The sequence below is a fragment of the Ovis canadensis genome, chromosome 3 (genome assembly GCF_042477335.2).
Source record: "Ovis canadensis isolate MfBH-ARS-UI-01 breed Bighorn chromosome 3, ARS-UI_OviCan_v2, whole genome shotgun sequence".
NCBI classification, from domain to species: Eukaryota; Metazoa; Chordata; class Mammalia; order Artiodactyla; family Bovidae; genus Ovis; species Ovis canadensis.
Window position 1 is genome coordinate 180,155,334 of NC_091247.1, and position 72,089 is coordinate 180,227,422.

General features: G+C 41.7%; 1 protein-coding gene across 3 annotated transcripts; it reads left to right on the forward strand.

Annotated features, from left to right (window-relative positions):
- Positions 1-1,246: 1,246 nt before the first annotated feature.
- C3H12orf75 (chromosome 3 C12orf75 homolog) lies at positions 1,247-46,914 on the forward strand. 3 transcript variants are annotated; one of them, XR_011255286.1, is made up of 7 exons: positions 1,247-1,784; positions 18,804-18,828; positions 38,809-38,844; positions 39,654-39,733; positions 40,723-40,759; positions 42,320-42,455; positions 46,042-46,914. XR_011255286.1 is itself a non-coding variant. In XM_069581071.1 (6 exons), the coding sequence occupies exons 1-5, from the start codon at positions 1,739-1,741 to the stop codon at positions 40,725-40,727; spliced, it is 192 nt and encodes a 63-aa protein (XP_069437172.1). In that variant the 5' UTR covers positions 1,259-1,738; the 3' UTR covers positions 40,728-40,759; positions 46,042-46,914. The 3 variants fall into 3 exon arrangements, 2 of the variants coding, with proteins under 2 accessions (XP_069437172.1, XP_069437171.1); XM_069581071.1 differs by lacking the exon at positions 42,320-42,455 and having other exon boundaries at positions 1,259-1,784; XM_069581070.1 differs by lacking the exons at positions 40,723-40,759; positions 42,320-42,455 and having other exon boundaries at positions 1,259-1,784.
- The last annotated feature ends 25,175 nt before the right edge of the window (positions 46,915-72,089 follow it).

A 72,089-nucleotide genomic window follows, 5' to 3' on the forward strand; every position in this document is an offset into this window, starting at 1 on the left:
TATTAGGCTGAAAGATGCCACATAAATTCACAGTTCTGTCATTAAATCAGAGTTCAAGTTGATCTGGAGTGGCCTTGGCTTGCAATAGCTTGAAATAGGATCTCAGTTCTTTGACCAGAGATTGAAGCCAGGTCCAGGCAGTGAGAGTGCAGAATCTTAGTCACGGGACCAAGAGGGCCAGTGGCTAGGTCCTGGTTCTTCTGCTTTGGAGAAACAAATTTCAACAAAGAGTTGGAAGTAGTGAAACAAATGTTTTTCTTAGGAGGAAAAAAGTATATCGTGGATAGACATACACAGGTGGGCTCAGAGAGAATCATGCACCTTTGTGGGCACACTTAGTTGCTCAATTGTGTCCAGCCCTTTGCGACCTCATGAACTGTAGCCTGCCAGGCTCCTCTGTCCATGGGATTCTCCAGGCAAGAATACTGGAGTGGGTTGCCATTCCTTTCTCCAGGGGATCTTCCTGACGCAGGGATTGAACCCAGGTCTCCTGCATTGCAGGCCAATTCTTTACTGTCTGAGCTATCATGGAAGCCTTTCCGGTAGCTTCAGTCACTTATCTGAGGCAGTTCTTCTGAGTTTCCTCTGGTCAACCATCTTGCTTTGCCTGGCTCTGAATGCATATTTGGTATAATTTAGGGCCCTGCCCCTCTTGTATGCAAGCATCTTTTGGCCAAGATGGATTCCAGTGCAAGGGATTCTGGGAAGTTGACGGAGTATATTATAGTCCAGCAACTCCTCCCTTCTCTGACTTCTTAGGAACCTTTCTGTGTACGTGCAGTTTGGGGGATCTCCTTGATCTTAAGAATGAGAAACATGCATGTAGTCTCTTTATCTTCTATCCAAGCAGGACTGGGCTCCTGTCATTATCTTCATCTTGGAGCATCTGCCCACAGGGGACAGATGTCAGCTGCTCAGCCTGAAGCCCGTTTATCTCTTGCATCAAGGTTCTGGATCCAGGTTTTTCAAAATTACAGCAGATACTTAAAGTCTAGTAGGTTAATATGACCAACATAGGGAAGACTTTATGTTCCTGTTACTGGCCAGTGTGGATGGGGGAGCAGAGTTGTATTGGCTTTCTGTTAAAGCAGAAATGGATTTCCGTTTATAGAAATATAATATATTTGGGGGAGGGGAGCGCCCATTTGCTCAAAACAGGTGTTCCCCGCCACTTCCTCTACCGACCTCCTCCCGTCTCCCGGTCCCCCCTCCACCCCGCCCTTCCCAAAACACACATCCTGAAGTAGGGAGGGGAAGTGGGGAAAGAGAAGAAAAGGCAAAGAGGATGTGAAGGGCCGCCAGGTGGGCGTCCTCCACTGCCCTGCCTCACCCTCCAGCCCGCGCCGGCCACACCCCTCAGCCCCGCCCTCACCCCCAAACCCACTTTAAACTCCCGCCCCCTCTTAACGACGACGAATGTCCGGCCGGGGAGCCCTCAGGAGGCTGAGGATTGGCCGGCGCCGCGGTTGCCGAGGTGACGGGTGGGTCCGGCGGGGTCCCAGAGCCGGGCGCGGCGGGGGCGAGGATTGCCTTGCAGTTTCCGCCCCTGCCGGCCCAGGCCTGCAACGCCCTGGATTGCGCTCCTGGGTAGCTAGAGGAGGTGGTCCCTGAGAGACCCTCGGACCCGTAAGTCCCCCGCCGGCCTCCGGCTCGGGGCGCGCCGCCCTCCGCCTTCGTCTCCGCCCCCAGGATCTGCGGCTGCCAGCTCCCGAGCGGGGCTTCCCCGGCCGGCGGCGCGATGGGCTGCGGGAACTCCACCGCCGCCAGCGCGGGCGCGGGCCAAGGTGAGCGCGGCGGGCAGCTGGGGGTGCGGGGATCGCGACTCTGGGGCGGCGGGGAGCTCTGCAGGGCTGATCGCCTCTGCGGGAGAGGCCAGGAGAGAGGCGGCGAGAAGGAAGGGCGCGGGGACCCGGGGCAGGGAGGGCGTGCAGCCCCCTCACCCCGTCCCCTATTTCGGGACAGGAGCCGATCGTCCGGTTTAGGACAGACTGAAAACGGCATTTCCGCTCCCTGTGCGGGGGAGGTCACGCCTGAATGAGGAGAACCTGCAGGGCGATCCTGCGGAGGGAGCGCGGGGAGCCCTGGTGGCGGGGCTCCCCTGCAGCGGGTAGTCCCGGCACTCTCCTAGGAGAGAGATTTCCTAGTCGTGGCCAGCGTCTGCTCCCTGCTTTCTCGCACTCGCTTCCGCAGGCCTCGGGCCCCAGCCCCTCGCAACCCAGAGTCTGCACCTGGAAAAGTGCAGCAGAAAGATTCAGGACTTTCTTTAGGGGGAGGGAAGGTGCTAGTGGGTTGAGAACTGCAAACAGGGCACTAAAAAATTCATCTGAGTCTGTCTTGATGTTTAAGACCGGCTGGGCTGTTAAGATTCCTCTGAGAAGCTGCAGTATCGAGGATGCTTTAGAATATGTGTGACAGAGCTTTAATATTAGCAGTGATCTGTTCATATATTTTTCATTAAAAAAAATTGAAACTTCTTTATACACTTCTTCATTGTGTTGATTGGCCGGGGAAGTCGTCTAGATTCCCCCTAGTCAGCCAGGCGTTGTGTCAAGTGACTTATTCCAAAACTCAGCCGTTCTTTTTGACTCAGCTAGTGTCTACTGATTTAAGAGTCTGGGTCTGTTTTGAATAATACAGTATCTGCTGACCTATTTTGGTGTCTTTTGGATAAAGAACTCATATCTCCTCCAATTGAGATCAATCAGACGCCACATCCCATCCCAACCAGCAAATGGGAACAGCGCTCTGATGCTGCAGTGTTTCCAGGGCGGGAGTGAATGCCCGCTCAATGACTTTGTGACCTTGGGCCTGTCACTTCCCTTGATCCAGACCTCCTGGAAGATGTAGTTTAAAATTCAAGCCTTTGCAGTTTATTTATTTTAAAGTTTATTTTGATGTTCACCTATGGGATCTAATATGGCAATCTGCTCTTTTAATTAGCGAAGTTTGTTATTCCTCTCTGGCTGTCAGTGACCACACATACGGAATATTTTAGGAGAAGGCACTAAAATGTGTGGGATTCTAGTCCCAAAGCTGTGAATGAAGCCAGGTAATGATTCATTGAAAAGTTTATCTCTTACAGGTCATCTTTACCATCTCAAATTAAATTCCCAGTCTTGTGACAGGCAGAGAGCTCCTAGGGGAAAAACCCTTTCAATTCTTGTAACAGAGTCAGAGGTAGTTAGCTTAATTAGTGCCTTAGCATAAGGACAGGAGTCTCACTTGAGAGTGGCCAGAGAGCTCTGTGTGGAAACCTGGAACCATGTCAAGACCACATCCTGCACCAGGAATTACAATTTACTCTTTAACAACTGAGGTTGAACTGCGTGGATCCACTTATACATGGATTTTTTTTCAATAGTAAGTGCTGTAGTACTACATGCTCTTCAGTCGTTTAAATCCAGGGGTGTGGGACTGCGGACATGAAGGGCTGACCATGAATTATACTCAGATTTTCCACTCTGTGGAGGGTTGGCGCCTGTGATCCCCATGTTATTCAAGGGTCAAATATAATCTCTCAACCTAACATGCACTGTGGCCCTATGCCTTCCACTGCATGTGCACCTTACTTGTATAAAGGTTAAAAACCATTACCTTTAGTTTGGTACGTTTTCCATATTATCACAAAAAGAAAGAAAGAAAAGAAATCGCAGGAAGGATTTGTAACCCATTTACTTTAAAGCAGAGCTAGCTTACTTCAGGGTGTGTTGCCTCCCTGTCAGGGGATTGAGCCCTAGTCTCCTGCGTGACAGGCAGGGATACTTCAGTTCAGTTCAGTCACTCAGTCGTGTCGGACTCTCTGTGACCCCATGAATCGCAGCACACCAGGCCTCCCTGTCCATCACCAACTCCTGGAGTTCACTCAGACTCATGTCCATCGAGTCGGTGATACCATCCAGCCATCTCATCCTCTATCGTCCCCTTCTCCTCCTGCCCCCAATCCATCCCAGCATCAGAGTCTTTTCCAATGAGTCAACTCTTCACTTACCACTGTTCTAATGAGGAGAGTTTCCCTGGTAGGTAAAGATTCTGCTTGCAGTGCAAGAGATCTAGGTTTGACCCCTGGGTGGGGAAGATCCCCTGGAGAAGGAAATGGCAACCCACTCCAGTATTCTTGCCTGGAAAGTCCCATGGACAGAAGAGCCTGGCAGGCTACAGTCCATAGGGTTGCAAGAGTTGGACGTGACTTAGTGACTAAACCACCACCACCAGCGTACTTCATTTATATTTTTGTTTGTTAATGAACTGCTTGTCAGGTTTGGAGACAGAGGGAGGTTTTCCATTGCTAAACCAGGATGATGATAAGTGAGCTCTACAATGGTGATGTAAGAAATAGGCACAACATGATTCTCTTTACAAATATTTGGTTGACCTTTATTCCCCCAATGAGCACATTCCTTTTTATGTAAAGGGAGATACAGTTATATTGAAAAAAACCACTCTGAGCGCATGTCTTCTTGATGAGTAGCCTCACTTTTGTTCACGAAGGACAGCTCCTGTAAGAGCATGCTGTTCTCTCCTCAAGCTCGCTCTTTGCTAAAAATTACTGTATGTTCAGAGAAGAGGAAAATATCGAGGGCAGACTGTAAAACACGAAGGAGAGGAAAACATTATGAGTTGGGAGTTATTGCGTCACCTCTTTGATGACTCTGCCCTTGTCTCTGAGAAGTCATCCCTCAAACATTTCTCTGCTGGTGAGTCCGGGTGCCTAGCCTCAGGCTTTGGTCATCGTTACTTCGAAATTTTCTGTTAGTTGATGGTAGCACCTTGGGTTCAGAAAGGAAATGCATCAAGAGGAGAGATGGAAGGGTAAGAGAACTAAACCACAGTGCAAAGGTTTCTTTCAATTGTGAACTTTGGCATCAGCATTAAATACGCTATTGCCCAAGCTGCAAATGCATGTCACTGAACCCAAGTAAAATGAAATGCGTTAAATTGGTGTTGTCTCCACCCTCCAGTAATTACAGTGCAAAACTTCTGAAATGTCCCAGGAGTCTTACACTTCAATAGTCATTTTTAAGCTTTTCAGCAAAAAAAAAAAAAAAAAAAAAAAGAGAGAGAGAGAGAGAAAGATGGTGGGCAGGTGCTGAACTTGAATGTGGAGAGTAAGGCTCAAGCTTGACATTGGCACTGTGCTGGCTGCCGCTGTGGGCATTTCACTTTAATTTTTGAGCAACAGAATAGCGTTCTACTGTAATTACTATATAGAAGTGGAGTAATACCACACTGAAGGTGAAATGGTGTTCCCTGAATATTTTTCTGTAAGAACACAGCAAATCTGCTTTCAGAGGATACATTAGCACTTTATAATAAGGAACCCCAACCTGAAATTGCCATTGTAAGCCCTGTCTTACTCCCTAAGTAATTCAGGTAAAACCAGATAATTGTTTATTTTCCCTGGGCTATCTGGACAACAGCTTTTCTTGGTTTTTGTCTGGTGAAATTGGTTTATATGACAAATTGGTATTTAGTAGTGTGCTTCAGTAAATTTGATTCTGTATGTCCAATACATGGAGAAGCTAAAATGCAGTACAGTGATCAAACAGCCAGAAGGAATCAGCTCATACAGGCCCTAGATAATTTAGGTCAGATTTCCTTTGCAGTAGATTTCTAATTGTAAGCTAGTACATGGTCCACCTCTGTATGCAAAGTTTCATACTCTATTAGGGAATTATAGGGCAAGAGTAGGGGCAGCCAGCAAGGGATGACTGTAGAATGAAATCAAGCTTTCCCCTTCTTGAGTTGGTTGTTGAGGTAGGAAGATTCACCATTTGAGAATACCTGCAAAGCAAAGTGTAGTCAAATATACACTGAACATCCAAATGCCCAAGAGATGTGGAATAAATGATAGTTTATTCAGAGAAGTCTTCAGGGAGGAGTCAAAGTATCCATGCTATCAGGGTAGAAGGGGACATGAGAACCACTTTGATTATACCAGCGTGGTCCCCATCTGATGTTTTAGGACCATCACTGTCTCAATGTAGGAATTTGATTTTTTCAAACCTAGAACTATACAGGACTTGTATTTTCCATTCAGTGACAATTCAGTACATTTCCCCCGCATAGTGTAAAGTCTAGACTCTAAACTTTAGAGGAACGTCTGGGTTTAAGAGACCATCTTTTAAAAATTGAAGTATTGTTGATTTACAACGTGGCGTTGATTTCTGCTATATAGCAAAGAGATTGTTATATATAGTTTTTAAAATATTCTCTTCCATGATGGTTTATCTTAGGATATTGAATATAGTTCCCTGTGCTATGTAGTCAAATCGTGTTCTTTTTCCATCCTACGTATAGTAGTTTGCATCTGCTAACCCCAGACTCGTAGTCCATCTCTCTCTCATCCCCTCTCCCTCTTAGCAACCACAAATCTGTTCTCTGTGTGAGTCTGTTTCTGTTTCGTAGATACGTTCATTTGTGTAATATTTTAGATTCCACAGTGATATCATATAATATCTATCTTACTTTGATAGATAAAGAGTCCATTTAGAAAGGGTTTCGTTTGCTATAGGGCAGGGAGCTGTTGCTTTCTCTGTGTTTGTCTTTGCTCTCCGTCTCCACCACTCTCTCGCTCAGCAACCAGATTCTCTATTCCCTTGTTTTTCCTTGCATATATTCGTTAATTAGGTGGAGACATGCACACCCCTGCATTTGAGCTGATGAACCATAGCAGGTCAGTCATTTTCTGTGTGTAGTTATACATGTAGGTTGTTGCCTGAGTCTGTAATGTAAACCAGGAAATCCTATTTTATGTGAACCAGAAAAATCCCTTCAAAGTTTGGATGGTTCCAAATGTGTACAAAAGCCTGGTTCAGTGTAGACTATTTTGCAGGCTGTGAAAAATATTTGCAGCAGCAGAGTCATTTCAGAAGTGTTCTGCTCCTGGTAGTTGATTGAATTGTTGAGTTGCTATTGAATTGTTGAGTTGCTTTTTCTACCAGAGATGTGTAAGTAGCAGCTATCTGACTGTAACTTAGTTTATTACTAGACTCTTTCTATAGTGGTTCTTCTGTTATTTATATACTAATAGTCTAAGGAGGCGGGGAAGAATTTTATTCTATTTTATCATTGTACCCAGGGAGTTATTATAATTCTTTTGGGTCCAGTTACTTAGGTTAGTTATCACCTTATCCTCTATTAGATACATAATCTCATTCTCTTCTGTTGCTGTAGCTATGCAGTCCAGCCTTCATCTACATCTGTAGATGGTTTCAGTCAGTTCACTTCAGTCACTCAGTCATGTCCGACTCTTTGTGACCCCATGAACTGCAGCACGCCAGGCTTCCCTGTCCATCACCAACCCCCGGAGTTTGAGACTTATGTCCATTGAGTCAGTGATACTATCCAACCATCTAATCCTCTGTCGTCCTTTTCTCCTCCTGCCTTCAATCTTTCCCAGCATCAGGGTCTTTTCCAGTGAATCAGTTCTTTATATCAGATGGCCAAAGTATTGTAGCTTCAGCTTCAGCATCAGTCCTTCCAATGAATATTCAGGACTGATTTCCTTTAGGAGTGACTGGTTTGATCTCCTTGTAGTCCTAGGGACTCTCAAGAGTCTTCTCCAGCACCACAGTTCAAAAGCATCAATTCTTCAGTGCTCAGCTTTCTTTATAGTCCAACTCTCACATCCACACATGACTACTGGAATGGTTTGGTAGTTCTGAAATTCAGCCACTGTGCTCAGCATTAGTCCAGGCTGTGTAGTGATAATAATATAAAATTTTGCTGATATCATCAAAGAAGTCATTAATATCTTATGTGCTTCTTCTCCCCAGCTCACTTAGTCCCCCCCCCGCCGCCCCAACCAATCTATCTTTCTGTTCTTTAAACATGCTCCACTCATTCTTGTTATTTGTCTATTTGAAATACTCTTTCCTGGAGAGCTGATATTTTATTTATTGTCATTTTTGTTCCCCTTCCCCAAAGGTAAGCTTCATGAGAGTCTTGTCACAGCTGGACGCTCAGCCTTGAGACCAATATTCAGTCTTTCAGTGGAATTTTTTGGGTCTTAAATTTTTTTGTTGTTGAGTGGATAAATATATTGGGGAAACAAAAAAGATATAAAATTAAGTCCCAACTTGTGTAGGTACTCTGTGACTGATATAGCACTAGAGAATGAAATAAAACCTTAAGCAACCAGGGAAGCCTGCTTGGAAGAGGTGGGACTTGATTTGACTTTGCAGAATAGGCAGGATTTGGATAAGCAGAGAATGGAAGGGAGGGCACTTTTAGAGCAGTACAAAAACATAGGGACAGAAATGGGCTCGGTGCATTTCAGGGCAGTGAGAAGTCTGTCCTGACTGGGTCAGTAGTTCACATTGGTTGCAGAGTGTTGGAAGTAAGAACTGTCAGGATGGGAGTTGGGGAGGATAGAGAGACAAGAAGGCCTCAGAACTGAGAGGAGGCTCTGGAGCCCAAAGACCCCAGGTCAAATCCTGCTTTCATAATTTATCAGCTGCATAACCTGGACAACTTCCTGAAACTGTCTGTATCTTAGTTTCCTCAGCTGTAGAATGGAAGAGTAGTTATAGAACCTACTCAAGATTACATGAGTTAATATATATAAAGGGCTTAGAGCAGTGCCTTATTGTCTAAGTACTCAATGTGTTATTATTAATTCAGGGAAAGACTGCCATAGACTGGTGTAGAAGGAAGGAGCCAGCAGTAGAGTAATGTCATTTAAGGCTGTCATCAGGAGTCTGTGAAGTGAGACGGTTGTTGGTGAATGGTGGAGGCATTGACATCAAGGACCCCTGCAAGCCAGTTATGCTGAGGACCTGCTACATGTGAGGGAGGTAGGAAGTGGAAGTGAAGCTGCTCAGTTGTGTCCGACTCTGTGACCCCATGGACTGAAGCCTATCAGGCTCCTCCATCCATGGGATTTTCCAGGCAAGAGTACTGGAGTGGGGTGCCATTGCCTTCCCCAGGGAATCTTCCCAACTCAGGGATCAAACCCAGGTCTCCCGCATTGCGGGCAGATTCTTTACCATTTGAGCCACCAGGGAAGCCCGGGGGAGGTAGCAGGAGGGAGAAATGAAAATGAACACAAACTATTAGAGCCTAGGAGAAAGGTGGCGCTAGTGGGAAAGAATCTGCCCACAATGCGGGAGACCTGGGTTTGATTCCTGGGTTGGGAAGATCCTCTGTAAGAGGGCACGACAACCCACTCCACTATTCTTGCCTGGAGAATCCCATGGACATAGGAGCCTAGTAGGCTCCAGTCCATGGGGTTGCAGAGTTGGACACACCTGAAGCGACTTAGCACAGCAGGAGGAGACTGGAAGGAGCTGCTACTCCCTCTAAAGGGAATGTGGGAGGATGCAGGTGACCCATTATCCTCTTGGATGGACCGCATTTGACGTGATGTGAATGACAAGATGTGTGGAAACACCTCTGCACAGACAGTTATCTCTGGCACGAAAGGATTAGGAGGTTCACTTGTTCCAGCCCCCCAGGATCGATGTTGCAACCACGTGACTGCTTCATGAAGGTGACCCACGAGAGTTATTCAACTCTGCCATGAGCCACTTACAGCTCAATAGAGACATAGCTTGAATTATAGCAGCTAAATGTCAATGTGTTGCCTTATGTCTATACGTATATAGCTGTGTTTATTAATTTTTATCTACTGAAAGCATAGTATTCGGCAAGGGCAACCTGTAAGCAAAGAGATTTTCTCTTAAGAACATCCACATTCATTGACATAATTTTATTTGTGACAACATGGGTTGGACCTAGAGGATATTAAGCTAAGTTAAATAAGTCAGACAGAAAAAGACAAATACTATGTGTTTTCACTTATATGTGGAGTCTAAAAAATGACACAAACAAATCACTATAATGAAACAAAAACAGACTCATAGGTACAGAGAACAAACTAGTGGTTGCCAGGTAGTGAGGGGGGCTTATGGGTGAAATAGATGAAAGTATTAAGAGAGGTGTGTGTGTGCCAAGTCGCTTCAGTCATGTCCAGCTCTCTGTGACCCTGTAGACTATAGCCTGCCAGGGTCCTCTGTCCATGGAATTCTCCAGGCAAGAATACTGGAATGGGTTGCCATGTTCTCCTCCAGGGGATCTTCCTGACCCAGGGATCAAACCGGTGTCTCCTACGGCTTTTGCATTGCAGGCAAATTCTTTATCGCTGAGCCACAGAGAAAGCTCCATTATTAAGAGGTTGAGTTCAGTTCAGTCGCTCAGTTGTGTCCGACTCTTTGCGACCCCATGAATCGCAGCATGCCAGGCCTCCCTGTCCATCATCAACTCCCGGAGTTCACTCAGACTCACTACCAGTTATACAATAAGTAAGTCTTATGGATGTAAGTCAGCACAAGGAAAATAGTCAATAATGTTTTAATAACTTTGGTGCACAATCTATAAAAACGTTGAATCTTATGTTGTACCTGAAATTAACATAACATCGTAAGTCAACTATACTTTAAAAAATTTACCTTTTTAGGATACACTGATCTGACATTTTTTCTCCACTGTTGAAGGAATGACTTACGATTCTGTGTCTCTTATTGGCTTATTGAAAAATAGACATTGCTGTAGATGAACTAAAGAGCTGTTGTTCTATTTCTTTTGGCCAAATTGAGCTGATGACATAGTTTTAGAACTATTATGGGTCAGAGGAGACATAACAAGCTGTCAAAATTAAAGGGAGCTTTGTTTTTCTTTCTACAATTATGTTTACACAATTCTCAGAGAGACGTTTTTCTTTCATAAAACAAATAAAGAGCAAAACGTCCCTGCATATTTTTATTATTTCCCATAAGAGCCATAATCATTTATATGTCTGATTAAAAGAAGAGTGATTTGTGCGTCTTCAGTGCCTTTTAGAAATTCTTCATGTGCATAATTTTATTTTCTGGTGTATGTGTTTAAGTTATCACTACTCAGTCTGAACAAAGAGATACGATTTACTATGTAATTTAGCGATTCATTTGTTTGTGAGCAGTTCCAGTATATTATATCAGCGCTATGAAGTGCATAGGGAACAGGGATGAAAAAGGCATTACTAGAGTGTTTTTTCAAATGTACATATGTATGTGACCTTTCTTTTAAAAGAGATAAATATTTTCTTTCTGTTAAAATTTGGCATGTGTAAGGAAATTCATAAAAATAAATATATGACTCTGAACCATATTGAAAATGTACTGGGCAGTACAGGGCAATCTAGATTGCCAATAAACATCTGTCTATAGGAACCAACATGTTACAAATATCTGCTTAATATCACTGAACTGATGTATATTGCAGCTGGCTTTATCATGCACTAGAAGTAAAATTTTGTCTGTGTTTGCAGAATATGTGACATGTCATATTAAATTTAATTTTTCCTCAGCATTAATTTTGCTATGTATTTTTTTTTCAAAAGGGAATTTCTGCTTTTGGAGAGGTGGAGGAGCACAGGGTTGAGAAGTGTATTGGGTTGAATGGTCACCTCTAAAAAAGATGTGTTCTCATCCTAATTTGGAATGTGTGAATATTGTCTTGTTCAGAAAAAGAGTCTTTGCTGGTATAATTAAGGATTTTGAGATGAGGACACCGTCTTAGATTATCAGGATAGTCTCTAAATCCTAAGTGATGAAACGTCTTTGGAAGAGGCAGACAAGGAGAAGACAGACATGGAGAGGAGGTGATGTGAGGACAGGGGTAGAACAGAGAAGGCACTGTGTGGCCACCAGCCACAGAGTGCCAAGGAGGACCTACTGTCCCGTGATGCTAAGAGGCCTGGACCGTGTTCTTTCCACAACCTCTGCAGGGTGTTGGGACCTCCTGACACCTTGATGTTGTACTTCTGTCCTCCAGAACTCCGAGAGCTCGTATCTCTGTTGTCTTAAGGCATTTAGCTTGTGGTGATTTGTTACAGCATTCCTGCGGAACTAACACAGAAGACACTTTTCTAATTGTTCCTGGAATGAGATAAAATCAGAAAATCAGAAAATGAAGAGTTTACAAACAATACCTGCAGTGTGAATAATCATTTACCGAAGCAGATACAGCACCGTTCAATCTTACTGTGATTCATACAGCATTTCAAGGCTGCTCAGAGCCTCAGTTATTTATGGGGGTGCCCAATTTCTATAAAATGTGAAGGTTATCTGAGAGGTTTTTCCTTCCTGGATGCCATCTGCCTCTCCAGTTCTCTGACACCATCCAGTTCAATTCTGATGCTCATATGTGGAGTTACTGTCTATCACCGTAGGTTTGAGTGCTGAGTCGCCTGAGATGGTCTCATTTCAGACACCAGTAGCAAGTATTGGGTCCCCAGCTTACTTGCACTGCTGTCTGACTTGACAGCAAATTTGGGGGTTCTCACATTCCCCTCCTCAGATCTGACAGTTTGTTGGTATGACTCAGGAAGGTACTTTCCTTACTGGATTAAACATACTAGTTTATATAAAGGACACAAATGAACAGCCAGATGGAGAGGTACAGAGGTCATGTTAAGAGTCTCAGGCATAGGGGTCTCTGTCCCCATAGAATTGGGATGTGCTCCCTCCTGGCACATGGATGTTCAACTCAGAAACTTTCTGAACCCTGTCCTTTTAGTGGTTTTTATGGAGGTTTCATTACATGGGCCTGATTGATCAAATCATTGGCCACTGGCGATTAACTTGGTCTCCAGCCCCTCTCTTTTTCCAAGAGGACAGGGAGTGGTGTTGAAAGTTCCAAGCTTCTAATCAAGCCTTGGCTTTTCTTGTAACCAGCCCCCATCCTGAAGCTACCTGGGGTCCTGCCAAGAGTCACCTCATTAGAAGAAACAGGCTCCTACCTATCACCCTTCTCTCGGGAAGTTCCAAGAGTTTTAGAATCTCTGTGCCAGGAAGAGGGAATGAAGACCAAATATCTTTCTACGATTCCTCAACATCAGATTAATTTTTTAAAATGTTTGAATAAATTGCATTTCCTGTACATTTTTAAGTGACTGAGACTCTTGACTTTGGGACTCATGAATACAATTTTAAAATCTTTTGATGAAAGTAAAAGGTATAGACTTCAGTGGCAGTCCAGTGGTTGAGTCCACGCTTGCACTGCAGGGGGCGTGGGGTTGATCCTTGGCTGAGGAATCCTGCATGCCCCACAGTGCAGGCACTTCCATCAAAAAAATATATATGTATACACAATCACGGTGAAATGAGGCAATATTGTAAACAACAATCTTCTAAGTGTTAAAGAAACAGTTGTATTCAGAAGGAAGTGTTCTTTACATACCATAACCACTTACATTTTTTTGTCACTGGAACTGAATATGATACTTTTCTGAGAGCAGACCTTTACCTCCCACTTCCATTTTTTAGGAAGATATTTAAAATTATAATGATCAATAATACAATTTTGGAAAATAGTCGTTAAATCTTTTGACTCACAAAAATTCTAATTTAGGTCTATATATTTTGTGGTGCTTCTTTCCCACAAGAAACATGGTTACCTGCTTTCCCTTGTGTTAATATACCATAGCTATGTTTAAACAGTGGAGAGGCATTTTGGCAGGAAATGAAGTAGTACTAACAGGGAAAAATGTTCTACCCCAGGGGCCTTGAAAGAAGTAGCTACACCACTATAAATATTTGTTTAATAAATGATGAATCTCATGAATCATAAACACAACTTAGAGCAAATAGGATTTTGCTGCTATTTGAATTGTTCTAGTCAAAGTATCTTTTGCATAAATTATCTAGAGAAGAACTCTCCATCTGGTTAACTGTAATCAATGTCTAGATGAAATATGATTAAAATGTTGCACTGAGGGTAATCAGAATTTTCCTTCTCTTTCTAGTAATTTTATGATTTTATACTTTTGCAAAACAAAAGATATTTTGCAAAAAGATATTTCATATTTTATATACCTAGAAATTCAGATATTTTTGCTGAGAGTTTCAACAATTACAGATTTTGTTTTTCTTTTTCTCTGAGAAGTTGTATGTCAGGGAGTCATGTTCTACCTGCCCTGGTTATAAGCTTATCATTAATCCCTTGCTCCTGTGAAGGTGTATGCTTTCTTCCCTTTTAGAAAGATGAATGTACATTATAATCATATCTTCATATCTATAGGCTTGATGTATATACATCAAGTCAGTGTTTCTAACTTCTTGGCCTCCGTCACCACTGCAGTTGTTAAATAGATGGTGCCCTTTAAGAGAGGTGCATTTGTGAACATAAGAAATGGGCTGCTGATTTCCTTCTGGAAGGTAACACCTGGCATCTGCCTTGGGCCTGCTGGGAAGTTAGATGGTGAACCCAACAGGAAAGAGGCCGTGGGGGTGCCCGGAGTCAAGGTGAAGTGGATGCAGGGTTTCTGGTGACTGATGGAAACAGATGCTGAGGAGACAACATGTGACTGTTTTGAAATGAATTTCACACACACGCTTACTGTGGTTTGTCTTTTCCGGTGCCTTTGTCGGCCCAGGATTAGAAGCTGAAGCAGAAGGATCTAGGGACTGTCAAATAAAATCCTGGAGCAGGAATTTTACCTGGGTCTTCTTCCTTCCAGTTCCATGCTGTTGTTTCCCTACCACCCTGCTGCCGTCCCTCAGAGGCAGTGAGGTGGCTTCTGTCCACTCTGCCCTCCGCTCCGTCTCTACTGGCCCAGCGTGCGTGGCCCTCACATCATGACCGCCGTCTTCTTTCTGTGTGACATCCCAGAATCCGTTCTGATGCCTTCTGCTCTCTCCTCCCCTGAGCAACCCCCAATCATTCCCCATCTTTTTCCATGAAAATGAAACTAAGAAAACGAGGATATTTATTTTCTTTTTAGACTTTCTCCCAGATTCTCATGCTTGTTTTGATTCTGAAATAAAATGTCCATTTTTATGAGTTTTTTGCTGGCACTAATCTTTTGTTTATTTTTTCCTGTCGAACTCTCCACTATTATGTTTAAGATTTTTTTTAATTTTAGGATTTTTTTTTTTTTTTGGTTTTATGATCTCAGATTCCAAAGCCATTTTTATTTATATAATCTTAGTGAGAGTTGTGAAACAGAAATATTACTCTCCCCTGAGTAAAGACTCTGAGGTTTGTTACAAAGTTCAGGTTTGGTCAAAACCTTTAAAGAATTTATTTGAGACATAGTCTTTTTTTTAATTCATTTTTAAATAATTTTGTTTATTTATTTTTTGGCTGTGCTGGGTCTTCATTGCTGCTTGGGCTTTTTCTCTAGTTGCGGCGAGCAGGGGCTTCTCTATAGCTGTGGTGCACAGGCTTCTCATTCCAGTGGCTCCTCTTCTTGGGGAGCAAGGGCTCTAGGGTACCCAGTTTTCAGTAGCTGTGGCTCCAGGGCTCTGGAGCACAGGCTCAGTAGTTGTGGTGTACAGGCTCAGTTGTTCCACGGCATGTGGGATCTTCCCAAGTCAGGGATTGAACTTATGTCTGCTGTACTGGCAAGCAGATTCTTTACCACTGAGCTATCAGGGAAGCCTGACACATAGTCTTGATTATCTTTATTCTTTTCTTTGAATTTGCAGTATTATAGGTCCTAGATTAATATCTCTTGGATAAAGTTCTTACAATTTTGGCAATAACTCTTCCTGCAGACTTGTTTTTATTTTGTAGCACGTTTTCCTTTATCTTCATACCTATGTGACTTGTACAGGAGTTAACTCCCACTTCATAGATAGGAAAATTGAGATACTAAGGAAAATGTGACTGCTAATAACAGTGATGCAGTGCAGGAGATCCAGGTTCGATCCCTGGTTTGGGAAGATCCTCTGGAGAAGGCAATGACAACCCACTCCAGTATTCTTGCCTGGAAAATCCCATGGACAGAGGAGCGTGGTAGGCTACAGTCTATTGGGTCACAAGAGTTGGACACAACTTAGTGACTAAACCACCACTACCAATAACAGTGAGCTATTTTTAGGTGCCAGACTTGGTTCTGTTCACATCTTTTTATAATTAAAAAAAAATTTTTTTTGGCTATGCCCTATGGCACGTGGGATCTTACTTCGCCAGCCAGGGATCAACCTGCGTCCCCTGTAGTGGGAGAGTGGAGTCTTAACCACTGGATCACCAAGGAAGTCTCAATTTTTAAAATGTATTACTTTTTTTTTTTTTTTGCTGAGGTACAATTGACGTATAACATTATATTGGTCTCAGGTATACAATAAGATGATTCCATATTTATATATGTAGTGAAATCACACAGTAAGTCTAGTTACCATCTGTCACCATACATAGTTAACTTTTAGGATTTACTGTCTTGCAACTTTCAAGTATGCTGTATAGTATTATTGACTGTAGTAGCTGTACTGTACATGACATCCCCATGGCTTATTTATTTTAGAACTGGAAGTTCGTATATCTTGACTTGTTTCACTTGTTTTGCCCATTCCCCAACTTGCCCACCTTCTGGCAACCACCATTCCTTTCTCTGTATCTATGATTTTTTTTTCCATTTGTTTTGTTTTTGAGATTGCACATATAAGAGAAATCACATGGTATTTGTCTTTCTCTGATTTATCTTGCTTAGCGTAATTCTCTCAAGGTCCATCCATGTTGTTGCAAATGGCAAGATTTCCTTCTTTTTTCTTCATGTGCGTGAGTGCATGCTAAGTCACTTTAGTCATGTCCAGCTCTTTGTGACCCCATAGACTATAACCCATCCATGGGATTTTCCAGGTAAGAATATTTGAGTGGGTTGCCATGCCCTCCTCCAGGGGATCTTCCCGATCCAGGGATTGAACCTGGGTCTCTTAACATCTCCTGCATTGAACGGTGGGTTCTTTACCACTAACGCCACCTGGGAAGCCTGCTGAGTAGAATTCTATTCCATTAGTCTATCCTCCTGTATCTGTATCTCACATCTTCTTTATCCATTCATCCATCGCTGGAGTTAGGTTGTTTCCAATCTTGGCTATTGTGAGAAAAGCTGTGATGAACATAGGGGTGTATATATCTTTTCGAATTAGTGTTTTTGTTTTCTTTGGATAAATGCCCAGGAGTGGAATTGCTGGATCATATGGTAGTTCTATTTTTAATTTTTCTGAGGAACTTCTATACTGTGTTCTGTAGTGGCTGCACCGATTTACATTCCCACCAAGAGCATGCACTGGTATCCTCCTTTTTCCACATCACTTGCCAACACTTGTTATCTGTTGTCTTTTTGAAAGTAAGCATTCGCACAGGCATGAGGTGATATCTTGTGGTTTTGATTTGCATTTCTCTGATGATTAGTAATGTTGAGCATGTTTTCATGTACCGATTGGCTATCTGTATGTCATCTTTGGAAAAATGTCTATTCAGATTATTTGCCCATTTAAAAATCAAGCTGGTTTCTCTCCCTCTGCCAACCTCTCTTTCTCTCTTGCTATTGAGTTTTATGAGTTCTTTATATATTTATAATAGTAACCTCTTTTATCAGATATGTAATTTAGAAGTATTTTCTTCCATTCAGTAGGTTGTCTTTTCATTTTGTTGATAGTTTCCTTTGTTGTGCAGGAGTTTTAAAAATTTGATGCAGTCCCACTTGTTTGTTTTTGCTTTTGTTGCCTTTGCTTTTGGAATCAGATCCAAACATTAATTTCTAAGATCACTGTCAAGTATCTTACTGCCTATGTTTTCCTCTAGGAGTTTTATGGTATCAGGTCTTACATTTAAGACTTTAATTCATTTTGAGTTAATTTTTGTGTATGATGTAAGATAGTTGTTTAGTTTCATTTTTTTGCATACGACTGTCCAGTTTTCCCAAGACAGTTTGTTGAAAAGACCATGCTTTCCACATTGCATATTCTTGCCCCATTTGTTGTAAATTAATTGAGCATGTATACATGGGTTTATTTCTGGGTTCTCTATTCTGCTCCATTGATCTGTGCATCTGTGTTTTTGCCAATAACATACTGTTTTGATTACTATAGCTTTGTCATGTAGTTTGAAATCAAGAGCATGATGCCTCCAGATTTGTTCTTTTTCAAGATGCTTTGGCAATTCAGGGTCTGCTGTGGTTCTGTAGACATTTTAGTATTATTTGTTTTATTTTCTTGAAAAATGTCATTGGTATTTTGATAGAGATATATAGATTTTAAAGAACTTCACGGTAATTTTTGAAAAAGATATTTTTATTTTCCTCATTTGACATGAGGGAAGTGAAGTTATAAGAGGTTAAATGATACTTAATTCCATGTAGCTTTTAAAGTTGGAACTAAGTTCTGTTTGTTTAGGTAAGGATATTAGGGGGCAGAAGTGCAGATGAAACTGTGTTGTGGGCAGAGAATCTGTGATAAGTGAGAGGACTGGGGTCCAAACGAGATGGGTTGTTTTTGACATGTGGGTGGGAAGCAGAAATTAGAGGGTTCAATAGCAAATAGGATAAGAGTTGGAAATGAATGTTACTCCTTTTGGATCTGGGCTAGCATCTTTGAGACTTCCCAATTCATTTAGGCTGTCATCTCCATTTTGTCGTGTGACTTTGCTTTACTTTTTAATTAGTGCATCGTGTAACATAACAGTTCCATGTAGGTACCAGCTTAGAAGTCGTGTGGCTTAGAAAAGAAAATATTTCTCAAATTTGTTACTGTATCTGTAAAATTAGCAGATTAGATTGGGCTGTCTTATAAAATTTCTTTCAGAATCAGGCCTTTATAATTTATAGGAATTGTTAAAAATGGACAGAATAAATTCTAACCCTAAGATTTGGCTTTTTATGATTTTTCTGTTCTCCTTTTTCTTCTTTTGTGAGATGATCTTTCAAAAAATCATATTCTCAACTCATCTCTTGGAAAAGTTATTTTAGTTGGATATTTGGCTTAAGATTTTTGTACCAGTGTTATCAAGATAACAAGAAAATATCTTTTTTTTTCTTCCAGGCCCTGCAGGAGCAGCTAAAGACGTGTAAGTACTTAATGTTGTGATTTTCTAAACTGTTTCTGAGGAAGACACTGTTTTCATGATTATGACCTTTAGATATGCAGGTTTGGCTGAAGAGACATGGAAGTACTTTCTGTACTGAACACAAATCAAGGCTCTCATTTGATTTGTAACTAAAGTGCTATTTAAATGAAGGGATTATTTGTGGCTTTTTATTTTAGCCTTTCAGTTGCCCTAGCACTTTAACCCAGAACTTTATGAAAGGGAAATGTTTAATTGTGTTTCCATCCTAGCTTGTGTAGAGATTTCTAATTGCAAGCCTGTGATTATGGCAGAATTAAGCATCTAGCTTCTATGACTATGCAACATCTTAGAGTTTAGCCTGTTGGGAGGGGTGGGAGCCAACCATTTACTAAAGACACACTGAATTGCTTTGAAGTTGATAAATAGACATTTGAGTGAATGTATATGTCCATTCAAAGTAATCAGTACTGAGTTGAATTTTAGACCACAGGACCATTTGAGGGTTTCCATCATGTATCTTCTCTGCATCTTCCTACCTTGAATCTAGGTATAGATAGGACATTGCAGTAGTTCACTATTTAAGAGTGTTTGTGGCACTGGGAACTATATTCAATATTCTGTAATAAACCATAATAGAAAAGAATATGAAAAAGAATATATATATGACTGAATATATACATATAACTGAATCACTTTGCTTTATTATATATCAGAAACTAACACAACATTGTAAATCAACTATACTTCAATTTAAAAAGAGATAAATAAAATGCAAATATTCTGGAAAAAAAAAGTGTCATTTAGGGAGCTGGGTAGTGAGGGTGGAGTAGGGAAGGGAGAAGTTAGGGATGAAGAGCCCCCAAGGAGAAAAATAGAAAAAAGAGCGTTTGTGGTCACTCCATGGATTGTGGGACCAGCCTCTGTTCAAGCCGCTGCAATCGGTTTGGAGGTCAAGACTGATGGTGCCACACAGACGGACCAAGAGGGCAGAAGATGTGTTACTCACATAATGAGGCTTTCTAGAGAGTGCAAGGTGGTCTCCTAAACTGGTCCGTTCGGTTTGCATGAAGGAGGGGGTAAGTGGCTTTGTTTCTTATTATGAGTGGTGCTGAGGGTGGGTGTGGGTGGTGGGCAGAGGAGTGCCTGGCTGTCTCCTCCCTGTTGGCATACATGGAGTTCACAGGTTTTTTTTTTAGGCTTGAGCAGTTGTAGGGCAAAAGGATCGGTGGGACTTGAAAGCTTTTGTCACAAGAAGAGTCAGGCATTTATATATATATATATATATTACAAAAAAGGAATCCAGACAAGATTAGATTAGGGCTATAAAGTTTGGGGGGGATTAAATAAGCTTTTCATATGGAACTTGAGGTACAAAGGAAGCAGTGTAGAATACTTCAGTCTCCTGGTTGCAGTGGTTGAGTTTATTACCAGAGCATCTAGCAAGAGTGCGTTCAGCATCCTTATGTGTTCCTGGTATGGCAGTGTCTCCATCTCTCCTTCAGTCTCTCCCTTCCTTTTTTGTACGTTGTTGCCAGGTTAATCCCCTGCCCTTTCAAGATCTCTGCTCCCAATTTTAGATTAGTCTCCATTGCCCATGGGATTGAGTCCAGAATCCTTTGCAAAAAGGAAAAAGCCCTTTGGGTTTCAGCCTTTAGGAGAAGGAAGCCCTGCAGTCAGGGAGTGACAAGGTCAAGGACCCAGCTGGGAGCTGGGTGCTCTGAGACCACTCTCAGGGTCTCACACTGACTTCCTGATTTCTGTCTTGCCTCCTTCATTTGTTTTTGCTGTTCCCTCTGCCTGGAATGGCGAATTCTGTCTGTAAAAATTCTGTCTATTCTTCTTGGCTTATGTCTTATCCTTTATGAGAAGAACATCCCTGACCTCTCTGTTAGTTGTGGTATCTCCCTCTTCTGAACTCTTACAGCAGTTTGGACTTTTTTTCTATTGGGAATTGAGAGAAGTCCCCTCTAGTTCATAGTATCATGTTGGGGACATAGCTAGTGTGTAACAAATGAATCTCATAATTTTTCTTTAAGGAGAGATTGATTGCATGACTTCTTTTAAAGGTATGGAAGTTTTTAAGAAGATTTAGTGATGGCTTTTTGGATGTTTTTGTCAATATTAACTTCTCCAGGACATGAGATGCCATTAACTATAACTACTTTTAAATTGTTTATTTAGTTTTTATTTTTGACTGCGCCAGGTCTTTGTTGATGCTCCGGCTTTTCTTTAGATGTGGCAAGCGGGGCCTACTCTCTAGTTGAGGTGCATGGGCTTCTTGTTGTGGTGGCTTCTCTCGTTGCAGAGTACAGGCTCTAGGGCATGTGGGCTTTAGTAGTTGCAACTTGGTAGTTGCAGCTCCCAGGCTCTAGAGCACAGGCTGAATAGTTGTGGTCCCTGGGCTTAGTTGTCCTGTGGCATGTGGGATCTTCCCAAATCAGGGATCAAACCCATGTCTCCTGCCTTGGCAGACAAATTCTTTACCACTGAGCCACTAGGAAAGTCCCTTAACTACTTTTAAAAATCTTGAATTCATTAGATTTAAATGTCCTGTGACTTTGTGTACCTTATAAGTTCTGTAACTAAAAAGATATAATTTTATTCAATAAAGAAAGTGAAAGTGAAGTTGCTCAGTTGTGTCCGACTCTTTGTGACCCCATGGACTGTAGCCTGCCAGGCTCCTCTGTCCATGGGATTCTCCAGGCAAGAATACTGCAGTGGGTCACCATTTCCTTCTGCAGGGGATCTTCCTGACCCAGGGATTGAACCCAGGTCTCCTGCATTGCAGGCAGACGCTTTAACCTCTGAGCTACCAGAGCCCTTTAAAAATAAATTGGTAGATTTAATTGGAAAAAGTTAAAGAGAAGTATAGTGTTTTTTCCTTGCACAAAAGGTATACTCAAACTATTTTTTTAATAAAGCAGAAGCTGTAGATATATAAATCTTGACTGTCATATTAGAAGGTGTCATGAATGAAGGAGGAAACCAAGAAATTAAGACAATTTAAACTTTTATTGTGAAGATTTAAATTTTTTGTTTTTGTTTGTCATCTAAAGAGACTGATCCCAAATTAAAAGAAGTGGCCAGACTCACATCATGGATGCTGAGAGTACAGAACTTCAAATAGGGCACACAGCATATTATATAGACCATTTAAAAATCTTTTGAGGGGGGTTTTGATTGTTTTTATAAGTCAGAATCATTATAATTGCACCTTTAATATATAATAAAAATCAGTGCTCTAGGGACGGTTTGGGATTTTTACAGTATCTCCCTTTTACTATTATTTGCCTGCTTTGTATAGGCGAGAAACCAGGATATAATAAATAAAATGATATTTTTGCCCTAGAGCAGGTCAGTATCTACTGGGGACCAAACTACAGTGTAATAAGTGCTAATTATTAAAATAGTCAAAATATAATGCTAGTCTGGGTCTTGAAGGGTGAACAGGAGTTTGTGTGGGGAGGGGAAGAGTGGCAGGGCAGGGGAGAGAACAGGAAAAGAGGCCCATGGGTACCAGAGAGCCTCATGCTCTTCCAGAAAGTCAGCCAGTGTTCCCAGAGCCTGCGGCACAGGCTCAGGCAAGTGGAAGATGAGGCTGGTGGGCCGGAACCAGCTGTGAAGGGCCTTTGGTGGCAGGCTGGTCACAGTACTTGATTGTTATATGCATTCAAGAGCCATTCAGAATTTTAAGGTGGGGACTTCCATGACTGTGTTTGGGCTTTAGGGCGATGATTCCCAGGGCAGTGGGCTGTGTGAGATGGGGGAGGGCTGGAGGCACAGAGCAGTAGTGGGGCTGAGGCCACGAGAGGGTCAGACAGCAGGCAGGACACGGGAAAGGAGCAAAGGTGATGATGCATTCAGGGTGCACCTGGAAATGTCATTGATAAGACCTGCTGAATAGGGAAGGAAAGGAAAGGAAAACCTGAGGTGAAACGATACCTCTATGGTTTCAAACTCGAGCCAGGCGAAGGGATGGCTGATGACTCAAAGAGGTCACATGAGCTAAAGGGAGAAGAGAAGCCATTGGATGCGACATGATGGCCACACTGGTCACTGAGGGATGTGGTTTCAGTTGAGTGCAGTGAGTACCAGTGGAGTCAGCGTGGCAGTGAACTAGGAGTGAGGAAGTGATGCCTGGTCTTTTGTTTTACAATATTAGGTAGTAAGGGATGGAAAAACGTGGTAGCTTAAAGAGGAAACGTATTTTAAGAAATATATTTCTGTTATAAAATAAATACTAAGGAAATTTGTAAACCACAGAAAAGCATTTTAAAAAAGAAAAAACTCAGCTATTATTCTACCATGAGAGACAAGAGACAATCAGCATTAATATTTTACATAATTTTCTTCCATTTCTTTGTGATTCTTTCTGCCTGATTATGCGTATGGGCGATTTTATATATTGAAGTTTGATTTTCTTTCTCTATTTATTTTTACAGAGGAGACAGAGGGTGTACCGATAGGTGAAAGTATAGGAACCAGTAGAGTAAGAAAAGCTGAGGGTGGTTTGGGGAGGGGTTATCTGTGTGAGGGAGGGAATAATTAGTGGATGTAGATTCTAAAACACGCAAGAAGGATCAAAAACATAGAAGGTTCACCTTACCAACTTGAGGTAGGAAGAAAGCATGAGTAAAGATATATGGAAATTTAATCCTCATAAGACAGACCTACATGTATATCAGGGAGTGAGACTTTGTTTTTCTCACTCCCTCTCATCAAAATTAAACCACAGAGCACTCACATGCAGAACAAAATAGAAGCGAATTCAACTTGATGACATTCGACTATTTTCACAAACCTGAAAGTTAACCATGCTTTTATTTTATTTCAGTGAATTATCTTAGCTATTTGGCACAGATAGGTTGTGTCGGGATATTTTTGGTTGGAAATGGCAGAAGCCCAGCTTAAACTGGCCTAAACAAACAAACATAAAGGAATTTATTGGCACGTGTAACGGAAAAGCTCCAGGGGTTCAGCCTTAGTCACAGCTGGATCCAGGTGATCGAATGACAGGAAGAAACTCTTTCATCTTTGCTTTCCTGTGTTTGGCTCCATTCTGAGGCAGTTTTCTCTCAGTGGTGATGGAGATGGCCAGTTTTTATCTCATCGGCTTAATTCCCATGAAAAAAGAGCTTCTCTTTCCCTGAAGATTGATCAAGTCATAGCGCTAGGCTCTCCCTGGCCAGGACACGGGATCAGGTGCCCCTCTCTGAACCAGTCAGTGGGCCGGGGGAACATGGGTTTCTCATTGGCCAGGCCTTGGTCACGTGCCAATTGCTGGAGCCAATCAGTGTCGTTAGCCTCACCTAACTTTAAATAGTGAGAGAGCAGTGGTTCCCACACCGAAGAAAAATTGGGACGCTGTTACCGAAATGGGAGAGAATTATAACAGGGCAGGCAGAAAAAAAGCAGGTTTTCCATGTAGGTCAACTTTCATATTATTTCAAAATAATCTTTTGATTTAATTTTTATTGGAGTATAGTTCCTTTATACTGCTCTGTCAATTTCTGCCGTATAGCAAGGTGAATCAGTCATTTGCATACATATATCCCCTCTTTTTAGGATTTCTTTCCCATTTAAGTCACCACAGCGCACCAAGTTGAGTTCTCTGTGCTATATAATAGGTTCTTGGTAGTTACCTATTTTATACATGGTACTGTATATATGTCGATCCCAGTCTCTCAATTCATCCTACTCCTTGATTTACTTTTCAGTGTGTGTGTGTGTTTTACAAATATATTTTGAATAAAAACAGTATTAAACAAGTTGAATCAAATTTAATGTTTGCTGTTGAAAACAAAAGATCATAGCCACTCAATTTAAACAAGGTTATTCAAATACTTCTTTCACTTAAAACTTGTAAAGTGATATTTCATTAAGATTTTTCTTGACAAAGCAGTTTTATTGTTATGGAAGGTAACAGTTACAGAGAAAAATATTTTGGAATGAGTTACCATAAAACACATCAAACCTCAGTCTTTTTAAAAAGCTGAAATTACATGTCTCTGGTCTTGAGTTTCCTTGGAATCCTTTTTAAATTTCCCATGTCTAATACATCTGTGTCAGCTGAGCCCTCTCCTAGTTAAAGATCTGAGTGTATCTGATAACTTTGTTTCTCCTCTGTGAAGTGGCATGCAAGGCTGTTTTCTGAGGGTGAGGTAGCTTGCTGTTGCTGCTGCTAAGTCGCTTCAGTCGAGTCCGACTCTTCGCGACCCAATGGACTGCAGCCTACCAGCCTCCTCCGTTCATGGGGTTTTCCAGAGTACTAGAGTGGGTTGCCATTGCCTTTTCCGGAAAGGGAGCTTACTACTCAAACATTTTACCCATTTTCTGGGGTTAAGAGATTATCTAGCATTGAAAAAACCTGCATTTTGGAAGCAGAGAGGCCCGAGTTTAAACTTCTCTCCGCCCTTTACCGTGCATGCGTGCTCAGGTGTGTATGACTCTTGGAGACCCCATCGACTGGCTCCTGTGTCCATGGAGTTTTCCAGGCAAGAATACTGGAGCGGGTTGTCATTTCCTTCTCCAGGGGATCTTCCCGACCCAGGGATTGAGACTGTGTCCTGCACTGGCAGGTGGATTCATTACCACTAGTGCCATCATAACACTGGGATGATAGTAACTGTTCAGGGTGCCCATCTTCATTATTCTCATCATCATTCTCAATTTTAATAGCATACCATAGAGTGAATTCCAGTACTTGAAGTACATCATCTAACTCGCTACCCCCGATAGTGTGATGAAGACAGTAGTGCTTTTTTATTTTACAAATGGGGAGATGGGACACAGAGAAGTTAAGTAACCTCTTAAGGGTTAGGATGGTTATTGATACAGTATATTTAATATCTTAGCATAATACTTGGTATTATGTGTTGTCCCCTCCCTCATAAATTGTAGCTAGAATTACTAGGTGGTTTAAGGGTTGTCGAAAAGGTTTGGCAGTGCCTCTGTCATGAATCACTGATGGGAGAAGACCCAGTGCATCAAAGGCCTCGCTGTGGTCAGAAATCTCACATTCCCATTGGTTGTCCATCAACACATGACTAGATTTTCCTCGGTGGCACTCTGGAATAGGAACAGGCAGAGAAGCAATTGGGCTTGTTCATTCAGGGATAGAGAGGGATTGGTGACCAGCAAGTATTGCTGAAATGTTTGACTACAAGGCACTTGCTGGAGAGAGGGGGAGGGGAAGCACTAAGGGGCTGATAAAAGGGTAGAGCTGAGAGTGTGGGTGGACTGGAGGCTTCTTTGGGGTTGGGCAGCGGGGATGGGAGATCAAAGGAAGATTGTTTTCCCCCCAGGGAGTGGAATTGTCTACTCTAAAATATGAGAGGTGAAATAGTTGCCGGAACTAAGCTCCATGGAGCACCCATGGGAGTAAGTTATTAGCAGAGCAGTAAAAATTGCTGGGATAGAGGAAGTTAGCAAAATGTGAAGCAAGAGGTCGACTGAATGGTCTTCATGGGATTTAAAATTGCCCAAGATAATGATGGTGAGAAAGAAAACCTTTGAATCAGGGCCAAAATCTTCAGTACATCCAGGGTGTGTTATGGCAAGGTTCTGATACCAAAAAGGAGAATTTTGGAGTGAAAATAAAATTGACCTCAGCTGAAAGAGTGCTTTGGGGAAATTGGAAGTATTCTGGCTCCATCTCCTGTTTGGAGACACTGGGACAAGGGACAACTAGCTGCTTATTCCCTAGGTTTTGAGAAAAGTGATACATCAGGGGAAAGCAAGCTTCCTTAAGGAGGAAAGAACATTCCTGCCTGCCTTGTAGCAAAGGATACGTCTACAGCCAGTATTCAAATAATCCAACACTGTGTGCTTCTTAGAAGGAGAGCAGGAGAGGGGTAGGGAAATTGCAATTTAATTCTTGACCCATTAAACCCCATACAAAGAGCAAATGTTACTCAAGTTCTCCGGTAATATTATACATTCTGGAAGAAAAAAGGGACCAACATTGGCTAAGGGGTCCGACCGAAGAAAGAGACTGAAAGCTAGCTACTATCCTAAGGCGTTTCGAGATTGTGAAGACATGAATGATATTACACATAGGCCCAAACAGTCAGTGATAAAACATTAATTCTGTCCAAAATCATTTGTAATTGAATGCTTGGTGGAATTGATTTGAATTTCTCTGAAAAGCAGGATTCATTGAAAAAACCTCTTGTAGAGAAAATTAGATGATTGTGCTTTATTTGGAGGACTGTAGAGTGGGTAGAAGGAAACACTGTCAATTAATAAGCTTATTCCAAAGTCTATCATGAATGGTAACTAAAACTAGATCATTGGGGCTACACAAATGATCCCCGGAGGTTGTCATATTGAAATTGTACTGTTTACAAATCACAGCAAGCTTGGCCTCTTTTGTTACACTGCAAATAGCGAAAAAGAAAAGACTACAGACTGTTCTCTACTTCTTAGATCATCGTTAACAAGAATAACGCTATATTTAGAACACTTTTCTTGATGAATAAATGAAAAATAAATAATTTCTTTGCCACGGAACTCTGTTGCTCTGGAAGGCTCGGGAAATAAGAACTTTATGAATTTTAAGGCAACTGTAGCCACCATGCTTGAGGAGATAGTCATTGGAGTGGCTGGTGGCTGCCTGATATTTATCATCTGTGTTTGTTCTGGCGAATGTACCTAATGTATCCATGCTGTGGGTTCATTATTTTACCTCTGAAACCCTTCTGTTGGTCCCTGAGGACAGCTATTTTATGCAACCCAGAAACTAAGCAAATACAGTGATGAAAATATTTTTATTACCAAGTGCTACCTCATGCGAAGAGTTGACTCATCGGAAAAGACTCTGATGCTGGGAGGGATTGGAGGCAGGAGGAGAAGGGGACGACAGAGGCTGAGATGGCTGGATGGCATCACCGACTCGATGGACGTGAGTTTGAGTGAACTCTGGGAGTTGGTGATGGACAGGGAGGCCTGGCGTGCTGCAATTCATGGGGTCGCAAGGAGTTCGACACGACTGAGTGACTGAACTGACTGACTGACTGACTGAGAAAGAAAAAAAGTAGTGGTTTGTATTTGCCGTAGTAATTCAGAATAAGGTCTCTACCTGATTGTTGATAAATGGACATCATAGTGGAATAAGAAGGGGCTTCTCTGGTGGCTCAGACAGTAAAGAGTCTGCCTGCAATGTGGGTGACTTGGGTTCAGTCCCCTGGAGAATGAAATGGCAACCCACTCCAGTATTCCTGCCTGGAAAATCCCATGGATGGAGGAGCCTGGCAGGCGACAATTCATGGGGTCAAAAAGACTTATACACAACTGAGCGACTTCACATAGTGGTATAAACTGATGAAAGGGTTTAGGTATTTGGTGTGGCTATTTAGTTTTATTCAGGTACATGCACAAAATGGGCTTCCTTGGTGGCTCAGTGGTAAAGAATCTGCCTGTCAATGCAAAAGATGCAGGTTCTAACATCCCTGGGTGGGGATGTGGGGAAGATTCCCCTGAAGGAGGGAATGGCAACCCACTCCAGTATTCTTGCCTGAGAAATCCCATGGACAGAGGAGCCTGGTGGGCTACAGTCTCTGGGGTCGCAAATAGTCAGACATGACTTGGTGACTAAACAACAATGCACAAAATACATTAATGAAGAAAGAACAGGCAGAGGAACACCAGCCAGCCCCAAAGAGCAACCACAGACACAGAGCTGGTTGGAAGGCAGCTCACCTTCTGGAACCCTGACTTAAAAGCAGCCTGAGCTTATTTATAATCAGAGAGAAAGTCAGTGTCTCTGGTTCATTTCGAGAAGGTGTGCAAAGCTAGTAGGAAGCAGACAGGTGTGTAGTGATTAGCAAATCTGGTCAGTATAGACAGTCAATCTGAGAACGGTTAGAAAAGAACCATGCTGTTTTCACCGGAAGTGGGCTAGAAGTATTTGGTGGAAACTTAGATATAAGAAAGTAGTTTTGAAACTAACGGTTGCTTTTTTTTTTTTTTTCTTTTTCTCACATGGCCTCAAATCGGGGCAACTTTGGTGAGACAGAAATCACTAAACACTATACCACTCTGCAAGGATGTGTCATTTTTAAACTATCAACTGCGAATTTAGCTTTTCAGCAGTCCCCAAAGTGGGGGAGATGATAGACTAGTGGTCTACCTGCAATCATGCTTGACTCTCCAAACATTTTTATTGATGCAGTGACTGAGAATCTGAGTCAGAGCTTGGAAGCGGGTGACCTTACTGCAGGAGCTTATGGTAAAACTCAGTGGGTGGCTTTAACCTTTTCTTTCTCCTGGAACACCTGTGCTTTGATAAAAGAAACTAAGTCTTTGCTAACAAAAAGAGACCCAATGGTAATTAAATATCCAGTGTATTTTTATAAACCTAGTCCAAAATTATTAATATGTGTTCCATGGTTCTTTTAGGAAGTGTTTTTTTTTTCCTGTGGTTTAAAGGGTTTTTTTCCCCTTAAGATGGGATGTGACCTTTTGTTTAAGTAATATTATGCTGTTACATTCTTTTCTCAAATATGATGTCACTTTCCACAAATTTTCAAATGCTGGGTGTGTGTGTTAGTCACTCAGTCATGTCCAACTCTTTACCACTCCATGGACTGTAGCCCGTCAAGGCTCTGTCCATGGGATTCTCCAGGCAAGATTACTGGAGTGAGTAGCCATTCCCTTTTCCAGGGGATCTTCCCAACCCAGGGATCGAACCCAGGTATCGAACCCAGGTATCCTGCATTACTGGCAGATTCTTTACCATCTGATCTATTAGGGCAGTCCACTTCAAATACTGTATATGCTCAGAAATAAGACACTGTCTTGAAACTAGAGAAAGCAATGTACCAATAGGCTTTTAGTCATGCTTCTGGAAAAAGCAAGTTTATCGCATAAGTTTACTCTGTAGAGTATTAGCTCTTGGGGATTTGAAAATGGAGGAAACTACTTGCTACAATTAATCTAAGTCCTTTAGTACTATTTTGTTCTTTTACTCTTTGGACCCAGGAAGTATGTCTTCTTCTAATATGCATCCTGGGCACAACTGTAAAATGGACAGTGCAACCCCAGCTCTTAGTTCCAGCCCCTTTCTCATATGTCTTTCCTGTCATTGACACTGAAGCACACCTGACCAATAATAGAGAATTTGAATTTGTAATTTTTGCCACCAGGTAAAATCAAACTATATTTAAATCATGGCCTTTCCAGACCCTTAAAATTATTCAAATATGTGGTTGTCTACACCACTGAATAAAAATGCCAGCCTACCTGCTTCTCCGTACTTCCCCCTCTTCTTCTTCACTTAGTTGTAGAGGTCAGAAATCTGAGGGGGAGGTGGGGTGGTGGTGTGACTTTCTCAACTTGCTGCATTTGTCATATTAGGGCATTAGAACTGTGTTAGTTGGCAGGGCTTTCTGTTAGCTGTTTTAGATTCAGTTCCACATTTGCAGGAGAAGTCTGTGGGCATTTAGTCCCTGGTTAGATTAGAGACAGCTATTTTAGCCTCTTCTATTTCCCATTTCCTCTCTCTCAAGCAGTAGACTAGCCTACATTAGAATTGAGGTGGAGCTAACGAAGAACTGACTTGCTGTCCGAATCTTTGCCAGCCAGAAACTTTCTGTTTTCCTAGCAGGGCCTTTGGAATGGGGTAGACCAGCTGGGTAGGAGGCATGGAGTTGGGTCCCCTCGCCTGGGTGGTTGCCTTGTTAGGGGGTGGTTGTCTTCCTCAGGACCTGCTGCAACCAACCCTTACTGTTATTGGACCCAAAAGTAGATCAGATCAGATCTCAGGGTGCTCCCACAGACAAGCACAAAGTCTGGCCTGGGAGGAAAGAGCTTATACTGCTAAATAATTGCAGGATTTTGTAAGTTTCTTTTACCACAATCCTTGGGAACATGTGTAGAAATGGCTTCTCAGGATGTGAGACCAAGGAGGAAGGAGTGTATAAGGAGACTGAATTTATTATTTAACAGATTCTAGACTTAATAATTCATTTGCATGGCTGAGACTCTCAACAGTTTAGTCAACTTGGTTGATGAACTTTAACTGAAGGAGTTTACACTCTCACCAGGGGAGAACTTTCCTGGTGTGATGGGGAGGAGGGAATCCAAAGGTTTGAGGAGATAGGAATGCTGGTGTGGATTTTTCAAGTGTGAGCTTCTCCCTACCACAGAGGAGAGCCCCTTCCCCAGGCACTGAGCAAATTGAGAAACACATAGTGAAGGGGGTATCCAGGGGGATCATTCTCTGTAATGTGCCTGTGACAGTGGGAGATGCTGCCCTTGAGATGGGCTCTTTGTTTCCTTGAGGGGACGGGATCCCAGAGGAGCAGAGGTCAGGAACTCAGCCACCCAATCAAGAGGGAGGGGATATACGTATGCTTATAGCTGATTCACGTTGGTACACAGCAGAAACTAGCACAACATTGTAAAGCAGCTATGCGTGCATGCATGCTCAGTTGCTCAGTCGTGTCTGACTCTTTGTAGCCCACCAGGCTTCTCTGTCCATGGGATTTCCCAGGCAAGAATACTGGATTGGGTTGCCGTTTCCTCTTCCAGGGGATCTTTCCAACCCAGGGATCGAACCCACGTCTCGTCTCTTGTGACTCCTGCATTGGCAGGCGGATTCTTTACCCATGAGCCACCTGGGAAGCCCCAAAGCAACTATACTCCAATGAAAAAAAAATCAAGAGCTCAGTTACCCAAGACAAGATAGGCATACTCACCGTCATGGGCAGCAAGATGGAGAGGCACATTGTTTCATCTTGGAAGGAATTTTGAGAATAGTTGATTATACTCTCCCTAGGGATAAATGAGAAACATGGCCTTAAGGTTCCTTTTCTCCCTTTATGTATTTTGCAAGAGGGAGACTTCTGGTGTGTGAGCCAGAAACTTGAACGGAGATCATCACAATGGAAAGGCATGGCTTCTTAACCCAGTTTCCAGACTCAAGTCAGATTCAGAGTGATTAAGGCCACATTCTCTTGAGGGAATTTTAAACATGGCTGCATACATTCATGGAAGAGATTCTTTCATGTCTTCTCAGAGTTGTGTCCGTTCATTAGAGCACCTGTGCCCAGAACAGAAGGAAGTACCTGGACCTTCTAGAGATTTCTAGGCACTGGCTCTGGTTGATATTAATGCCTGAGGATGAAATATGCCACTCTGGGCCATCAGCCCATGTGTGGGCTTATAGTGGTCAGGGAAACAATGGAATTTTGGCTAACCTGAAAACTGTGGTGAGTCTAATAGTCTGCAGATCCCAGGCTCTGTTCATTTCCTTTGTTTGTGAGTTCATAATCAGAGTAGATGTATTTGGAAACTGAAAGAATTCCCACATTGGCTGTCACAGTAGGAAAGGTCAAGTAGAAGCCCATCGAATTTCCCTTCTGTACCAAACAGAAACACTGAATTCCTGGAGTTGCAGGAATTAGTGCCCCCACCAAAGATGTGGAAAAATGAAAACATGAAGACACTTCTCATATTTCCTTTTAACTTGTCTGTTTGGCCTGTGCAGAAGGCAGATTTATTTTAGAGACTGGATTCTTGTTAAATTTAATGGAATGATAATTCCAACTTCAGCTGCTGTTCAACATACGGTATCTTTACTGAAAACAATAGCTCCTAGCTTCTGTTAGGCAATGTTTGTCGAATGCTTTATCTCTGAACCAGTTTGCAAGGATTACAGAAGCAGTTTGCTTTTACCTGGTAGGGTCAACAGTATACCATTGTAATCTTACCGCTCATTCTGTATTCTGCAATATCTTGATGTTATTGACACCTTATAGCACATCATACTGGTCTAGTACATTGATGATGTTATAGAGATTAGACCTGATAAACAGGAAATAACACATCCTTTAAATACTTTAGTGAGACACACACCTTCAGTCCAGGGGGTGCAAGATTAACCTTACTCTTGCTACCTAGTAATGTATCAGTTAGTGTCCACTTAGGGTAAAGGAAACCGCATTAGCTATGTTAGCAGAGAGAATTTACCGTTAGGAATTGGTTAAGCAGGTCCTGGAGGATTGAGGATGTGAGAAAGGAAGACTAAGATAATAGGGAGCATTACATCAGGAAGTGGCTACCACTCCTGGGGAAGGAGTGACAAAGGAAATAGGTTGAGGTTGCCAGAATCTAAGAGCTGGGAAAGGAGGGGCTTCTCTGGGGCTGGGATGCTAACTTCTGGGGACAGGGCACTGCCAGGCTGGTGTCACATCTGAATTTTGTAATCCAGCAGGAACCACAGCTGGAGGCCGCATAGTATCCATGGCCTGCCCACTGGAGCTGTGATGACCAGAAAAAGAGTGTTAACAAGGCTGGTCCCACTAACCAGCTCATGGGCTACTGCAGGCAGGAGCAGCACGCAGAGCTGGAAAGGGCATTCCTTCCCCCTCTTCCTGCACTCTTTGTCTCTTGAGCGTCCCCTTTGGTGGAACTTGACGGGGACCCAGGTGGCAAAGGAGGGAGTCCTTGCCCCTGCACTGCAGTGTGTGGGAAGGAAGGGTCCAACACAGCTTCCCTGCAAGAGCAGATTTTGTCTGGATGGGCCACGTAGTTGTTTCCAGCTGTCGACCCCTTGGTATTAATAGTTTGTGCAGATTTTCCTTCCCGCTTAATGACGTCAGCCTCCATCGTGGTGAAATTGGGGCTGGGGCAGGAGACAAAGGGAGGGAAATTGGTGAAAGTTACCTTTCTGTTTTGTTTCTAGGCAGTTCGATTTATGGTCCGTGGTCCCTTACCTCCTATACCCCTGTGTTTTGGTTTTCTTGGTAGAAGCTTTATTCTCAAGGTTTCTTCCCCATTTGTGGTAAATTCAGGGGAATTCTTGTCCCTGAATGCCTTCATCCACATTTCCCATCTTCAGTGTCTCTGCTTGTAGGTACCTGAGCGTTGACTCCTGAACTATGTTTCAGAACTGTTATTGAGAAGTGGATTACTGCCCTAGGAGGTTTCTTTTTCTTTTTAAAATTAATTTATTTTTTAATTGAAGGATAATTTTGCTTTATAGAATTTTGTTGTTTTCTGTCAGACATCAACACGAATCAGCTGATTCACAGTACACCCATGTCCCCTTCCTCCCGAAGCTCCCTCCCATCTCCCTCCCCATCCCACCCTTCTAGATTGTTACAGAGCTCCTGTTTGAGTTCCCTGCGTCGTATATAGCAAATTCCCATTGGCTGCCTATTTCGCATTTGGTATTGTAAATTTTCGTGTTACTCCCTCTGTACATCTCAGCATCCCCTACTTCCCTCCCCCACGTCCATAGGTCTCTTCTGAGTGTCCATTTCTCCACTGCTGCCCTCCAGATAAATTCCTCAGTGCCATCTTTCTAGATTCTGTATATACGGGTTAGTATACGACATTTATATTTCTCTTTCTGACTTATTTCACTCTGTATAATAGGCTCTAGGTTTGTCCACCTCATTAGAACGGACTCAAATGCGTTCCTTTTTATGACTGAGTAATATTCCATTGACTATATGTACCACAGCTTCTTTATCCATTCATCTTACTGGACACCTAGGTTGCTTCCATGTTCTAGCTATTGTAAATAGTGCTGCAACGGACACTGCGGTACATGTGTCTTTTTCAGTTTTGGTGTCTTCAGGGTATATGCCTAGTAGTGGGATTGCTGGGTCATATGGTGGATTAATTCCTAGTTTTTTAAGGAATCTCCAAACAGTCTTCCATAGTGGCTGTATCGATTTACATTCCCACCAGCAATGCAAGAGGGTTCCCTTTTCTCCACACCCTCTCCAGCACTTATTGTGTGTAGACTTTTTGATGATGGCCATTCTGACTGGTGTGAGGTGGTATCTCATTGTGGTTTTGATTTGCATTTCTCTAATAATGAGCAATGTTGAGCATCTTTTCATGTGTTTGTTAGCCATCTGTATATCTTCTTTAAATAAATGTCTGTTTAGGTCTTTTCCCCAATTTTTGATTGGGTTGTTTGTTTCTGTGGTATTGAGTTGTATGAGCTGCCTTGTATATTTTGGAAATTAATTGTCAGTTGTTTCCTTTGCTATTATCTTCTCCCATTCTGAGGGCTGTCTTTTCACCTTGTTTGTAGTTTCCTTTGCTGTGCAAAAGCTTTTAAGTTTAATTAGGTCCCACTTGTTTATTTTTGTTTCATTTCCATTACTTCCTAGGAGATTTCTGCTGGCTGATGTATGTTCACTTGCTCCTTGTCTAAGGGAGCAGGATTATGGGCCGAATGTGTGGAGATATTTGGACCAGTGAACTCCTGAGCAGTGTTGTCAGGACAGGCAGAGTGGTTTGGCCTCTTCCAGCTCGTCTACTGTGAATCGGCTTCCTTTTTACTTTGTCGTTCCCAGCATGGACTAATTCAAGCTTCAGTTTCTCTTTTCTAAACAAAGACTCCAGGGTGAAGTCATCTCATTCTTTGTATTTAGTGCTGGCAGAAAATAGAGCTATGATGGCCACGACCAAGGGCTTTCTAGCCTCTGTCAGTGGCTGCTTTCTCTCCAAGCCAGGGTTTACATGGCTTTCTGTCCTGGTCTTCCTCCCCACTTCCTTCCCTGCTCTTGGGAACAGATCTTGTGATGCATCAGCAATCACAGCTGCACAATAGTCACTGCCCTTGCACTAAAGCTATAGTGACCAGGAAGGAAAAATGGTCAAGGCCTCCATGAAGATCAGTGGCTCCTCCAAGGGCTCCGTGGTAGGGGGGTGCCCTGGCCCAACCACAGGCTATTCTCATCACTTTAGAAACTGAACAGAAATCTGCATTGCATGTGCCTACAACGAGGCTGCACAGGTGGTAGGTTAGCAAAATATAAGGTTTATTTGGCTTTGATTCACATTCTACACATTCCCTGTGGGAGTCATCCCGTGCTTCAGAGGCTTTGTGTGTCTTTGGCACTTGTATGTCTAGGAAAATTGTCAGTAAGTGAGTTACTAAGGGCAGTTGATAACAGGATCTTTCAAAATACACTCAGTGAGGGGAAACAAGTACAGTGATTCTTTAAGATGGTGCATGGGTTGGGCAACCCAGGTATTTGGACAGCCAAGGCATTATCCCAAACTTGTCAATCTTCCCAGGTGTTAGAATTCTGAAGACTAAAGTTTCTTGCTAAGTTGTTTAGCAGTCAGATAAATTTATCGCCCCAGTTGTTTTGAACTTCCCTGAGATAATGTCCACTTTTCATCAACAAGAAAGGCCCTTTCAAAAGAAGCTGGTCTTCACAACAAAGGTGTATTTTTTTTAGATGCTTAACGTCTCTAGATCTTCCTCTTACCAGGAATGTTTATTGCTGCTTGATGAACCATTTCTTTTTTCTGAAGGCTACAGCCAGTGCAGGCGGGGCAGAACCACGTCACCATAGCTAAGAGGCTGCTGTCCTCTTGAACAGGACAGGGCAGCACTTGGCTCTCAGGCATCCAGAAGTGGCTTGGCCCTCTCTGTCCACAGGAAATTTGGTTTAGACCAGCCACTATTTTTTGATTTAACTTTGATTTGGACCTGGTTGTTCAGATGAATACAGTCTAATGTAACTGCTGATCTGGAGAGGTTTTCTACCGAGAAAACTTCAATACATGACTCATAAAATGAGTATGTAGCCATTTAACAAGTTGTAAAAGATTGCTTGCCCCTGACAGCATAGAGGCTTAGGTCTAATGCTAATGAAACATTGACTAAGACCCCTCTGCCACCTTGGTTCCCTCTTATAAATGGGATGATAAAATCAGAGAGATCCAGCTTGGGAGATAGAGGTGTTTCTCTGATACAAATTATCATGGGCTCACAGTTTATGAAGCAGGAGCTGGAATCACACACACACAAATCACACACATATACACAGATTTTTATTGGAGTATCAATACCTAGTGAATCTTAAGGGAAATCAACCCTGAATACTTGTTGGAAGGATTGATGCTGAAGCTGAAATTCCAGTATTTTGGTCATCTGATGCAAACAGCTGACTCTTTGGAAAAGTCTCTGATGCTGAGAAAAATTGAGGTCAGAAGGAGAAGAAGGTGTCAGAGGATGAGGTGACTAGATGGCATCACTGAAGCAATGGACATGAACTTGGGCAAACTTTGGGAGATGGTGAGGGACGGAGGCCTGGAGTGCTGCAGTCCATGGGGTTGCAAAGAGTCAGACATGCCTGGGTGACTGAACAATAACAACAACAACAACAACAACAAAACAACATAGTTGCTTTACCATGTTGTATTAGTTTCTATTGTACAGCAACCTTTGTTTTGAATTCTGGCTCTATTACTTGGCCAGGTAACCTTGGGTATAGTACTCCACCTTTCAGAGTCTCAGTTTTTCGTTTTCAAGTGTGACTAATCCTCATTTTGGGCTTCCTGGGGTGGCTCAGTAGTAAAGACTCTGGCTGCTAATGCAGGAGAGGTGTGTTCGACCCCAGGGTCGGGAAGATTCCCTGGAGAAGGAAATGGCAATCCACTCCAGGATCCTTGCCTGGGAGATCCTATGGACAGAGGAGCCTGGTGGGTTACTGTCCATGGTGTCGCAAAGAGCTGAAAACGACTGATCGACTGAACAACAGCAACAACAACAAATCCCCATTTTTCAGGATTGTGATGAGAATTAAAGGAAATAATAGAGTCACAGGAGCAAAGTGCCTGGTGCAGTTACACAAGACAGGGATGAGGCTCAAAGCTTTTGCAAAGAGTGGTGTGGAGGCAGCGCCCACTCTAGGGGAAGCCACCACGTTGGTTTGTCGCAGGAAGTGTTTTTCACTTTAACATCTTCCTGTTTGAGAGGCAGAGCGGTGAATTGGATGTGGAATGTGGCTTTGGTGTCAGATGGGTGGGGTTTCTGTGTCGGTCTTGTTGAACTTGCATATTTGCTCATTACCTGGCTCTCTGAAGCTATTTCCTCAGGACTGCTGGGACAAGTCACACTGGTGCTTGTGGAATGTCTGGCATGTGGAATCTGACACACGGGAAGGACTCGTTGATGATGCTGTTTTTACCCCTGTAGTCTTTAGTCTCCAGTCTTTGTATCATAGAATAATCATTTGTAGAATGAAGGGAACATGTAAAGGCAGGAATTATAACTTACTTGAAGGTTTAAGAAATGGCTATCTGGTAAGTCTTTATAAATGGTATTTTTAAAGATTTAATAATATAGCTGAAGCTTAATTTATTACCCAATAAATATGGCAGCTACATTATCATGTCATGTAAATTAGATGCATAAGATATTGATTAATTTTATACAGAGAATGCAAGTTGGGCTTTAAGGCATTGAATAATTTATGAGGTAATAGATTAAAAATAATTCACTATTTCCTTACATTTGGGGAAGTTAAATATATTTCAAAACATTGAGTATACCCTTGAGCTGAATCACACAAAAGGGGAAAGAGTTAAAATATACACATGTCACTGGATAGGAAAAGAATATCTGTAGCAAAAAATGAGGCATTCTAATGTCCATATCTGCCAGTTACAGCTTCAAAAACAGTTTCACGATAATGCTGGCCATTCAGAACTGGAGTAAATGGTTCTGATAATCTTGAACAAGTTTGTCATCATCATTTTCCTTGTATCTGTACTGACGGGTTATAAATCTATTTTAATTAAAAGTTGTAAATAGCACCTAGAAGTGTTATACCACTTCAGTAAGCATAGCACTGGGTCTACTACAGTATGACTTTGACACTTTTGAATTAAAAAATGATCCAACTTCATCAAGAGGTAAATGAGGTTGATCATTAGCTGGTGAATTTAGATTATGGGCTCAATTTGGGCAAATTAGATCACAGGGTGGTTTTTGCCCTCTGTGGGTGTATTTTCTCTGTGTATGTCCAGTGTTTAGCAGATAAATTCCAAATCTCCACTTCCTTTCTCTGTAGAAGTAAAGACAGCATACTGTGTTACCGAAATACTTAATGGAAGAACTTGAAAGACTGTCTTTAACTCGTCAGTCCCCTTTTGCTCAGAACCAAAAATGAAGCCTCTGTGTAACCAAACGGCTCATATCAAATGTTTTTGATCTTTTAGAACAGAAGAATCGATAACAGAAGATGACAAGAGGAGGTATGTTTAGTGTTGAAGCTGCCTTTAATTTGAATAATTTTGGCCACACCTCATGGATTTAATTTAACACAAATTAATTTAACTCACAAATTTAATTGATGCCTGGGTAGCACATTGCCGATAATACTGATTCCTCCAGGAAAACTTTTGGCACAGAGAATATAGGTGGGAGCATGCAGTGTGAGAAAGATCTTGCCCAGAGTTCTTCATTATCTTTGCTTCTTCCAAACAAGCGTGGTTTGTCCTGTGCACACAGCCTGTGCTTGTTTCTGCCTGTGGACTTTGGATGAGCTGTTCTCTCAAATTGCATGGCATCTCTTCATTTCCTCTGCCTTCTCCATCCTTCCATCCTCTGATTAACTACACTTTACTCTCATTACTCCTTACCTCTCTGTTTTTCCTCTCTTTATATCTACCTACACATAAAGTGTTTTTGTGTGTTCATAGCACCTACTACCACATTAGGTGAATTCTTGATAAATGTTGACTGATTAACTGTAACATGTCGCGCCACTGATATTTATTACTCCACTGAATTCTAAAAAAATCCCAACTCCTTCTTTCTCATTGCAAGTAAAATATCTAAAGACTACAGCTTTCTTTTTTTATATGTAGCTTTTATTTAAACAAAGAAAAACAATGATCTTCCAAGGACAGTAGCATTCTGAATTCTACTTTTGAAAAGTCATGAATTAGTTTAATAATTCTATAATTGTTTGAAAGTTCCCATGATATCACCACTTCCTGCAAATGTATAGTAACCATGTAGTTTGGTCTGACTTTTCTCTCTCTGCTTCTTTTTCATCAAGAAACTATGGAGGAGTGTATGTTGGTCTGCCATCTGAAGCTGTCAATATGGTGTCCACTCAGACAAAGACTGTGCAGAAAAGTAAGTAAAACTCTGCGATATTTACTGTTTCTACATGCTTAATTTTTTGTTTTGTGGAAAAAAAAGGGAAATTGATATTTCCACTTGCCTGACTCACCCTAAATATTACTGAGTTTCAGTGAACCATGTTTAAGAACCATATTTGGGACTTCCTTGGCAGTTCAGGGTTGAGACTTCAAGCTTCCACTGCAGAGGGCATGGGTTCAATCCCTAGTTATGGAGCTAAGATCCCACATGCCACCAGGCATGGTCTGAAAAAAAATCAAACAACAGTAGTAACAACAAATACCCATACGTGCTCATTGTAATCATTTGTTGAAACTGCCACCTGCACTATGAGAATAATTCCAGAGCAACAGTTAGCTTCCGTCTGTGGTTGATACATGGATATTTTAAATTTCATATTAATTTCAGTGATGATCTGTGTGAAAGCAAATGTTTCAGTAAATTTATGGAATTTTTGCAGAACATACAGGTGAATTCTTGTAATACCTTATAAATGTAACTGGTAAGTAGCCTGGTGATTAGAAGAAAATTAACTGCCTTTTGTATAACAAAATGAAGTGGAGGCTCCTTTTTCTGAGTTTTACTAGTTAGTAATTGTGGGGCTAATGAAGTCCTTTGGATAATAGGTATGATTGCAACCTTGTAGATAGCTTCTTGCTAAAGTGAAGTTTTAATGTGGCTTGTAAAGAATGCCAGTTTACTAATCACTATACAGTTGTCTGATATATGGTTTTTTAAAGAACTATTGATATGTACACATATAATTATATAGATGTAACATGTAATTTAATTTGTACACAAATGTAATAAAATATTATATTATTTTTAACACACCATGGTTATTTGTTCTTCATTGCTTTTTCTCTACTTGATGATTTAGACTAGCAAATATGTATATATCCCAGCTATTTGTAGTTCTATGGGTAACTGGAATATGTTCTTTATAGCTGAATATTTAACTTTTCTTAATTTTCTTTTTTAAGATTAGAAGAAAAAATATCATGATTCAATAATCAAGAGGTACTGTATATTTTTCTAAATAATTCTGTATATTTAACTTTGATGAATGAACTGTAGATATTAATAATGCTCTGTATAAGATTAGGAGGGATCTTATCTTTCAGTTAAATCTGTGGAATCAAATATGTTTTATTGTAAAGAAGTCTTTAATGATTAGATTGATTTTCTCTGCAGTTACCTTTTTTCACTTAATTTTTTTCAACTACAACTTAATTCATCAAATAAGAGCAAGCTACATGTTTGCCTAGACTTACTGAGGTTTCACTCTTCATTGCCAAAATCTTTGAGGGGCTATGACCTTGAAAATGATAGACAAGGAAAGACTAGAGAGGCTGGGAATTAGATTCTGATCAATATTAAATGTTTGGCAATAGCCAGGGGTACTTGATATACAGAGAGAAGATTTATCAGTACCAAAACTCCAATAGAGATAGGTAGTCATCAGTGTGCAAAGATGCAGTTTTGCAGGAAGAAATGGTAAAATTATAGACCAAGTTTAAAAGGTGAAGCACTGTTGACCTGGTGAAGAGTGTGGAGTTAGAATTATATTGATATGATTAATAAGAACAAGCATACAGGGAAAATTGCTTTCATTACCCCTCTGGGTACCAGATACTCTAAAAGATACTGAGGAACCACAGAGCCAAAGGGTTTCAGTTCACCTGGCCCACAATGCACGCAATGCTTAGATCTTGCCTGTCTTCAGTCTTGCCGAACATCTGATGATCGGGACTGCTCTGTCTCCTGAGATAGCCCGTTCTCTTTTGGGAGTCAGACAGCCTTGGATTTGAATTCAGGCTCTTTCTGTTACTAGCCTGGCAAGTTACTTCCCCTGATATTTATCTTGAAGGGGTCTTGTTAGGATTAAATATAAAGTCAATGGTGCCTTCTGCTGTAATTGTCACTGTCATCGTCACCATCATCATCGTCATTGTACCATCATCCTTTTTTGTAACCAGAATCCAGCCCTTGGTAGACCAGAAGCAAGACTGATTTGATGTTGAACCAACTTCTTGCTCAGAGCCAGTATGGGTACTGGTGTCTGGGATGATATGGGGTGCAGAATAAGCTCACAAATGGAGACAAATAAGCTCTTCTGTTGGAGGAAAGGGACATGGAAGCTTTAACTGGTTTCTTTGGGATAAGAAATACAACAATATTAGGCAGCTTCTTCAAAGACTTTCTCATCAAGGCTACAACATTATGGAGCATTATTCCCTAGTGCTCATATCCATATTAGGGTGTTGAGTTTCTATTTAAGAACTTGCTGGAGATTTTCTGTTTCTAGTATTTTTAAGAGTTCTAAATCTCATGTAGATTTCTAAGTTCCCTGCTGCTTTTTTCTGATGTGACTGTATTTTTTTTTTATTATCTGCATCAAATAGAAAAGATAATCTAGTTGAAAATAAGCATACATTAGTGTTTACCCTCCTGAAAACAGGGTATATTTCAGAAAGTATCTGAATAGAGTGGGAAGCAGTGCTGTGTAGACAGAGATCAGGAGACTTGGCAGGTCTGTGTTAACACAGGATCTTAGATGAATCCCTCACTTTCTCCCAGCTTCACCCAATTTCAATTTTCACACGTGAGAGTTAGACAAGATGATTGTGGAAGCTTTGTATGTGGATCTGAAATTTCCTGATAACAGTGGAGCCACACTGCTGATGAATCAGCCAACATCAGCCAAAGTTAGACGGTGAGCTCAAATATTTCCCTACTGCTCATGGCTATTGGTATGAAAACAGACACTATTTTATTGCCATCCCTCTCTCCTTTCAACTTTCCTCATTCTTTAACTCTACTGGTGAACAACCAATTCGCCTCTTTTGAATTATCTGAGAAAATTTCTACATTGAAAGGCTGTCTGTTTACTCAATAGTTAAGCATCCTCAGTAGTACTTATCATGAGGCATCAGAATATATGGCATCCGAGCTTAAATTATTGGGCAGAAATGCTGATGAGAAGAGACGTTTTATGGAAGAGATTGGAGATACTTTTGTTTTTTGACCTAAACCAGAGGATCAAATTGCCAACATCCATTGGATCACAGAAAAAGCAAGAGATTTCCAGAAAAACATCTACTTCTGCTTCCTTGACTACACTTTAGCCTTTGACTGTGTGGATCACAATGAACTGTGGAAAATTCTTAAAGGTGGTCGATGGACCACCTTACCTTCCTCCTGAGAAACCTGTATGCAGGTCAAGAAGCAACAGTTAGAACCAGACATGGAACAAAGAACTGGTTCCAAATTGGGAAAGGAGTACATCAGGCTGTACCCTATCACTGTGCTTATTTAACGTCTATGCAGAGTTTAGTTCAGTTGCTCAGTCATGTCTGACTCTTTGTGACCCTATGGACCGCAGCACGCCAGGCCTCCCTGTCCATCACCAACTCCCGGAGTTTACTCAAACTCATGTCCATTGCATCAGTGATGCCATCCAGCCATCTCATCCTCTGTCGTCCCCTTCTCCTCCTGCCATTAGTCTTTCCCAGCATCAGGGTCTTTTCAAATGAGTCAGTTCTTCACACCAGGTGGCCAAAGTATTGGAGTTTCAGCTTCAGCATCAGTCCTTTCAATGACTATTCAGGACTGATTTCCTTCAGGATGGACTGGTTGGATCTCCTTGCAGTCCAAGGGACTCTCAAGAGTCTTCTCCAACACCACACTTAAAAAGCATCAGTTCTTCAGCACTCAACTTTCTTTATAGTCTAACTCTCACATCCATACATGACTACTGGAAAAACCATAGCCTCGACTAGATGGACCTTTGTTGGCAAAATAACGTCTCTGCTTTTTAATATGCTGTCTAGGTTGGTCAAAACTTTTCTTCCAAGGAGTAAATGTCTTTTAATTTCATGGCTGCAGTCAGCATCTGCAGTGATTTTGGAGCCCGAAAAATAAAGTCTGCTACTGTTTCCACTGTTTCCCCATCTATTTGCCATGAAGTGATGGGCCTGGATGCCATGATCTTCGTTTTCTGAATGTTGAGCTTAAGCCAACTTTTTCACTCTCTTCTTTCACTGTCATCAAGAGGCTCTTTAGTTCTTTGCTTTCTGCCATAAGGGTGGTGTCATCTGCATATCTGAGGTTATTGATATTTCTCCCGGCAATCTTGATTCCAGCCTGTGCTTCATCCAGCCCAGCGTTTCTCATGATGTACTCTGCATAGAAGTTAAATAAGCAGGGTGACAATATTCAGCCTCAACGTACTCCTTTTCTTATTTGGAACCAGTCTGTTGTTCCATGTCCAGTTCTAACTGTTGCTTCCTTACCTGCATATAGGTTTCTCAAGAGGCAGGTCAGGTAGTCTGGTATTCTCATCTCTTTAAGAATTTTCCACAGTTTGTTGTAATCCACACAAAGGCTTTGGCATAGTCAATAAAGCAGAAATAGATGTTTTTCTAGAACTCTCTTGCTTTTTCAATGATCCAGCAGATGTTGGCAATTTGATCTCTGGTTCCTTTGCCTTTTCTGAAACCAGCTTGAAGATCTGAAAGTTCACGGTTCACATACTGTTGAAGCCTGGCTTGGAGAATTTTGAGCATTACTATGCAGAGTACATCATATCAAATGCTGGGCTGGATGAAGCACACCCTGGAATCAAGATTGCTGAGAGAAATGTCAATAACCTCAGATATGCAGATGATACCACCCTTGGGCGGAAAGCGAAGAGGAACTAAAGAGCCTCTTGATGAAGGTGAAAGAGGAGAGAGAAAAAGCTGGCTTAAAACACCGTTCAAAAAACAACGGTCATGGCATCCAGTCCCATCACTTCATGGCAAATAGATGGAGAAACAATGGAAACAGTGACAGACTTTATTTTCTTGGGCTCCAAAATCACTGCAGATGGTGACTGAAGCCACGAAATTAAAAGGTGCTTGCTTCTTGGAAGAAAAGCTGTGAACAACCTAGACAGCATATTAAAAAGCAGACATTACTTTGCCATCAAAGGTCCATCTAGTCAAAGCTATGGTTTTTCCAGTAGTCATGTATGGATGTAAGAGTTGGACTATAAAAAAGTTGAGCACCGAATAATTGGTGCTTTTGAACTATCGTTTTGGAGAAGACTCTTGAGAGTCTTTTGGACTGCAAGGAAGTGATACCAATCCATCCTAAATGAAATCAGCCCTGAATATTCACTAGAAGGACTTAAGCTGAAATTGAAGCTCCAGTACTTTGGCCACTTGACATGAAGAGCTGATTCATTGGAAAAGACTCCGATGCTGGGAAAGACTGAAGGCAGGAGGAGAAGGGGACGACAGAGGATGAGATGGTTGGATGGCATCACCGACTCGATGCACATGAGTTTGAGCAAGCTCTGGGAGATGGTAAAGGACAGGGAAGCCTGACATCCCCCAGTCCATGGGATTGCCAAAGTCAGACACAACTGAGCGACTGAACAACATATGTGTAAAATCTTAGTGACCCAAGTTCACAGTCGAATTGGTTACTTTGTGAAGCTAGTGGCTCAAATCGTAAAGAATTTGCCTGCAATGCAGGAGACCCAGGTTCAGTCCCTTGGTTGGGAAGATCCCCTGAAGAAGGAACTGGCAACTCCCTCCAGTATTCTTGCCTAGAGAATTTCAAGGGCAGAGAAGTCTGGTGGGCTACAGTCCATGGGTCGCAAAGAGATTTGGACACGACTGAGTGACTGACACTTTCACATTCAGAATCTCTTAAAATCGGCTGTATCTCCAAATGTGTAGTTTCTTCTACAGGTGACCAAGGGTGGAAGTGTTGCCCGTGTAGATGTATGGAGTGCTGCCAGTGCAGTAATGGTTCTCAAATGCCAGTGGATGGGCTCGCTACATCAGATCCCCAGGGAGATAATGTGGATAGCTCGCTCTCTCCCAGGAGGGTCTGACTGAGCAGAAAAGGAACGGGGTTGTGGCTGAACAATCTGCATCTTTGTGCTGTTGGTGGGTAACTAGGTTTGGGCATCATCTCACTGGTGTATTGGGTTGGCCGAAAGTTTCGATTCATAAGATGTTGTGAAAAAACTCAGATGAACTTTTTGACCAACCAACAATTTAATTATAAGTTGAGAAGTCTCTTTCTCCATCCACCTTTGTCTCTATATAAGTGTCATCAGTGCTTCACCCTATGCGGGCCACATTTTCATTCTCATATCGATGTTAAATGGATGTTGAATGTGTGTATTATTGAAAAGAAAATCAGTAAATAATTTGCAGGCTTAATGCTGATGTATTTTTATCTAAGTGTTGCCTTTCATGCTTCCTAATAACTCTTTCCCCTTTTTTTGTTTATCACCCTCATAGCCTGTCCATCAAGATCTGGATGAAATTTTTCCTTCATGGGATTTTGTAACGCGCACAGACATTTCCAAGGAAATTCTAAACAGTCGCCACCCCTCCCCCCAAATTCTTAGTTGATAGTTAAAACCATGGGTATATACTGAATGTTGTGGTACTAGAAAGGAATTGGTTAAACAACATGCTTGGATATGGAACTTTCTGTGATCCACCTGCAGAAGGCAAACTTATGAAGGGTTCTTGCCCAGCTGGTTGCTGTGTCCCCTCTGGGTTCTCACCTGAACATTCCCACAGCTCATGAAGACCATGTCTTTTCACTGATGCTTTTTTGATAGTTTTTATAAATTAAAATCCTTCATCTATTTATAACTTAAAATAATAAGGCACTATCAATGAGTTACCCAAAGTAATATATTTGTCTGTTATTTTTCACTATTTCTACTTCATGTTGATTTTTAGCTGTAAAATTGATTAAATTGATACTTCCTGCCATCTCTTTCCCTTTTTTACTATTGGTTTTCAGCTCTATTTAAATATCAGAGGAGTTTCTTTATTGGGAACAACACATTACATGGCAGTACTTCAACTGCTGAGGTTTGCATGCCGTACGTACATTTCGATTAACTTCCTCTTTTCTTTAATTAAAGGCTTATGTAACTACAAGTACTTCATAGCCATCAAGTCTCCCATTCTACCTGTGTGTGATCAAAGCATCTTATCATGTTAATCCTGTACTATTTTCAAGGACTTGTCACTGGGATGGTTAGTGGGATATTTGGAAAGTTCTTAATTTGATAACGACCTTGTGTATCCACTTAACACTGCAGTGTAAATCACTCAATTGTATTTCAACAATTAAAACATTTTTATCCCTCTTTACCTGGATTTCTTCATTATTTTTTGGAAGAACACTTTCAAATAAGTCACATGTTATGATATGTAGATACAATATATCAGCATAAAAATAATAATGTATAAATGGATTGCTATGAAAAGAACAAAATCTTTCACAAGAAAATCATTACCTTATGTATTCCATACAACTATCATAGGGACTTCAAGTGGATTTGAAAAAAAAGAATCTGAAGATTAGATTTACTAAGAAATGATTATGGTATATGTACTTCTGTCCCATATCCACACATCCATAATGGCATTTAGGTGAAATATCATGTTTATCCCATAGAGATAACAGATAGATTAACTTTAGAAACCTTTTAATTTTGAAACAAATTTAGATTTAAAGAGGAGTGTAAGGGTGGTACAGAAAGTTCTTAAATGCCATTCTGTAGCCTTCCTTAATGTTAACATCTTACATAAACTTAGTATATTCTTCAAAGCTGAGAAATTAAACATTGGTATAATGCTATAAACTGAACTACAGGCTCTCACTGGATTCCATTAACTGCTCTGTTAGCATCCTATTTCTGTTCAGGATCCAGCCTGAAATGCCACTGCATTCTTTCTTTTTTTTTTTAAAAAAAATTATTTGTTTGGTCGCACCAGGTCTAGGTTGTGGCATGTGGGATCTAGTCCCCTGCCCAGGAATGGGACCCAGGCCTCCTGCCTTGGAAGCACGGAGCCATAGCCGCAGACCACCAGGAAGTCCCCAGATTCCCCTGCATTCCCAGGCCTCCTGCCTTGGAAGCACGGAGCCATAGCCACAGACCACCAGGAAGTCCCCAGGTTCCCCTGCATTCCCAGGCCTCCTGCCTTGGAAGCACGGAGCCATAGCCGCAGACCACCAGGAAGTCCCCAGATTCCCCTGCATTCTGCTGCATTTCTCATCCCGAGTCTCCTCTTCCTGGTGTTTTCTCAGAATTTCCTTATTTTTCGTGACTTGAGTCTTTTGAAGCCTACATATTTTAAGTACTTTCTCAGTGTGTATTTCCTGATGTTTTCTTATGGATAGGGGTTGTAAATTTGAGAGGAATACCACAGAGATGAAGAGCCCCCTTCAGCACATCATAATATCTTATGATTTCAACATAATCTGTTATTGGTGATATTAACTATGATCACTCGGATAGGAGCAGCTGTCAGGTTTCTCCACTGTAAGGTGTCTTGTGTTCTGTCTCCATTCTCTGTTCCTTATAAGTGAGTCAGACGTTTAGACCATACTCAATAAAAGAAAGTGAAAGTTTAGTTGCTCAGTCGTGTCCGATTCTCTGTGACCTCATGGACTGCAGCCCACCAGGCTCCTCCATCCATGGGATTTTCCAGGCAAGAATACTGGAGTGGGTTCCATTGCCTTCTCCAGAGGATCTTCCCGACCCAGGGATCGAACCTGGGTCTCCTACATTGTAGGCAGATGCTTTACCGTCTGAGCCACCAGGGAAGTTTGATCACACTCAAAGGAGAGGGGAATTAAGCTAAACCTGGAGAAAAGAGTGTCAAGGAATTTTTAAGAAGCATTATGTATTACTTGCCATAAAAAAATGAAATCTTACCATTTGTGACAACATGGATGAATTTATTTATGTTAAGTGAAATAAGTCAGAGAAAGACAATACTGTATGATTTCACTTATACGTGGAATTTAAAAAACAAAATGAGTGACTAACAGAAACAGTCATGCAAACAGCTGCTTGCCAGAGGGGAGGATGGGGGAAGGAGTGAATAGGTGAAGGAGATTAGGAGATATAAACTTCCAGTTACAAAATAAATGAGTCATGGGGATAAAGTGTACAGTGTGGGGAATATAGTCCATAATAACGTAGCAGCTTTGTATGGTGATAGATGGTAACTAGACTTACGTGGTGATCACTTTGAAATGTATAGACATATCAAGTCATTATGTTGTGCCCCAGAGTTTACAAAAAAGGTCAAATATACTTCAATTAAAAAATAAAGCAAAAGGGAAAGAAAAGGAAAAACCCACAGGAATTATTATTTGAGGGGAGACACTTTGAGACTCTGAACATGTCCTGTTTTTAAGGATTTGCTCACTGATTTTAGCATTCGTCCTTGGACCTTGCTGGCAGCATGTACTGTGGCGTTCCAGTGCTCATGTTCTACTTCCCTTGTTCCTTCACATGTGTTGCTTGGAATCCTTCTCTGAAGAATACTTGTCTCTTCTCCCACATTTGCCTTCCCAGGTGACTCAGTGGTAAAGAATCCATCTGCAATGCAGGAGAGGCAGGAGACTTGGGGTTGATCCCTGGGTCAGGAAGATCCGGCTGAGGAGGAAATGGCAATCCACTCCAGCATTCTTGCTGTGAAATCCCACTGACAGAAGAGCGTGGCAGGCTACAGTCCATGGGGTCAAAGCGGCTGAGCACCCCCACTTACTTTTTATTCAATTATTTATTCATATCCATAGGACTCGTGGATACTACTTTCTTCTTTAGGTTATAGTCTAGCACTATAATGATACCTATTTTATTGCTCACATTGTTCAAGTTTTGCTCATTGGTTGTTTTTTCATATTAGTTCTTGAAAAATCCTATCCTTTGTTCTTCTTAGGTTGACTTTTATTAGCAAGCAAGAACAAAAATCCAATTCAAAAGTTAGTTTAAACACATTCCTAAAACTGCATCAAATTTTATTATAAATGAATAGTATTTCCCATATTGTGACAAGTCTTGTCATTTTCCTTCAACTAGACATTATTTAAATTTAGAACCTTGTGATTCTTACACGTTAATACCACCACCCACTTACCTATGTCTTAAGTATAACGATTACCATTTTTATTAAGTATTGCAAGAATCTTGAGTGAAAGTCTTAGAGAAGAGTAATTACTAACGTTAAGAGCTTTCTAAAGCGAGAGATTGGAGAAACCTTTCAGTTCAGTTCAGTTCAGTTGCTCAGTTGTGTCTGACTCTTTGCAACCCCATGGACTGCAGTATGCCAGGCTTCCCTGTCCATCACCAACTCCCGGAATCTACTCAAACTCATATCCGTTGAGTCGATGATGCCTTCAAACCATCTCATCCTCTGTCATCCCCTTCTCCTCCCGCCTTCAATCATTCCCATCATCAGGGTCTTTTCAAATGAGTCAGTTCTTCATGTCAGGTGGCCAAAGTATTGGAGCATCAGTCCTTCCAATGAATATTCAGGACTGTGCCCAAAATTTGAGAGTTAAAAACTTTTCAAACAACGTATTCTGGTTCTTTGTAAGACTGTTGCTGAAATGTAATGTATAATAGATGAGTTTCAGAGAATTTCTGACTAATAAAATTATTTTGATTGGGAAAGATTTCTTAAGAAACTGTTTATGCTAGGAGACATTTATTTCTAGACTTGGTTTTAGGAGACTGCTTGAATTTAGTTTTGGAAGAACTGTTTCAATCTCTGGAATGTAGATATCTGGTTTTGGCAAGTACAACTAGCTTCTGGGGTTGTATAGGAGAGTGGCTGCCCTGATGAACTGAATTCTCAGATGTGATCTGTAGGAGGCTCTAGGGAGAGAAACAGAGTGATAGAAGAGTCTAAGTTAGTACTTGCCTGGAGAATCCCCATGAACAGAGGAGCCTGGCAGGCTCCGGTCCATAGGGTCACAAATAGTTGGACATGACTGAAGTGACTTAGCACTAGCACAAGTTAGTACAACTGGGAGGTTATCTCACTGGGCTTTCTAGTTGAGGAGAGCTTGAAGAGGAAGAGAAGAAGGTTCTGTTTTGCAAATGGGAGCTTTATGTAGTCTTGTCATATCTGTGCCAAAAGTTGTGAAGAATTTCAGGGGTGAAAAGTTATGTAAGGAACTCATTCCCAGGAAGATAGTTTACATTTTCTTAGCTAACTTTTACTTAATGAACATGATAAATCCAAGCAGAACAAAATGATGTGCTTTCCCATAGACTGGTTTCTGATACTCCATTCTGATTCTTAGTTGTTTATCGATCATCACCAATTGATCATCACCAATTCTTGCTCTGCCCCACGTGGACACTAGTCACCGAGGACACTGCTGGAAGACCTAACCCCTGCATTCGGGGCTCTTTAGAATAGCCGGGGAGAGGGCACTGGGTAACCTGTAATAAGCAAAGAGCAATGCCCAGGGGAGCCTGATGGCTTTGGGAGCACAGTGCAGGGACACCCATGTCAGACTTCTGGCTTAGGATAGACTTCCCAGAGTGCAGTTCCCTGTTGAGCCATAAGGGAGAGCACCAGGTAACCAAATATGGGCAGAAGAAGACGAGTAAGGGTAGAGAACCACAAGCCCGGAGCCCGGAAGACACTCAGCGTGTCCTGGGAACTGCTGGGAGTTCACCTGGCTGGTTGGGGTGGTGGGAATTGCAGGGGAGGGGTGGGGCAGGGCGACTGGGAGCTTCATGGGGTGAGGTGGAGCTTCATCTGAAGACTGTAGGAAGCCACTGTGGGGGGAAGCAATTGTGGGGTCTACCTGCTGGGTCTCCCCAATCACTGTCACCTAAGGGCCATCAGAAGGCTTCGTCTTTCATTCTCTTCCAACCCCTGGTTTGTGAGTCTCTCTGTAGAGGCATGACTAATACTTGCAGTTCCAGTTTGTGAAGATGGGCCTTTCCCATTTAATGGATAATACAAAAGACCTGGAGTTCTTCGACACAGTGCAATTTGTGGAAAGCTTTGTTCAACAAACAATAACGTCCATCTCCTACACAAGACATTCCTTCAAGACTAGGAGGGGTGCTTGGCACAAAAACTGACACAGAGAGTCAAGGAAAATAAAGAAACAAACGTGTATGTTCCAACCAAGACATCCTACTAGGAAGGTCAGAAACATTTCATGGGGCAGGGCCACACCTTCCCCAGCACCAAGCATAACCAGCTGCTTAGTAATTGGGTTTTTTTATAATATTGAGGCCATCCTGTTACTTCACATCCCTCTCCCACTTCTCTTTCCACTAAAGTGATTCATTAAATAAAGACAAACTTCTTTTGCCACCAGTAGAGTCTGTAACACTAGAGGATGAGATGGTTAGATAGCATCACCGACTCAATGGACATGAGTTTGAGCAAACTCTGGGAGATAGTGAAAGACAAGGAAACCTGGTATGCTGCCGTCTATGGGGTCGAAAGTGTCAGACACAACTTAGCAACTGAACAACGACAGAGTCTGTAACTACATGTCACATAATATTTAGCACTTCTTTTATCTATTTTGTTTATTCCATAAATATTTGACGTTAAAGTGCTGCAGACTCCCTAGGAGGCCGGCATCTTGTATATTTTTTTCCATTCATCTTAGAATTGAGTCTAAGGGATCTACTATGAAAAAATGACTTTGTATTGATATGAAAGCAAGAGAATTTGTGACTCTCAGACAGAGTGTGTTTTCTTTGGGACAGATTTAAGGCCTTTGGTAAATCATCTGGCTGTTTCTGTGCCTTGATAAATTTCAGTAAATAGGACAAAATCTATTCTAGTTCTCTTCTAAGATTGTTATTAGAAGGATTCATTAATTCACTGATTCATTCATCAAACAATTATTTCCTGAGGGTCTAGTCTAGGTCTGGCATTTATTTTTTAAAAATGTAACAAATTTTATCTTTTTATTCATCCTGTGGATGTGTATTTTTTAAAATTAATGTGTTTGGTTGTGTCGGGTCTTAGTTGTGGCTCTGGGGATCTTCACTGTAGCCAGCAGGATCTTTTGTTACAGCACGTGGACTTTGTAGTTGCAGCAAGCAGGTTTAGTGGCTCCAAGGCATGTGGGATCTTAGTTCCTCATCCAGGGATTGAACCTGTGTCCCCTGAATTGGAAGATGTATTCATAACCACTGGACTGCCAGGGAAGTCCCTACTCAAAGTGTGAAAGTGTAGGCCATTCAGTCATGTCTGACTCTTTGTGACCCTATGGACTGTAGCCTGCCAGGCTTCTCCATCCCATGGGATTTTCCAGGCAAGAACACTGGAGTGGGTTGCCATTTCCTTCTCCAGGGGATCTTCCCTACCCAGGGATAGAACTTGGGCCTTCCACATTTGCAGGCAGGCTCCTTACCATCTGAGCTACCTATCAGGATACCTCTATCTCATCTAATTCATTGGAAGTTTTTATTTTTTAAAATTTCTTTAATTTTTATTAATTTTTTTCTGGCCATGCTGGGACTTCGTTGTAGTGTGTGGGCTTTCTCTAGTTGTGGAGCTTGGGCTTAATTGCCCCACAGCATGTGGGATCTTAGTTTCCAGACCAGGGATCAAACCCCTGCACTGGAAGGCAGATTCTTAACCGCTGTACCACCAGGGAAGTCCCACTGCCCTTTTGATAGGAACAATCACTAGCTGGAGGCCTGGCATTGTTTTAGGCATTGGGGATGCAACAGTGAGCCAATCAGACAAAAGTCCTTGATATCAGGTTTATGTTTTACATGAGGAGATGCACTAAGTGAGTAAATATTATATATGTAGTTACAGTAGTAAGTTCTATGGGGGAAAACTAAACCAGAAAAGGAAATAGAGAGCTAGTTGGGCAGGTGTGTTTGCAATTTTAATCTTGAATAGGAAGATCAGGGAATTACTCACTAAAAAGACATTTGAAGGCAAAGAACTGAAGGAGAAGTAGCTACCCATGTGGGTTCCAGCAGAACATTTTATGAAGTGGCAAGCTAAAATACCTCATGCAAAAGTATGTCTAGAATATTTAAAGAAGAGTGAAGAATTCAGTGTGGTTGGAAAAGGATATGGCAAATGGGAGAATTGTTGGAGAGGTTAGAAGGTCGCTGGGGATGGGTATTTTGGAGAAAGACCAGGACTATTATAGACTTTTAATTCTTTTTAAAATGTACTTTAAAATAAAAATTGTATATATTTATTGTGTTCAACATGACTTGATATACATAGTGAAATGATTACTACAGTCAAACCAACACATTATTTCCCATATGTGTCTGTGATGAGTTCACGTGAGATCTACTTTCTTAGCATATTTCAGTTATTCAACACAGTATTATTAACTATAGCCATCATGCTGAGCCTTGGCTCTTTAGACTTGTTCATCCCACATGACTGCAACTTTTTACCCTCTGTCTATCATCTCCCCATTTCTCTCACTCTCCCAAACCCTGGTAGCCACTATTCTACTGTTTCTATGAATTTGTTTCTTTATAAAAATTTTTACCCACAAGTGTGATCAGATAATATTTGTCTTTGTCTGTCTTATTTTACTTGGAATAATGTCTTCCAGGTTCATCCATGATTTTGCAGATGGCAGGATTTCCTTCTTCTTTTATGGTTGATTAATCTTCCATTGTAATCTTCCATACCACATTTTCTTTATCTATTTGTACAGACATCAACAGAAACCAAGACTGCTTGCATGTCTTGACCAGTGTCAATAATACTGCAGGGAACATGGCGGGTGTGTGTGGCAGATATTTTTTGAGATAGTGATTTTGCTTCCTTCAGCAATATACCCAGAAGGATGATTGCTGAATCCCATGGTAGTTCTATTTTTCTTTGCAGAACTTCCATGCTGTTTTCCACAGTAGCTGCACCAATTTACATTCCCACCAACAGAGTAAAAGGGTTTCCTTTTCCCCACATCTTTCTTGAGACAGTGATTTCATTTCCTTCAGCTACATACTGAGAAGGAGGAATGCTGGACGCTCTGGCAGTTCTGGTGGGCTCAGACAGTAAAGTATCTGCTCACAATGCGGGAGACCTGGGTTCGATTCCTGGGTCGGGAAGATCCCATGGAGGAGGGCATGGCTACCCACTCCAGTATTCTTGCCTGGAGAGTCCCCATGGACAGAGGAGCCTGATGGGTTACAGTCCATAGGATCATAGAGAGTCAGACACAACTGAGCAACTAAGCACACGGCAGTTCTGTTTCTAATTTTTTGAGGACCCTCCATACTGTTTTCCATAGTAGCTGCACCAATTTACACTCCCCTAAACAGAGTACAAGCGTCTCCTTTTCCCTCATCCTCTCCAGCACTTACTGCTTGTCTTTTTGATGATGGCCATTCTAACAGGTGTGAGGTGATAATTCACTGTGGTTTTTTGATTTGCATTTTCCTGATGATTAGTCATGTTGAACACTTTTTGTGTTTCTCTTCACTCGATTGTTTCCTTAGCTGCGTTTGACAATGAAGGAATGTTTTATGAGGCAGCTGTACGGGAATATTATATAATCAGAAAAATTATGCTTTTGATGAGAATGTAATTTAATGGGAAAATGTGCACAGCATGTTTCAGAAAGCAAACATAAATTTATATACAGAATTATCCCAGATATTTTTGTATATTTGTGTAGGGATGTATCTGTATATGCACAGAATAAGGGTGAGTGGGGTGTGGTGCAGTGGTGGAGTGGGTCCTTGTCTCTCATTGTTCAGGGGCCTTCAAGCCTGATACACCCTGACCCTGAGCATTAGTGCACTGTTAGGCTCACAGGAGTGAGTACAAATGGTTTATTGAATATTGATGGAGGAAGTCCTTTCATCAGTTTACCAGATCTTGAGTTTTACCAGACACTTGACTGTATTATATTTAACTCTCACAGAAATCTGCTGTACTTTAAGATGATAGGAAACTAGTTTGAGTTGACTTCTTAACAATCTGCACAACATCTGTAATAACTTTGAGTGTTTAACATCTTGGGGAAAAAAAAAAAACCTCCATTGGCTAGGGGCATGCCTATGTAATGCATGCATTTACTGCCCTCTTGTGGAATTAACTTCTAATAGCAACTTGATTTTTTAAAATTTTTTCCAGAGGAGTCTGGCCAGCTACAGTCCATGGGGTTGCAAAGAGTCAGACACGACTGAGCAACCGAGCATGTATGCACACATAGTTGCTTTACAATGTTGTGTTAATTTCTGCTATATATCAACATGAATCAGATATCAATCACTTCAGTTGCTCAGTCGTGTCCAACTCTTTGTGACCCCGAGAACTGCAGCGTGCCATGCTTCCCTGTCCTTCACCAAGTCTCAGAGCTTGCTCAAACTCATGTCCATCGAGTAGGTGATGCCATCCAACCATCTCATCCTCTGTCATCCCCTTCTCCTCCTGTCTTTAGCCTTTCCTAGCACCAGGGTCTTTTCCAATGGGTCAGTTCTTCGCAACAGGTGGCCAAAGTTCTGGAGCTTCAGCTTCAGCATCAGTCCTTCCAATGAATAGTCAGCACTGATTTTCTTTAGGATGGACTGGTTGTATCTCCTCGCTGTCCAAAGGGCTCTCAAGAGTCTTCTCCAACATCACAGTTCAAAAGCATCAATTCTTCAGCGCTCAGTTTTCTTTATAGTCGAACTCTCACATCCATACATGACTACTGGAAAAACCATAGCTTTGACTAGACAGACCTTTGTTAGCAGAATAATGTCTCTGCTTTTTAATATGCTATCTAGGTTGGTCATAACTTTTCTTCTAAGGAGCAAGCATCTTTTAATTTCATGGCTGCAGTCACCATCTGCAGTGAGTTTGGAGCCCTCCCCGCCAACAAAAAGGCTCTCACATATTCCCTCCTTCTTGATTGGGTGGTTGAGTTCCTGACCTCTGCTCCTCTGGGGTCTTGCCTCCCTCAAGGAAACAAAGAGCCCATCTCAAGGGCAGCATCTCCCACTGTCACAGCCTCGTTACGGAGAGTGACCTCCCTGGATGCCCCCTTCACTATGTGTTTTTCAGTTTGCTCAGTGCCTTGGGGAAGGGGCTCTCCTCTGTGGTGGGGAGCAGCTCACACTTGAAAAATCCACACCAGCATTCCTGTCTTCTCAAACCTTTGGATCCCCTCTTCCTCATCGCATCAGGAAAGTTTTGACATTCTCCTGTCCTGCCAATTGTGCAATGAAAAAGGAGAGAGGGAGACTATGCCGTGGGCTCCAGGAGGGCTCCTGGTGTTAATCTTAGCCTGGAAGGTCTCTAGGGCTGCTTGGCTTATTATGGTGAGTACTATGAATTCTCTTTACTCTCAGAAAACTTCACCAAATGACATTGCTGTCTCCTTGATTCTTCTCTTGCAGAACCATTTATTTCATGGTGAAATGTCTGTTTCATGGAACACAGGGTTTCTCTGTGATGTTTATGATCCCTTCCATGTTTCTGATGAGGAAGCTGAGATCCAGCAGAAACGTATGCCTGCCTCAGTCTGAGCCTCTCTAATGGCACATTCCGTTCACACATTAACTGCACATCTGTGAGGAGTCAGGCCCTAAGGGCTGATAGATGCCAAGGTGGGACTTGAGTCCAGGTTTGTAGACTCTCAAAGCCTTTTCACTATAGCATGGCAACATTTGTCAGAGGCCTAACTTACCAAAGAGTAGTTAAAAAGCAAAAGGAGACAGAAAAGGAAATGACAGGGAAGAAGAGAAAGAAGTGTGCAGGAGAGAAACGATCTCATTCCAGTGTGATTTAGAGGATGCGAACTGGCAGCATTAACTGCTGAACTTCTTGGAGATAAACTCTCCCAGCAGGAACCAGTTTAGAGATAAACACAGGAAGCAGAGAGATGGAGATTAAAATATCACTCTTAAAAAAATTCTGGGGATTTCCCTGATGGTCCAGTGGCTAAGACTCTGTGCTGTCAATGTAGGGGCCCTGGGTTTGATCCCTGGTAAGGGAACTAGATCCCACGTGCTGCAACTGAATTTGCTGGCCTCAACTAAAGATCCTGCATGCTGCAACAAAGATCAGTGATCCCACATGCTGCAACTAAGACCTGGTGTAGCCAAATAAATAAATAATAATAAAAAATTCTGTTGAGTAACATCCTCTTCCAAAATTCATGCTCACTCCACCTCAGAATGTGACCTGATTTGGAAATAGGGTTTTTGCAGAGGTAATTAGTCGAGATGAGGCCATGCCAGATTAAATGAACCCTAAATTCAGTATGTCTCATGCCTTATAAGAAGGTAAAACAGATGTACAGAGACGAAGAGGGAGCATGCCAGGTGAAGACAGAGGCAGAGATGGGAGTGATGCAGTTGATAGTCATGGAAGCCCAAGGATTGCCAGGAGACACCAGAAGCTGGAAGGGGCAAGAAAAGATCCTTCCCTGAAAACTTCAGAGGGAGTATGGCCCTGCTGATACCTTGATTTTGGACTTCTGGCCTCCAGAACTCTGAGAGAGTACATTTCTGTTGTAGGTACCAGTCTGTGGTACTTCATTATGGCAGACACAGGAAAGGAAAACACCACAAAAGCAGTTTGGAGAACATGACTTTCTGCTCACTCTTTGAGTGCCCCACGGGGTCACAAAGAAGTCAGACATGACTTAGTGACTAAACAACAACAACAAATCCTTGAGTAGATGGACTTTCCCCCCAGCCTTTCTTTGAAGATTTCCCACAGATCAGGCTGGCTCCTTGGAGGATGGAGATTAGGTGAGCAACCCAGTTCCTTCCTGGAAACTCACCAATCAAAGGGGAAGGATGAGGGGGGTGTTGGGGGTAGTCCTGCTGAACTTCCTCCAACAGGAAACATGAAGAGTAGGGGATAAGAGTTCCTGCCTGACAGTGTAGATGCCAATTTTCAGACTGCACCATGTTTTTCTAAAAATATTTGAATCAGTTCCCATAAAAGTTGGGAGATTGCATATAAAATCCAGATCTCAAGCTTCTTTCAGAAAATGGAAAATCTGGTCACATTGGCCACTTTCCCACAGGGCTAGGACTGGCTGTTACTGCCAAGTGGTGTCTTTTTCTGATGGGGGCCCGCTGGCCCTGCATTCTGCCTGACACTCTCTATGTCTTATCCCGGGTCCACACCATCCTCTCTGCTCCCACTTGGCACTTTCAGACATTTTGGCTTAGGATTCTTGGAGTAGTGGTTGAGAGCACAGGGTTGAGTCAGACAAATCCTGGGGTCAAATCTGTGCTCGGTTACTTCCTAAATGTGTGGACTTGGGCAATTGATTTTATCTCCTTGAGCCTCAGTTTTCTCTTATGTAAAATTGGGATAATAAGAGAACCTATGTTGATATATGGCAAAAGTTGAAACAGTATTTCAAAGCAATCATCCTCCAATTAAAAATAAATAAATTAATTAAAAAAAGAATCTATGACTATTGCAATCCCTTCCAAGGGGGGGAAAAGAGAGAACCTACGTTATGGGGCCATGGAGAGAATTCAAGAATATAATCATGTGGGTCTTACACATGCAAGTGCCCAATAGATGGGAGCTATTGTTTCTATTTGAAAAGCAAAACCAAACAATGAAAGAGGAAACCTCAAAGAGAGAAAGCCTCAGTCATTAGTATGCTTTGTCTAGCTTTAGGGCTGCCCTCCATCTCACCAATTTTCAGAAAAATATTTTAGTAAGTCAGCGTCTCAGGACCCCCTTTCTTTAAAAAAAAAATTTTATTTGTTTTAATTGGAGGATAATTACAATATTGTGATGGTTTTTGCCATACATCAACATGAATTGGCCATAGGTGTACATGTATCCCCCCATCCTGAACCCCTATCCCACCCCCCTCCCCACCCGATCCCTCTAGGTTTTTCCAGAGCCCCGGCTTTGGGTGCCAGGGATCCCCTTCTGTAGTAAGGAGTCCAATCGCAGTTTGGGGAATTAGAGGTCTAAGTAAGGTGATTTTCCCCTCCTCCTTAACAGTTTGATTCTCTTTGGGAAGAGATCGTGGAGAGGCAGGAAACGCTGGACCCCATCCAAATACTTTGATGTCTGGTTTTAAAATACTTGCATTCTTAGCTGGCTTTGCAGACTGCCTAGTGGCCCTCAGAGGACAGCTTGTACTCACACTGATCACTTCTCCTGGGAGGCCCAGAATGATGGAAGACCGCAGAAGGAACCAGTTGACTTCAAATAGCCTACTTCCAGGTGGAGGTGAGAAACCAGATGGAATTGGGAAGGAGGCAGGGTGACAGAGAGGAAAGCTTTTTTTTTTTTTTTTAAATTTTTACTATTTTAACTGAAGGACATATAAATTTCTCATTGTGAGAAGGAAGGCTCAATTAGGAGGCCGTCAGCCTCTGAAATGGTTACAAGCTACAGAAACCAACTCAAGCCAGTCGTAAAAATGAATTTATTTGGAGGGATAATGGAGAATTTTATAGAATCCAAGGGCAGGGAGATCTCTCCAGGGATTAGAAGCATGAGCTGGGAAGTGATCAGGTACAAGGTGCAAAGTATTAATAAAACTTAGTTGTTGATACAACTAGATAGAACATGGTTGTTCAAACACCACGTATTGAGTAATCCATCTTTTCTCAACTGGTTTGAAGCAGCACTGTATCACATTCTAATTCTTTAGTGTTCGGATCGTTTCTGGTAAAATTCTACTTCATCTGCTCTTCTGGTTGTTATGGGTTGAATTGTATCTTATAGAAAAGATATGTGGAAATCCTAACCCCCAGGACCTCAGAATGTGGCTTTATTTGGAAACTGGTTCTTTACAGAGAGTAATCAAGTTAACATGAGGTCATTTGGGTGGGCCTTAATCCAGTCCATCCTAAAGGAAATCAGTCCTGAATATTCATTGGAAGGACTGTTGCTAAAACTGAAACTCCAATACCTTGGCCACCTGATGGGAAGAACTGACTCATCTGAAAAGACCCTGATGCTGGGAACGATTGAAGGCAGGAGGAGAAGGGGACCACAGAGGATGAGATGGCCGGATGGCATTACCAGTTCAATGGACATGAGTTTGAGTAGGCTCTGGGAGTTGGTGATGGACAGGGAGGCCTGGTAAACTGCAGTCCATGGGGTTACAAAGAGTCGGACATGACTGAATGGCTGAAATGTACTGAACTGAACTAATCCAGTAGAATTTCTGTCCTTATACAAAGCAGACATTTGGACACAGAGATGCATGCGGAGGGAAAACAGTCATATGAAAAAGAGGAACCACCAGGGTGGTGTACCTGTAAGCCAAGGAATGCCAAAGAGTATCTGTGAACCAGTAAGAGGTGAGATCCTTCCCCAAAAGGTTTCAGAGGGAGTGTGGCCCTGCTCCTTGAATTTGGACTTCTAGCCACCAGGACGGTGAGACAATACATTTCTCCAGTTTGTGGTACTTTGTTATAGCAACCCTAGTAAGCTAATACAATGCCCCAATCTACCAAGCTGTTTTAATTATTATAGCTTTATAATATTTAAAAATACCTGGTCATGTTAATCCCAGGGATCTTATGTTTAAGATGCGGAAGGTTAGGTCTAATGTAAATGCTAAAGATTATAATCTAAAACACCATTTAAAAGTTAATTACTATCTAGAAAACTCATTGAAATATACTCTTGAAATGGGCACATTTTATGGCACGTTAGCTATCCCCCTATAAAACTGATTAAAAGGAAGAGTAAGACTCAAATATATCATATTCTACTATGTAGCAAAGGGAGGGGGGATCACCACCATTTTACTTACTTAAAGTTTTTATTTATTTATTTTTGGCTGCACTGGGTCTTCTTTGCTGCATGCGGTCTTCCTCTCTAATTGCAATGAGTGGGACCTGTTCTCTAGTTGTGGTGAATAGCTTCTCATTGCAGTAGCTTTTCATGTTGCAGAGCATAGCCTCTAGGGTACTGGCCCAGTAATTGTGGGCCACAGCCTAGTTGTCCTTTGGTATGTGGAATCTTCCCAGACCAGGGATTGAACTCATGTCCGCTGCACCAGCAGGTGGATTCTTAACCACTGGACCACCAGGGAAATCCACCATTTTGCTTTTTAATGTATGTTACATGGTTTATGCAAACTCTGGACAAAAGCTCTGCATATATTTAAAATTCTGGTGAAAGTCTCACTGACTGATGGGACTGGAGTGTTACACTGATATTTAGAAACAATTTAGGCCAACAATCATCTACTTGCCTGAAATGGTGCTAGTGGATAAATTCTTATAACACATATGCAGGTCATTCTCAAGTGCAGACTGGGTGAGGTTCTGTTATAACTTTATACCAGCTGAGTAGTAATAACAGAACTTAAAATATGCTGAGTTGTGACCATCTAATGTCAGAGATCACTTCAGTATTTTAGTCTTTGCTATAGTTCTGACTTTAGCAGGCGGAATGGTTTTAACAGAGCAGTGTGGAATTCACAAAATTGCCTTGCCTACTGGAACAGCTCCAAAATCACTGCAGACGGTGACTGCAGCTATGAAATTGAAAGACACTTTCTCCTCGAAAGGAAAGCTATGACAAACCTAGACAGCATATTAAAAAGCAAAGACATCACTTTGCTAACAAAGGTTTGTATAGTCAAAGCTAGCTCTTTCCAGTAGTCATGTACACATGTGAGAGTTGGAGCATAAAGAAGACTGAACACTGAAGAATGGATGTTTTCAAACTGTGGTGCTGGAGAAGACTCTTGAGAGTCCCTTGGACTGCAAGAGATCAAATCAGTTAATCCTAAAGGAAATCAACCCTGAATATTCGTTGGAAAGACTGATGCTGAAGCTGAAGCTCCAATACTTTGGCCACCTTATGTGAAGAGCTGACTCATTGGAAAAGACCCTGATGTTGGGAAAGATAGAAGGCAACAGGAGAAGAGGATAGCAGAGGATGAGATGATTGGATGGCATCACTGAATCAATGGAGAGTTTGAGCACACTCTATGAGATGGTGAAGGACAGGGAAGCCTGGTGTGCTGCAGTCCATAGGGTTGCAAAGAGTTGGACATGACCTAGTGACTGAACAACAACTGGAACAGCTACATCATCTTTAAAGTCACTGAAAGATTAAATTGTGTACTGAACATTCAAAATAAAATAAACTAGTTCTGAATTATTATGTAATTATCTTACTGAACAGGAAATGAGGATTTCTAGAAATTAAAAATGTTGTCATCAACTATTTCAAGATATATTTGAAAAGTGTTCTGGTATTTCAAAATAAGGAAAATCTAAATTTGCTGAAGATTTGTTCATCAAATCCCTCCTAAGACATTTAGTAATTAAGGAATGTGACTAATTGTTGGTGTTAGTGATTCATTGTTACACCAACAATCCCAACTATCTGTGAAACTCTGGGTCTGTTCCTAAACTGAGATTGGAAGGTGAGCCATGAAAGCTTTTACCTGTGTAGCTACTTATTTATGTAAATTAAGAGAACTGTGGTAGCTATGGGTTTAATCTGCCTAGCACACTCTCCTTTTCCCCTTGTTCTGCTAAGAGAAGCCCTCCTCCTTGTGGGAAACCCATTCCTCATGGGTGGGAGGGGCTGACCTCTCAACTTCTCTCGCCACCAAGATGGCAACGTGACTCTAACCTGGTCAAAAAGTTTCCTATTTTCATTAGCTATAGTCATCTCTCTGAGAAGAGCATGTGACCTAAGATGTCTGATCAGCATCTGGCCTGAATTTTTCTCCAGAACTTCAGGGAGAAAATTTTCCCTCTAGAATTATGCATGTGTGCTAAATTCAACTTAGTCATGTCTGACTCTTTGCAACCCTGTAGATTGTAACCCACTAGGCTCCTTTGTCCATGGGGTTCTCCAGGCAAGAATGCTGGAGTGGGTTGCCATACCTTTCTCCAGGGGATCTTCCCAACCCAGGGATCAAACCCACATCTCTTATGTTTCCTGCATTGGCTGCCAAATTCTTTACTACTGTCTCCATCTGTATGATCATAGCTTTAACTATGATATAAGCCTACAGCTACTGAGGTCATCTTTCCTTCCAATACAGGGAGGCTCCCTAGGAATAAAGCCACTTTGAGGGAGAGCAGGGCTGAGAGATGGAGGGGGGGGGAGATGGAGAGGTTGCCATGGCTGAAGCTGTTTAAGTCCTTGGCTCTTTCTTATGGGAGCTGATAAATTATCCCTCTATTTTGTTTTCAATAACCTGAGTTGAATTTCTCTCATACAGAATGTAAAGATAACTGGTGAATTGTAATTATAATGACTGGCAAACTGTCTACCTGTGAAAATCAAGCTCTTCTTGGGAATGTGCAACAGCAATAAAAAAAAATTAGATGCTGAAGCTAATACAGGACTGGACTCTCCTACTTGTTGAATAAATAAATTCTCATTTAATTGGAGACATGAAAGCTCAAAGAGGCTGAGTGTCTTGCTCAAGACTGCATAGCTAAGAAGTAGTGCAGCTGGTATCGGACTCCATATTCTTATTACTTTGCCTCCCAGGAGACCTCCCTTGGGAGGGGACTCAGGTGCTGGTCAGTCACCGGTGAAAGTCATGTGAATGGAAGTAGCTTCTTTTGGTTTTGAGATCAAGGTATTTTCACTAATTGGGGGAAGGAGTAGTGGGGAGGCTTTGGCTGTAGAGAGGAGATTCTTCTTGGCTGATCCATGGACAGTGATGTTCCTTTCCTGCCTTGTGCCTTCTCAGATGGCTTTTAAAATGATGTTCTTTTGACTAAGGATGTGTGGTTGAACATCAAGCTGTTGGAAGAGGCATTTTGGCAACTTGAGGACGTTCTAATGAACTTGTGTCCTTCCTTTTGAATTTTTGGTTGTCCCCTGTTGAATTCTACTGGACACCCAGAAATGTTTGCCTAAGTAGTTCCCTTTTGAGGGTTGGGAATATTATGTTGATTAGGATCACCATTTTTGTCCCACCCTGCCCTCAACATTTGAGCTTTTAAATTTTTTTAATTTTTATTTATTTTAATTGGAGGCTAATAACTTTACAATATTGTATTGGTTTTGCCATACATTGACGTGAGTCCACCACGGGTGTACATGTATTCCCCATCCTGACCCCCCTCCCACCTCCCTCACCGTCTCATCCCTCTGGGTCATCCCAGTGCACCAGCTCCGAGCATCCTGTATCATACATCAAACCTGGACTGGCAATTCGTTTCACATATGATAATATACATGTTTCAGTGCCATTCTCCCAAATCATCCCACACTCGCCCTCTCCCACAGAGTCCAAAAGACTGTTCTATACATCTGTGTCTCTTTTGCTGTCTCACATACAGGGTTATCGTTACGATCTTTCTAAATTCCATGTATATGCGTGGGTATACTGTATTGGTGTTTTTCTTTCTGGCTTACTTCACTCTGTATAATAGGCTCCAGTTTTATCCACCTCATTAGAACTGATTCAAATAGATTCTTTTTAATGGCTGAGTAATACACCATTACTGCTACCAGCGCACATAGTGTGGGCGGCTGTGACCGGCGCACATAGCGTGGCAGAGAGGAGCTACCTCACGTCTGAGGTCAGGGGCAGAAGCCGGGAGGACCTCATGCCCAACGGGCGGTGGCCAAGAGGAGTTACCCCACGTCCAAGGTCGGGGAGGCGGCCGAGAGTGCCAGGCTGCGACAGCACAGGAGCAGCCAAGAGGAGCTACCTCACGCACAAGGCCAGGGGCAGCGGCCAGGAGGAGCAACCCCACGTTCAAGGAGTGGTGGCTGCGCGGGTGCAGGAGGGCCTAGAGGAGCTATTCCATGTTCAAGGTCAGGAGGGGCAGCAGTGAGGAGATACCCGTCCTCCAAGGTAAGGAGCAGCGGCTGCGCTTTGCTGGAGCAGCCGTGAAGAGATACCACACACCCAAGGTAAGAGAAACCCAAGTAAGTTGGTAGGTGTTGCAAGAGGGCATCAGAGGGCAGACACACTGAAACCATACTCACAGAAATCTAGTCAGTCTAATCACAGTAGGACCACAGCCTTGTCTAACTCAATGAAACTAAGCCATGCCCATGGGGCCACCCAAGACAGGCAGGTCATGGTGGAGAGGTCTGACAGAATGTGGTCCACTGGAGAAGGGAATGGCAAACCACTTCAGTATTCTTGCCTTGAGAACCCCATGAACAGTATGAAAAGACAAAATGATAGGATACTGAAAGAGAAACTCTCCAGGTCAGTAGGTGCCCAACATGCTACTGGAGATCAGTGGAGAAATAACTCCAGAAAGAATGAAGGGATGGAGCCAAAGCAAAAACAATACCCAGTTGTGAATGTGACTGGTGATAGAAGCAAGGTCTGATGTTGTAAAGAGCAATATTGCATAGTAACCTGGAATGTTAGGTCCATGAATCAAGGAAAATTGGAAGTGGTCAAACAGGAGATGGCAAGAGTGAACATTGACATTCTAGGAATCAGCAAACTAAAATGGACTGGAATGGGTGAATTTAACTCAGATGACCATTATATCTACTACTGCAGGCAGGAATCCCTCAGAAGAAATGGAGTAGCCATCATGGTCAACAAAAGAGTCCGAAATGCAGTACTTGGATGCAATCTCAAAAACAACAGAATGATCTCTGTTTGTTTCCAAGGCAAACCACTCAATATCACAGTAATCCAAGCCTATGCCCCAACCAGTAACGCTGAAGAGGCTGAAGTTGAACTTTTCTATAAAGACCTACCAGACCTTTTAGAACTAACACCCCCAAAAGATGTCCTTTTCATTATAGGGGACTAGAATGCAAAAGTAGGAAGTCAAGAAACACCTGGAGTAACAAGCAAATTTGGCCTTGGAATATAGAATGAAGCAGGGCAAAGACTAATAGAGTATTGCCAAGAAAATGCACTGGTCATAGCAAACACCCTCTTCCAACAACACAAGAGCAGACTCTGCACATAGACATCACCAGATGGTCAACACCGAAATCAGATTGATTATATTCTTTGCAGGCAAAGATGGGAAGCTCTATACAGTCAACAAAAACAAGATCAGGAGCTGACTGTGGCTCAGATCATGAACAGCTTATCACCAAATTCAGACTTAAATTGAAGAAAGTAGGGAAAACCACTAGACCATTCAGGTATGACATAAATCAAAGCCCTTATGGTTATACAGTGGAAGTGAGAAATAGATTTAAGGGACTATATCTCATAGATAGAGTGCCTGATGAACTATGGACTAGGTTTGTAACATCGTACAGGAGACAGGGATCAAGACCATCCCCATGGAAAAGAAATGCAAAAAAGCAAAATGGCTCTCTGGGGAGGCCTTACAAATAGCTGTGAAAAGAAGAGAAGCAAAAAGCAAAGCAGAAAAGGAAAGATATAAGCATCTGAATGCAGAGTTCCAAAGAATAGCAAGAAGAGATAAGAAAGCCTTCCTCAGAGATCAATGCAAAGAAATAGAGGCAAACAACAGAATGGGAAAGACTAGAGGTCTCTTCATGAAAATTAGAGATACCACGGGAACATTTCATGCAAAGATGGGCTCAGTAAAGGACAGAAATGGTATGGACCTAACAGAAGCAGAAGATATTAAGAAGAGATGGCAAGAATACACAGAAGAACTGTACAAAAAAGATCTTTGAGACCAAGATAATCACGATGATCACACCATCTAGATGGTGATGATCACACATCTAGATAGTGATGATCACACATCATCACTCACCTAGAGCCAGAAATCCTGGAATGTGAAGACAAGTGGGTCTTAGGAAGCATCACTACAAACAAAGCTAGCAGAAGTGATGGAATTCCAGTTGAATTATTTCAAATCCTGAAAGATGATGCTGTGAAAGTGCTGCACTCAATATGCCAGCAAATTTGGAAAACTCAGCAGTGTCCGCAGGACTGGAAAAGGTCAGTTTTCATTCCAATCCCAAAGAAAGGAAATGCCAAAGAATGCTCAAACTACCCCACAATTGCACTCATCTCACACGCTAGTAAAGTAATGCTCAAAATTCTCCAAGCCAGGCTTCAGCAATACATGAACCAGGAACTTCCAGATGTTCAAGCTGGTTTTAGAAAAGGCAGAGGAACCAGAGATCAAACTGCCAACATCCAGTGGATCATGGAAAAAGCAAGGGAGTTCCAGAAAAATATCTATTTCTGCTTTATTGACTATGCCAAAGCCTTTGACTGTGTGGATCACAATAAACTGTGGAAGATTCCTCAAGAGATGGGAATACCAGACCACCTGACCTGCCTCTTGAGAAACCTATATGCAGGTAAGGAAGCAACAATTCAAACTGTACATGGACCAACAGACTGGTTCCAAATAGGAAAAGGAGTACGTCAAGGCTGTATATTGTCACCCTGCTTCTTTAACTTCTCTGCAGAGTACATCATGAGAAACGCTGGGCTGGAAGAAGGACAAGCTGGAAACAAGATTGGCAGGAGAAATATCAATAACCTCAGATATGCAGATGACACCACCCTCATGGCAGAAAGTGAAGAGGAACTAAAAGCCTCTTGATGATAGTGAAAGAAGAGAGTGAAAAAGTTGGCTTAAAGCTCAACATTCAGAAAATGAAGATCATGGCATCTGGTCCCATCACTTCATGGGAAATAGATGGGGAAACAGTGGAAACAGTGTCAGACTTTATTTTGGGGGCTCCAAAATCACTGCAGATGGTAACTGCAGCCATGAAATTAAAAGACGCTTACTCTTTGGAGAAAAGCTGTGACCAACCTACATAGCATATTCAAAAACAGAGACATTACTTTGCCAACAAAGGTCCATCTAGTCAAGGCTATGGTTTTTCCAGTGGTCATGTATGGATGTGAGAGTTGGAATGTGAAGAAAGCTGAGTGATGAAGAATTGATGCTTTTGAACCGTGGTGTTGTAGAAGACTCTTGAGAGTCCCTTGGACTACAAGGAGATCCAACCAGTCCATTCTGAAGGAGATCAGCCCTGGGATTTCTTTGGAAGGAATGATGCTAAAGCTGAAACTCCAGCACTTTGGCCACCTCATGAGAAGGGTTGACTCACTGGAAAGACTCTGATGCTGGGAGGGATTGGGGGCAGGAGGAGAAGGGGACGACAGAGGATGAGATGGCTGGATGGCATCACTGACTCGATGGATGTGAGTCTGATTGAACTCCGGGAGTTGGTGATGGACAGGGAGGCTTGGTGTGCTGTGATTCATGGGGTCGCAAAGAGTTGGACACGACTGAGTGACTGAACTGAACTGACCTGAATACACCATTGTATATATGTACCACAGCTTTCTTATCCATTCGTCTGCTGATGGACATCTAGGTTGCTTCCATGTCCTGGGTATTATAAACAGTGCTGCAATGAATATTGGAGTACATGTGTCTCTTTCAATTCTGGTTTCCTCGGTGTGTATACCCAGCAGTGGGATTGCTGGGTCGTATGGCAGTTCTATTTCCAGTTTTTTAAGGAATCTCCACACCGTTCTCCATAGTGGCTGTAGTAGTTTGCATTCCCACCAACAGTGTAAGTGGGTTCCATTTTCTCCACACCCTCTCCAGCATTTATTGCTTGTAGACTTTTGGATTGCAGCCATTCTGACTGGCGTGAAGTGGTACCTCACTGTGGTTTGTATTTGCATTTCTCTGATAATGAGTGATGTTGAGCATCTTTTCATGTGTTTGTTAGCCATCTGTAAGTCTTCTTTGGAGAAATGTCTGTTTAGTTCTTTGGCCCATTTTTTGATTGGGTCGTTTATTTTTCTGAAATTGAGCTGCATAAGTTGCTTGTATATTTTTGAGATTAATTCTTTGTCAGTTGCTTCATTTGCTATTATTTTCTCCCATTCAGAAGGCTGTCTTTTCACCCTGCGTATAGTTTCCTTTGTTGTGCAGAAGCTTTTAATTTTAATTAGGTCCCATTTGTTTACTTTTGCTTTTATTTCCAATATTCTGGGAGATAAGTCATAGAGGATCCTGCTGTGATTTATGTCAGAGAGTGTTTTTCCTATGTTCTCCTCTAGGAGTTTTATAGTTTCTGGTCTTACGTTTAGATCTTTAATCCATTTTGAGTTTATTTTTGTGTATGGTGTTAGAAAGTGTTCTAGTTTCATTCTTTTATAAGTGGTTGACCAGTTTTCCCAGCATCACTTGTCTTTTCTCCATTGTATATTCTTGCCTCCTTTGTCAAAGATAAGGTGTCCATAGGTGCGTGGATTTATCTCTGGGCTTTCTATTTTGTTCCATTGATCTATATTTCTGTCTTTGTGCCAGTACCATACTGTCTTGATGACTGTGGCTTTGTACCATACTGTCTGGATGACTGTGGCTTTGTAGTAGAGCCTGAAGTCAGGCAGGTTGATTCCTCCAGTTCCATTCTTCCTTCTCAAGATTGCTTTGGCTATTTTTGTGTTTCTATATAAATTGTGAAATTATTTTTTCTAGCTCTGTGAAAAATACCATTGGTAGCTTGATAGGGGTTGCATTGAATCTATAGATTGCTTTGGGTAGTATACTCATTTTCACTATATTGATATTTCCAATCCATGAACACGGTGTATTTCTCCATGTCTCAGTGTCCTCTTTGATTCCTTTCACCAGTATTTTATAGTTTTCTATATATAGGTCTTTTGTTTCTTCAGGTAGATACATTCCTAAGTATTTTATTCTTTTCATTGCAATGGTGAATGGAATTGTGTCTTTAATTTCTTTCTATTTTCTCATTATTAGTGTATAGGAATGCAAGGGATTTCTGTGTGTTGATTTTATATCCTGCAACTTTACTATATTCATTGATTAGCTCTAGTAATTTTCTGGTGGAGTCTTTAGGGTTTTCTATGTAGAGGATCATGTCATCTGCAAACAGTGAGAGTTTTACTTCTTCTTTTCCATTTTGGATTCCTTTTATTTCTTTGTCCACTCTGATTGCTGTGGCCAAAACTTCCAAAACTATTTTGGATAGTAGTGGTGAGAGTGGGCCCCCCTGTCTTGTTCCTGGCTTTAGGGGAAATGCTTTCAATTTTTCACCATTGAGGGTAATGTTTGCTGTGGGTTTGTCATAGATAGCTTTTATTATGTTGAGGTATGTTCCTCCTATTCATGCTTTCTGGAGAGTTTCTAATCATAAATGGATGTTGAATTTTGTCAAAGGCTTTCTCTGCATCTATTGAGATAATCATATGGTTTTTATTTTTCAATTTGTTAATGTGATGTAATACATTGATTAATTTGCGGATATTGAAGAATCCTTGCATCCCTAGGATAAAGCCCACCTGGTCATGGTGTATGATCTTTTTAATGTGTTGTTGGATTCTGTTTGCTCAAATTTTGTTAAGGATTTTTGCATCTATGTTCATCAGTGATATTGGCCCATAGTTTTCTTTTTCTGTGGCATCTTTGTCAGGTTTTGGTATTAGGGTGATGGTGGCCTCATAGAATGAGTTTGGAAGTTTACTTTCCTCTGCAATTTTCTGGAAGAGTTTGAGTAGGATAGGTGTTAGCTCTTCTCTAAATTTTTGGTAGAATTCAGCTGTGAAGCCGTCTGGTCCTTGGCTTTTGTTTGTTGGAAGATTTCTGATTACAGTTTCAATTTCTGTGCTTGTGATGGGTCTGTTAAGTTTTTCTATTTCTTCCTGGTTCAGTTTTGGAAAGTTGTATTTTTCTAAGAATTTGTCCATTTCTTCTACATTGTCCATTTTATTGGCATATAGTTGTTGATAGTAGTCTCTTATGATCCTTTGTATTTCTGTGTTGTCTGTTGTGATCTCTCCATTTTCATTTCTAATTTTATTGATTTGATTTTTCTCCCTTTGTGTCTTGATGAGGCTAATGGGTTGTCAATTTTATTTATCCTTTCAAAGAACCAGCTTTTGGCTTTGTTGATTTTTGCTATGGTCTCTTTTCTTTTGCATTTATTTCTGCCCTAATTTTTAAGATTTCTTTCCTTCTACTAATGCTGGGCTTCTTCATTTCTTCCTTTTCTAGTTGCTTTAGGTGTAGAGTCAGGTAATTTATTTGACTTTTTTCTTGTTTCTTGAGGTATGCCTGTATTGCTATGAACCTTCCCCTTAGCACTGGTTTTACAGTGTCCCACAGGTTTTGGGTTGTTGTATTTTCATTTTCATTCATTTCTATGCATATTTTGATTTCTTTTTTTGATTTCTTCTGTGATTTGTTGGTTATTCAGCAGCGTGTTGTTCAGCCTCCATATGTTGGAATTTTAAAAAGAGTTTTTCTCCTGTAATTGAGATCTAATCTTACTGCATTGTGGTCAGAAAAGATGCTTGGAATGATTTCAAGTTTTTTGAATTTACCAAGGCTAGATTTATGGCCCAGGACGTGATCTATCCTGGAGAAGGTTCGGTGTGCACTTGAGAAAAAGGTGAAATTCATTGTTTAGGGGTGAAATGTCCTATAGATATCAATTAGGTCTAACTGTTCTATTGTATCATTTAAAGTTTGTGTTTCCTTGTTAACTTTCTGTTTAGTTGATCTATTCATAGGTGTGAGTGGGGTATTATAGTCTCCCACTATTATTGCGTTATTGTTAATTTCCCCTTTCACACTTGTTAGCATTTGTCTTACATATTGCGGTGCTCCTATATTGGGTGCACATATATTTATAATTGTTATATCTTCTTCTTGGATTGA

Bases quoted from the DNA above. Each gene is read 5' to 3' on its own strand.
- C3H12orf75 (XM_069581070.1), top strand. From the start codon at position 1,739: ATGGGCTGCGGGAACTCCACCGCCGCCAGCGCGGGCGCGGGCCAAG. The intron at 1,785-18,803 runs GTGAGCGCGGCG...TTTTTCTTCCAG, and splicing joins CAGCGCGGGCGCGGGCCAAG to GCCCTGCAGGAGCAGCTAAA. The intron at 39,734-46,041 runs GTAAGTAAAACT...TCACCCTCATAG, and splicing joins GACAAAGACTGTGCAGAAAA to CCTGTCCATCAAGATCTGGA.